The following is a 72,089-nucleotide window of genomic DNA, read 5'->3' on the forward strand; positions in this document are numbered from 1 at the left end:
AGTGGTTTATTTTATTTAACAATCTTAAAAATGTATGAGGTCTAATGGTCGTATGTGCTTCAAAAAAGTTGTTGTGCTTCAGGGATGAATATGCAAACTGTGTTGTGTCTCACCAGTTACAGCAGTTTATGATGAGAACAGTAAACTCCAGATGGCTGCAGGAAGCAGCACAGCATGACCTTTATTTATCCAGGTAATGCAAACACATGTCCATTTCTAATCGTGACATGGATAGGTGGTTTGTTCATATGGCGACTATCCAAGACAAAAAAGAAAGTAGAAGTGCAGTCTGTATTTTGAGCTTGCAAAGATGTGATGCTGAGGTAAAAGGTATAATCGTACACAGGAAGTTGTTGTTTACAGGTCACAAGTCTGATCAAAAGATCCTGGAATGGTATTAAAAGGTTCTGGAGACTCGGTGGAGAGGCCGCACTTCTTTTGACATTCCTCAGAAAGGGATTATATCCGAGTGTCACTGCGAGAGAAAAAGAAAACATAAGATGATGAATCTAAATGCTTTAAGCTGACGAAAGTGGACAATTGCCAAACAGAGACCAAATAAAAAGCTCATTTTCTTCTCACCATGGTATGTATACATAATGTCAGTACGGACTTAAAAATAATGGGGCCAACGCTCTGAATTGCATTTGAAACATCCCCAATATTGCTTCAGGGTATAGCAATCATAGAGAGAAGAAAAAAAGATTTGTTGACAGGCTGGAAAAGTAAAAGAAGAAACAAGAAGAGAGAAAGAGGAGGCAGACTTGAGTTGGCAAGAAAATAAGAAGGCAAAATAAAATGTGCTGATATAGCATTTGACACCTTCAGCAGACACCTGCCATGCACGTTTAAATAATTTACAGAATGTCATCACACAGGCTTTAAAACACAGAGTGCTCCTGTAATAGGAACTCCCCCCTCTGGTGACAGGTGCCTCTGTGAACAAGACACACATATATTTCTGTGTATATCCAAACAGGCATCTTTAATGAATAATATATTGCCACATCACAGGCTGTGAGAGTGACTGAAGTGTTTAAAGTATCACTGCACACCTCTCTAGAAAACTCTATTCTGAATGGTCAGTCGTGACACCCAGCTGTCAGATGTTTTGGAATGAAGAGTCTCCGGTTCAATTCATTTCCGTAGCAATTTTCACAATTCACATTGTTTTAAATCAGCTTTACAGAAAATCATGCAGTTCATGTTTATATCTTATTTTTTTCATGCCACATTTATAGCCACATTTAGCATATAAGAGCTGGGAGATAATTTACAACACCTATCAAGCACTTGAGATTTGTTGTAGGCATATATGTATTGTTATGTATGTTCCGTGTCGTATTTCGTCTTTGAAGGTCGAAACTTCATATCTTAAAAAAACAGATCATTTTCTAATTCAGAATGCCTTTGATTGTAGGCATGAGGCAGCTGAAACAACTTTTTTGGATATAATACATGGTCATAACCACCTTAGACAATGAGAGGGACAAGTCCCCACGGATAAGTAGTCAAAGTAGTCAAACAAGTCCCCCAAATTGCCTCAGTAGTCTAACCGCACTCATCACTGCCAGAATGAATGAGCTGGCCAATCAAATCAAAGAAGGCAGGGCTTACTAGTGCAAATTCCAAGACACTTTATTTATAGCAGTGAAAGAGTGCGTTGTAAGATGTAAGTAGCTAAACATTTAATATTTGACGGTTGTTTTATGATAAACAGCAATCAACATTAATATGCAAACTAATTATTTTTTATGAAATATTACCATTTTGAATTGAAAATGATATTAATTATGTAAATCATAAGTTAATTTGATGTGATGAGAAACATTTTGCATTTATACATATTAGGCAGACTAAAATAACAATAATACATTTTAAATTATTAGGAACCCCTGTTCAATTTCTCATTAATGCCATTATCTAATCAACCAATCACATGGCAGTTGCTTCAATGTATTTAGGGGGGTGGTCCTGGTCAAGACAATCTCCTGATCTCCAAACTGAATGTCAGAATGGAAAAGAAAGGTGATTTAAGCAGTTTTGAGCGTGGCACGGTTGTTGGTGCCAGACAGGCTGGTCTGAGTATTTCACATTCTGCTCAGTTACTGGTATTTTGACGCACAACCATTTCTAGGGTTTACAAAGAATGGTGTGAAAAGGGAAAAACATTCAGTATGCGGCAGTCCTGTGGGCGAAAATGCCTTGTTGATGCTAGAGGTCAGAGGAGAATTGGCCGACTGATTCAAGATGATAGAAGAGCAACTTTGACTGAAATAACCACTCATTACAACCGAGATATGCAGAAAAGCATTTGTGAAGTCACAACACGCACAACCGTGAAGCGGATGGGTTACAATTTTGCCTGGTCTGATGTGTCTCGATTTCTGTTAAGACATTCAGATGGTAGAGTCATAATTTGGCATAAACAGAATGAGAACATGGATCAATCATGCCTTGTTACCACTATGCAGGTTGTTGGTGGTGGTGTAATGGTGTGGGGGATGTTTTCTTGGCACACTTTAGGCTCCTCAGGGCCAGTTGGGTATTGTTTGAATGTTACGGCCAACCTAAGCATTGTTTCTGACCATGTCCATCCCTTTATGACCACCATGTACCCATCCTCTGATGGCTACTTCCAGTAGGATAATGCACCATGTCGCAAAGCTTGAATAATTTAAAATTGGTTTATTGAACATGACAATGAGTTCACTGTACTAAAATGGCCCCCACAGTCACCAGATCTCAACCCAATAGAGCATCTTTGGGATGTGTTGGAACGGGAGCTTCGTGCCCTGGATGTCCATCCCACAAATCTCTAGGGGTGTCCCCGACTAAGGATTTACACATTCGAATCAGAATTTTCGAATCTCTCTATGGTCGACCAAAAGTCGAATCATCTCTGTGTGTGTGTAAACCATAGACTGGAGAAAAAAAGAAAAGAAAAAACGGTATAAACGGGTTGGGAAAGGCAGGACACTAGTCAGTAGGAGGCTAAGACAATTTTTTATTTTACTTTGCACACAGCCACCACTTTTAATAAAGTGATCAAAACTAAGCTACACTACACACGTTCTCACATAACATTTAAAAGCCGCGATCGAAACACAGAACATTTTGATAAATAAACCTAAAAAAATACCTGCCTAGAGAGGAAAAGAACACTTTGAGTGCGTTTATATGCACGTTCTTAAGCCGATTGTGTCTGAAGGGGGGGTCGCACACCGGACTGAAGCTCAGCGCCATGTCTCAGGTAACGTTATCTCACTTCAGGCAGATGTGAACACTATATACGCGCGAGCTCAATTTTGAATCGACTTCTGACAGAAGAGCTGCACGATGAGTGTATCTTGTAGCACAGGGTGAAATCAGTATCAGTTTATAACACTAATATTGAGCACCCCCATATTGCCAAAATGGTATGATCCTCGTTTCATAACACCCACCAAATCTCCATCAAATGCAAGATGCTATCATATCAATATGGGCCAAGATTTCTAAAGAATGCTTTCAGCATCTTGTTGACTCAATGCCACGTAGAGTTAAGGCAGTTCTGAATGCAATTAATATGGTGTGTATATATATATATATATATATATATATATATATATATATATATATATATATATATATATATATATATATATATATATATATATATATATATATATATATTAAGTCTGCATTTAAGTGTAAAGACAATTTTGACCTCAAAACAAATAATTAAAAAGTGACTTACATGCTATGATGGACAAGTTTTGATGGTTTTGAATGTGATCATGTGAAACACAAATCTTCCTTTAAATCATCTTATATGTTTACAGTGCGACAAATGCTGTGGAGGTCACACAATCACACAAGACTGCTTGCTGCCCAAGGAGGCCATCTAAAACATATTTTGCATGTATATGCAGCTTTCAGTTCCAATAGTTTAAAATGTGAAACATTTTGAGTTCTGCAGGTGGCACAGCTCTGTAGACCTTGATCTATTTATTTCAGTTATTTTTCTCCACTGACAGTGTATAGCCATTATGGAATTTAGAGGCTAACCTCTTGCTGTGCTCTTTTCTTTTCTCCCTGGTGCTGCATTTTAGGCACCAAGGAAAAGAAGAAGCACAACTTAGCATTCTGGCACAGGGATTACTCAGCTCATTTGTAAACAGACTTTCATATTAGTGCTAATTAAGCATCCCGGTCAACGTATGGAACATGCCATTCAAAACAAACAGAATTAGCCGTCCATGAAAAAAATGCATTGGCCTTGTTAAATTTACGGAGACGGGAGCCTGTAGGGGAGGGAAGGTGAGCTCCCAACAGACTGCATGCTGATTAACTTCAGGAGGGTCGTTTGCATTCTCCAGGCCCAGTCAATAAGCGGTAGCTGTTTTTAAAGTCAACGAAGCGGCGGCAGCGGCAGTCTGTAGGCAGTTATTGTCAGTTGAGCGTGTGCACATCTCTTCCTTGTGATTTGTTCAATGCACTGTTTGCGATAAGCACTGTGTTAAATTTAGCGAGGAACACACCCCATACTACCCTCCAATTTGTTTTGTTAAACCTGTTTGGAAACGGTTAAGAAAAAAAAATAAGAAGCGAGGTAAGGTGAAATTTTGTGAGTAAATATTTTGCATTTCCCTTCAGTCCATCCTCTTTTCAATAAAGCGAAAATGTGTTTACTGCAAATCACTGCAAGCTTGTTTGCAAGCCTCTACGCATCATAGAAAATGATTTTTTGAGTGAAATGTTACGGTTGTAGTTGAGTTCCAAGACGGTCTTATTGAATTCAGAAAGCAGCTCTTTCTGTAGAGAAAAGCATAGTGTCAGTGTTTCTGATAGTGAAGCATAAGTGTAGCACAGCAGTGGACATATGATCATAGAGAGAGGTTAAGAGTACTTGAGGAGCTGGACAACACTCGACTCTCCAACTCCAGACACTAATTTATAAAACATATTCTGGAAAGGTGTAGCACATAACTTTTAATGTTTGCATACACTTCTACATTCACATATTTTTTTTTTTTTTTTTTTTTGGGGGGGGGGGTCAATTTTAACATAATTATTCATTTAACAGTGCTTGAATCTTGGTGATGCAACCAGGTGAAATGCATTCAAATGAACAGAATCAAAGCTGTTGAAAATGTCAGTCAGGCTGAGGTAAAAAGAGTGGCTTTGTCATTAAAGAGATGTGCCTGTAACTTTTCACCTTTGAGGAATCAATCAATGACTGAAGTAACTGACATGGTGCAATGAACATTTTGATACTTTGACAGGATTTTTAAAACTAAAAGAAAGGTATCTTCAATATCAACATCAACAAAATTAATATAATAGTCTTTGACCTTTTCAGTTATTGAGCAGAAAAATGTTCTTGAATCTCGTCTTTTTTATCATTTAAAAAAAAAAAAAGGTTGGTAACGCTTTATTACAGTCCATAAAGTATGGTGTATTAAAGTGAATTTACAGAATAACTGTCTGTAATTCTAGTGTAACTATAAAGTAAGTACATATAGTTATAAGCAACCCGTTCTCACTCCCAAGGCGTCAAAATCCGAAGCATAGTCAAGTGCCTTCCGCGTCACAATTAAGACGCTAAAGGTGCCCCTGGGCGTCATTTTGCGACGCGCTGGGTGCTCCATTCATTACAATGATAAACCTTTGGCGTCATAAACAGACGCATTTAATTATTTGCGTTTATAAAAGCAGACATGATTTTATTAATATTTATAGGCTACTTTCATATTTTGGAGCAACTAACTCCACTCCTACCCTAAACCTACCCATATCTAAACAATATAAAACACATAACAGGCAAATAAATGTACAGTCACAGGTATTTATTGCAAAAACTGACCAAAGCAGTATAAAAGTATTAACTCATGTTGCATTCCAAGTCTTCTGAAGTCATACGATATCTTCATGTGAAGAACAGAGTCGATCTTGATGTTTTAATCTCTGAAATGATGATCCCGCTGCCCCGTGAACGAACTCATTCATATCTCATTCAAATAATTCAAAATACTCCTGAGCATGACGCAATCGGTCACAAGACACACGAGGGCCAATGACATTTTACAATCAATGCTGACGTAATGACGCAATTGGTCACAAGACATACGAGAGCCAATGCAATTTCACTATGAAATCTCACGTAACGGGCACCAATATTTGAAATTTGATTGTGTTTGTTGATGATCTTCTGCGGATGGAGATGCTGATCGCTTTTGGGGATTTTCTTCATACAAATCAATCGTTTGGCCTCGGAAAACTTGGATTATTTAACTTTTTTGAATAACTCGTGGATGCAGTCGTATGTTATATATCCTGTGTTTGATATCATGTTCAGACAAATGGGTAGGTTTAGGGATGGGATGGGGTTGGGTTACATGTTAAGCATGTCTAAATAGCGTAAATAAAATAAATGTAAATAAAATTATGCTTGCTGATTAAATTGAAAAACACACTCCAACATGTCATAATGGCAAAATTATAAACTAATACAATTTCACCATGACGATAACATTACTAATACCCAGCGCGTCTGTGTATGACGCCAAAGGTTTCTCACTGAAATGAATGGAACACCCAGCGCGTCGAAACATGACGCCTTGGGGCACCTTTAGCGTCTTTATTGTGACGCAGAAGGCACTTGACCATGCTTCGGTTTTTGACGCCTTGGGAGTGAGAATGGGTTGTTATAAGGGAACAATATGTAATATTTTTGGGGGTAAAATGTATAAGGAAAATCAACACATAATTTATACAGTAAGATTTTTTATTAAATTTTTTTAAAGGGGTTATTATCTGTGTAGTTACAGGGTAAGTATGAATCTATGGGCTGTAAAGTAAAGGGGTGTTTGTTCCCCTCTTGTTTCATGTAGTTACAATGTGTAAGTGTGAATCTGTGGGCTGTAAATTAAAGTGGTGTTTGTTTGCTTCTTGTTTCATATTTACAGTGTAAGTGTGAATCTGTAACTGCATAAAACAAGAGGTGAACAAACACCACTTTAATTTGGGTAGCAGACAACAAATCGCACAACACATCTTACGCAACTGAGATCGGAAAAGGAAAGGGAGGAACTTATATAGTGAACACCATCAGTGTTGCCAAGTCCATGGTTTTCCCCCGGAATTGGGCTACTTTTACACTGTTGCCGCACGTTTTATTTTATGTCTGCAGGTTGAAGTGACCCGAATTATGTTATCTTGTTATGTTTTATGTAAAATACACTGAATAAAATTATAAACGCAACAATTACAAACGCCCCCCGCCATCTGTAAATATACAGATGCAGCCAAAATCCAGCCAAGTGTAGGGGAGTGCAGGGCACAACCTAATGTGGGGTTTGTTGTAACACACATGGTTTAAAACTTTCCACACATCTTAGTGTATTTACTAGCTGCCATATCAACATTATTTAGAAAAAGAAAATGTGGCAAAATTAAATATATATATATATATATATTTGGAAGATATCACTGAACATTTATGTTGGAATAGCAAAATAAAATAAAAATTCATAAGTTTATTTAAAAGTTAATAGACCAGCATTACTACCAAAACCATAATCAGAGTGCAATTGTATGCTGTATTTAGTAGAATAATTAATTTTGAACAGAAGCTTAGAGGTCTTGTAAGTTTTGTCAGAACGGATGCCCGTATATATTAATGGCTAACTTTGTGAAGGGGCTTTGAAGGGGCATAATACTGCTAAAAGACATGTTGAGCTGAAGTTAGTTGCTGCAGTTTTATATGAGATGTGATATATTATAGGACTTGAGATTCTTTCTTAAGGCACATGTGTTGAATGTTTTATCTCTGCTCTCTTTTTTATCAGGAACTGGTGCCACTATCTGTGATAGAGGCACATCTTTAACTGCCTGCCTCTGATTACGCCTCGGGTTGTCATGGAAACAGCAAAGCGTTGAAATGGGAGAACAATGGTGTAGAATGCCAATAAGGGGAGTGAGTAAAAAGGATATGTGCCTTGTGCTTTTGCTGCATGCCAATCTACATCACAGACTGCAGAATCCTACATCTGTCCTACTGATTAGAAGACAGGGACTTTGATATGTGGGCAGGAAATAAAGATCATCCATAAAGCTTGTTTTTTTTTTTTAGTTACATAAATGCAATGGCATATTCTGCTCCAATGTATTTGATGAAATACCCTTAAAAGCTTCTCAGATCTTCATGGCAAAGGAGACTGGGGGAAAGACAGACATTTGAAGAAGAGTTTTCTTTCTTGTGAAATGAGGAGCATAAACGTTTCACCTTGAAGTGAGACGAGGCCATATAATGATGCGTGTTTCATGGATTTTTGCATGGGAGATTAAAGTCACCCTGACCAAAGTGACTTTTAATCTAAAAGGATAAGTGTCAGTTTATCGCTCTGACATGCATTACAACAAGTGGGGGAAAAAAGAGATTCATGGCTCCGGACAAAAAAAAAAAATGACAAGATTGCCAAAAAGGAAACATTTAGAAGCTATGTATATTTAACAATATATTAACAAATATAGTTGCTCAATAAATAAGTGTTTCAATTCATTGGAGTCAGGCATGTCAGAAAAATTTCAGATTCAGTAAGGAGTCAGTTGTGGCTCATGACTGACTCATTTAGAAGAACTTTGCACATTGTTCTGAATATGTAAATCATGAACGTGTTTGTTGTTGAGCAGGAAACACTAGTGGTCATTCTAACACTGATATCAGACAAAAACCCATATGAGTGTACTCAATGTATATATATTTTTCTCTGAATACATTTTATAGATTGTTGCATTTGCAAATGTTTTAGTCACAGTTTGAACTCTAGAGCCCTGGTGAGATCATTCCAAATGTCTAGCTTGTTGCTAGCACAATTATATGACTGAGCGAAACTCTAATATGAATTATTTTCATGCTTAATAATGTGGATCAGAAGATAATAAATGCTGATTTAACTGAGTAAATTTATGCCAACATGGGACCAGAATTTTAAACCTTTTTAGCTCTGGTTAAAGTTTGCATGTGTTTGGTCTGAAATAATCATCCTCTGCTGTTTGTGTGTGTGTGTGTGTGTGTGTGTGTGTGTGTGTGTGTGTGTGTGTGTGTGTGTGTGTGTGTGTGTGTGTGTGTGTGTGTGTGTGTGTGTGTGTGTGTGTGTGTGTGTGTTTTAGCTGAAATTTGTCTTGGCTTGGAGATGAGCACATATTGGTGTGGGCTTAGTGGCTTTCGCAGTCTGGAGGAAGAAATTAGGAATTTGTAATATTATTAAAATCATTGGCAAACAGATACATTAGGGACATCTATTTCCTCAGATGGTTGGTTATAATCTTGTTAAAAAAAAAAAAAAAAAAACACCTTAGGATAAAGGCAGCGGAAACAATAAAATCTCACAAAGAGAAAGCTTTAAACTTCTCTAAGTTCTGTTTGATAGATCTATTTTGTGGTGGCCACTTGAACAAACACATTAAATAGACTAGAATTCTATTCCAGTCCTAACCATTGTATCTCAAGGTAATACAGCATTTGAGTCATTTCAAGTTTTATTGAATTGATGGTTTGAATATAGAAACACCAAACAAAACTGTTTCCGCAGTGAAGAAAGATATAGCATCATGTACACACCCACAGTCATTAGCAGGCGACCTTTTTCCACTCTTGTTTTTTTTTAATAAAAAGGTCCATTTGTGGGAAAGAAATAAAGCAAAAGAATAGAATGATAGGGGAGATATTACCTTTTCTTTTGTGGTGTGATATTATCAACTTGGAGCTGAATGTGATTATTGCTCCCCAGAATATTACACATGGGGAGAATTAGATTGGGTAACCCCCTTCATACTCTTTCCGAGAAAAAGATAACGGACGAACAAAAGCAGCTTTGGATCGATCCCTCACGACAAAAGCAGAGGACACAGATATAAACAGATTAGAGATGGCAAAAACGAAGATATGTCTTCATTTCAGATCTCCACACTGACACTATCCTGCTTGAACACGAACAGACTATTCTGCTTGAACACACACACAAACTAGCCCGCCAGCTCTCCTAACCCTGTTGTTATATAATGTTCCTTTCTCATAACTGGATGAGAAGGTAGTCCATTTACAAGCGGTCAAGATTTGGCTGGTTAGTGTGATCCAGTTAGCCCCTGCTGCTGTAACTAGTCTGGACCTATAAACAATCTTTCTCCAGTGACATCCATCCAATGTTTCCATGTCTGATTCATTATTTTTCACAAGCATCATAAAAACTTAATTTATTAAATGCAACAGAACTTTTTTCACCCCTGTGGCTATTTGTGATACCTTGCTCAGACACTTCTTTTGCTTTATTTTTATTACTTTTTTACCAGCCACTGGTAAAATGGGATCAGCCACCAAGCTCAGGGAGAGCTTTTAAGAGTGCAGGGACAGCATCAAAACTGACAAAAGACATCCAGCACTGTGACTCGTTATGATTAGGAAGTCATGAAAGAATGGCTGTGGGATAGATAAACATAATCTATCTGGCAACAACAGATTTATCTTCCTCATCTGTTTGAAAGGCGTGCATCACTGTTGGTGTGTGCGAGTAGGGAAGGTAAGCACACAAAATCATATACACAACCATGATTTCAGCATTCAATCACTGTTTTCTCTCTCTCTCTCTACTGACACAGCACCTGACACGCATTGTAGGCAAATTATTGCTTGCTGAAGGTGGGCAAAGAGGATGTATGAATTATGTATGGATATGAGGAGTTGCAATATTAGTCAATGGCAAGATACAATTCATTGACATCCTTTGTCTGATGCAATTAATACACGTCTAAAATCCCCTTCATAAAGTTAGCCATTAACATCCATGGTCATCCACTATGACAAAACAAGACCTCTAAGCTTCCTGTTCAAAATCAGTTCTGTATAATTTACATCAGATGTTTGTTTGTGCCATCATTATTCCTTAAAGTTGCTGTCTGTAACTTTTTTTTGTGTGTCCAAGATTTACAAAAAATATATAATGAGAATGTACAACATGAATCCTTTATCCAAACCGTGTTTTTGTCTTACCCTGAATCATTATGGTACACTGATAATAAGTGTTTATATTGGGACTATTTCAGATCTGGTAGGAACCGCTGTGGAGGAGCACATTCCTTAAGAGACTAGCCATAGACATAAAACAGAGAGAAGTAGTTACGGCTGCAGTGTTATTCTGCAAGACTCATGCAGTTCTGTTTGTTTACCGCTAGAGCACAAAAAGTTAAGGACTGCAGGTCTGGTAGGAACCGCTGCGGAGGAGCACATTCCCTGCGTGACTCGCCATAGATATACACAGAGAGAAGTAGTTCCAGCTGCAATGTTCTTCCGCAAGACGCACGCAGTTCTGTTTGTTTACTGCTAAGCCACGTTTTCACCGCATGAACTTTTCACCAGGAACTAGGAACTTTGGGGTGGTACTCGGTGTGTTTTAACCGCAGGAACCAGGGTCTAAATGAAGTTCCAAACGGCCCAGCTCGCGAGGTAGTACTTTTTCAAAGTTCAAAGTATCAGATTTTCTCTTTCTGTTTAGTCTCAGCCATCTCATGGTCACTGTCCATAATAGCTGATAATAACATACATTGTCCTTTTAAATATAGCTTTACAAGCTTTCAGAATACGCTTTAGTATCAGTGCTCTTTTCCACCGTTTTGTTAATTACCTCTTTAGTAAACCAATACCTAACCAGCAAAAGCAGCACATCTTGAATCTCTTTCATACTCGTTATTAATTTCACCATGCAAATGACCTGCCCCGATTACTTTTGACTGTGCGTCCTTACATGGGGTGACAGCGCGCGCCTTCACCACTGAAGAGTGTGCGCCACGGTCACACCAGGCTATAATGTTGACAAGAGAATAAAGTAAATTTGTATGAGGGGTAAACTTTTTATTTCATAAGTTAGGAATATAATGTTGGAATAATGACACAGACATTACCTGGCTACACCCTCTCATCTTGACAACATATATTGTCCCAGGCCGTTTTTACTTCAACTGCACCTGACAGAAGATTTTTATTTATTTTTTCTGAGATGATTATTACACTTTACAACAAATAAATAGCTTATATAATATCGTATTAGTCCTGGAGGCCGTTAAGAGTTGCTATGGCTACAGTTAACACATTCCAGCTGGCGGAGAGGACAGCGTCAACATTTTTGATGCGTCAGACAAACTGCATGTCTCATGTAAACAGTCCACAAAATCTTTCAATCGAAATAATTTTAATCGGAATGACAAAAAAGTGTTTGCATGTAAACGTGGCTAGTGTCGCAAAAAAAATGATTACTGTCGTCGCTGACTAGCAGGAGCAGTCGTGCGCAGTCCTACATCACTGGATTAATTGGCCTAATCTACATGGTACATTAGACCGCAGTGGAAACACAGACATGCTAGAACACAAAAAGTTACAGGTCGCAGCTTTAAATCATTATAATATTTGGAACATTTTGTTGAAGATGATTAGTTAAGGCCTGTTTACACCAAGGGTGATAACTATAATGTTAGTTATAACACCACAGTTCAAATTGTTTCTTAATTTGATTTATTTATTTTTATTGCGAATTTTACAATGTGCATTTATCTTCATTCTCTTCCCCTTACCAAGCGATCAAGATTTGGAAGGTTAGCATTAGCCTGTTCGCACCTAGGTAGGTTGCACGTAGGCTGTAAGACCATCTGGAAAGTCAGAGGTGTACTCAGCTGCAGATTCAGAGTTTTCACCAAACATTAAATAACTCCAACACTGGGGACTAGCCCCATCTACTTGAGCATTGAGAGGATAACCACTGGCACTGAAAAACCTTGTGACTTAACCAAGGAATATATCTACTGGCTCTCTGATCACTGTGACAGAGCGAACAGAAGATTTTTTTCTTTCTTTCTGAAACTTATTCAATGTTCATTTTTTCATTTATTAATTTGTATGTCTTTTAGCATTTGGGTGTATTTTGATCAAGGCTGACTTCAAAACTACAGTTCTTTTTTTATTCAGACATTCTTACATCTCTATGCATGTGTAGGCAAAAACAAAAGAAATGCTTCAGATGAGAACACCAAAAAGAATAATTTATATTTTCTAATTAGTTTTGCACCATTTGAAACAAAAAGAGGAGACATCACAGCATGTGACACAGAAAAGACTGAATGTTTGATGCATTTTTTTTTTTCTTTAGATATGCCATTATCCTCGCAAAGAACCTACAATATAGAAAGAAAATGGGACAGGACTGACAGAATGACAGAGTAGTGAAGAGTACAATCACTGTTTTTGGATTGATCTTGGTTTTTGGCTTCAGAGCAAAACACACTTCCAAGTCAAAACCAAAGCTTTATTGCCAATCTCCTACCCAGACCATTTGTGAGCTTAACCCACATATTTTATGTATTTGTCCTATATCTGTCTACCCCCCCCCCTCCTTCCTTCTCTCTCTCTCTCTCTCTCTCTCTCTCTCTCTCTCTCTCTCTCTCTCTCTCTCTCTCTCTCTCTCTCTCTCTCTCTCTCTCTCTCTCTCTCTCTAATTTTGAAACATTGTTACACCATGTGTGTTTACATTGTCAATTTGGCAGGAAGCAAGAAACTACATCAGAAAATGCACGCACACTATTTTTTTTATTGACCATAATCCACTGCTGCTAAGCGGCTTTAGATACTCTGTGGCTGGGCTTGTGAAGAGAGTATGTCCGGAGCAGAGGGATACATGCTTTTCTGGGAGATTAGACTTGGACATGACTCTGAGTCACAAAGTTTCTATATCTCTTATCACTTAGATCCAGACAATCTTCATGTTTCTGATTTAAGACATAAAGTCCCTGCTTTATTAACCCTTTAGTTCAGTCCGGTTTATGTATGTATGTATGTATGTATGTATGTATGTTATTTATTTATTTATTTATTTATTTATTTATTTATTTATTTATTTATTTATTTATTTATTTATTTATTTATTTATTTATTTATTTATTTATTTATTTATTTATTGCCCAAAAGCAATAAAAAATGACTATACAGTCCCTGCTTTATTAACCCTTCAGTCTGGAAAGAAAATCCAGCCTATTTTATGAATGTTGCATTGTAATATTTATAACTCTCTGTACTCTTTTGTGACAAATAAAGATATTAATTACATTGTGAATAATATTATAGTGGCGGCTTTTGTTGTATGCTGATTTAGAAAGCATGTAATGTTTACTCTACTTTACAATAATGAGAATCACCATTGAGAGTAATGGAAAAACTCAAAAATATTTTAGTATTACAAAAGAAATAGGCATTTATTTTATTTTTTCACTTTTGGTTCAAGTTTTTGTGATATTCGCTCATCGGTTTCTGCACTGTATGCAGTAGGTAAAATCATAGTGACCTGCTTTGATTTCATTGCACTTGCACACAAACTCATAAGCATTTAGTATTCTACTGTACATTTTCATTTTTTGATGGGGTGTGACATTTTAAACTGGCAAGTAAAAAAGGTAGCTCTGGTCATTTTCTAAATTTGAATGACTGAAATGAAACTGACCTCAATGCTGACACCTTTCTACACCTTTCAATAGTTGTTCTTATCTAAAATAATGATGTTCTCTGTATCTTGTAAAATATTCTCTGATATTTTCTGATTCCTCATTCTCCTGCAGTGAAAATGCCTCGATGGAAGGCCTAAACACATGGTGGGTAATGAGGACATATTCTTTATGAGCTGGGAGAAGACATTATGAATAAATGAATCCCACTTCGGAGAACCATCTCAAGACAGATGTTAATAAGACTGCCGATTGAGATAAACAGACTTGATTGCTTTGATTGTTTTTTGTTTTTTTTTGAGAAAAAAAAAAACCTATGTGGGTCTTTTTTGTGTGTGTGTGTGTGTGTGTTTGTGTGTGTGTGTGTGTGCGTGTGCGTGTTTTTAGTTTTTTTTTTTTTTTTACTGAATTGCTCTAATACATTTAAAGGACATTTGATGCTTCCAACAATAATGTTATGCTTTCAGCCTCAAAGGAAAAACATTTGGTAAAAACTGGATTATGCACTTAATATCCCTACATGGAAATTAATATTCAATTTTAAAAAGTTGAAATATTACTATATTACTATAAATGTAATGTAAATTAAAATGCTTGACTGATTGCATAAAAACAGCTAATATGATACAAATCTATTAAAGCTGCACTATGTATTTTTTCAGTTTGCTAGAGGGCGCCTATTCAAAACAAAGGTGTAGTTTGATGACGCCAAGTTTGAGCTCAGAATATTGGGACATGTAGTTTTCATGTCAAAGCTGGTGGAAAATAGGACTCGGGCAAATCATGTTCATGGATGCGGTTATTAACGTTTTCTGTAGTATGAAGCAGAGCAGGACCAAGTGTTGTGGGAGCTGAGCAAGACCGCTGGAGCGATCATTACGCAATACGCAAACACACCCTTAGATGTCCTGGTTCCTAACATAGCAATTTTCTCACAATTTACAAATAGTTGGAAACATTTGGGGTATTGTAAAAACTGAACTGAACAAAATATATAACACTGGCCTAGTGGTTTTTGGATATTTTACTGCAAAAATACTACATAGTGCACCTTTAAGCTCACCTTTATTAATAATAATAATAATAATAATAATAATAATAATAATAATAATAATAATAATAATAACAATAATAATAATTGTATGAGCCATTTGTGTTATGGCTAGAAATTGAAATACAAAACAGCCAATGGCCCACTTAAAGAAGAGAAACTCGTTAATAGGAGACCGTGTTAAAACTCTAAATTAATCCATGATTTGGATGCATTGTGTGGAACATGGCAAATGTCAGGAGACATGAAGCCACTTTACAAAGGTAAGGATTAAAGAATGACAGTGCACAGTTGAATGACACAGAGAATAAAAACCCGATTGACAGAACAATGAAAACCAGACACGTTAGCATGACTCGTCTGGTAGCCCGACAGCAAATGCAGCAATCTCTTTAGTCAGAGCTTCTTTCTCTAAACACCAGCTATCTTCACCTGCAGTACTTTCTCCAAAGCTGTTTTCCTAAAGCCAACTGTGTTTAAAGTGACAAATATATATATTTCTCCTGTGGTTCTTGCAAGCTAGAGAATCAACAGGCACAATTTGGCTTTAAGCGTTCTGTGGAGTAAGAAGACTAAACTACAGGAAACATAAAATAAAACGTTTTCACCATTGAGAGCAAGAGAGAAGAGGCTGAGCATGGGCGTTGCTAGGCCATTTTTATGCCTCAGCCCCCCTAAAAAATATGTCAATATGTGAAAACATATGAAACTGGCGGGAGGCTTCGGCTTCGTCCCATTTTTAGTCTGTCTCTCCAATCCGCAGCGGCTCTGAGCAGAGCGCAGCCCACGTCAGAAGCAGAGGTGTGTGTGTGTGTGTGTGTGTGTGTGTGTGTGTTGGTTTTAGTGGATTACAAGGACATTACACCAGTTTACTCACCAGCATTACAAGGACATTTGGGATTATAAGGACAAAGGACATGTCCTTGTAATTCAAACATCGTGAAATCATCTGTATGAACCTAGAGAACATCCTCCTGCTTTTTTATTGAATGTCCCTTTAAGTAGGTAAACCAGTTTTCTGGTGTGTTTGTGTGTATCTCATCACTGCCGTCTATCGGCGGGATCTGCCACTGCTGGCGTACACACATTTACACATTAATGGGCGTGGACGGTTTGAAAATGGCGCGCCGTCGTCTGATTGGTTAATGTCGCGCACGCGCAATAGAGACCTCTGGGGAGCCGAGCGCGCCATTCCTACAACGTGACAGCAGACTACTAGTAGGTGAGTAGTACATTAAGTGTTATACGTTTTATGTTGATTCATAGAAATTGGTCATATCTATATATATATCTATATTTAAACTAGTCATATCTTAGTTTTCTGTTGTTGGCATTCGTTAAAATAGTCACGTAGTCGAGCACGAGTCTCGTCATGCCCCCCCGGAAACTGAATAATGCATTAATTATTAATTATTAATTAAAAGTTAGAATTATTAAGAATAAGTATTAACAACTACGAGTTTCAGAACAATTTTCACATTATTGAAGAAAAAGGCTTGTTATAAAGCCTTAAATTGCCTCGAATGAGCGTTGTAACATGATTAAATAAACGTCTCTAAGTTTGTTGAAAAGTGCAATGAAATCTGGTGACAAATACAACGTCAAAGATCGACATATTATCATAAAATTTATTATATTTCGAAAAAACAAAACAAAAAAGCAAAATACAAACAAACAATAGTTAATCGAATGAGATAAATTCGATGACTTTATGATGATTACTGGGTTTAATCACGGATTGTGATCCGTGATTAAAAGCAATCGTTTTACAGGCCATTTTCAGATTCAAATGCATTTAAACGTGCGACGAGAACTTTAGACAAACATATCCGCAAGAAAAGTATTTAAAATCATTGGGCAGTATACATTTAAGCATGTTTAATAATAAAAATGATTAATTATTTAACTTTTAAAGTCTGACTTTTTTACTTGAACAGACAAATTTAACTGTAACCTATATCCTAGGTTAAATTTATAACTGGTAATGCTAATTATTAATAACATATGGACTGTTACCTTACATTTTGAGTAACGTTACTTTGAAATTGAGCATATTAACTTGTGAAGCATCATGAAATTAACTATACTTGCTTTTAATCTCTGGTCACAGCAATAAATAGAATAGCATTATGTTTTACTCATAATGGTGTTAATGAATCGGAAGTCTTGCAAATTCAAAGAAATTAGGTAATAACTTCTGTATTGAAAAATAAGTTGGACTGTATGGACGTGTAACATTTATTTTACAAAGATTTATGTATTTTTGCAGTGTTTTTTATTTCTGTTTTTAATATACTCTTCCTTAAACTCTTCAGATACAAGAAATGGAAAGTGGTACAAGGCGACGCAGGCTTAAGCCTATGCAAGATGCAGAAGAGAACATCAAGTTCAAAACTGATAAGCCAAATCTTGAGCAGCAATGCATCAACAGATTTAAAGGTACACCAAATACACTAACCATCTGTTCTGTTTTGTAATGTCAGAATACAGATCATTAGTACATTAGAAGACATGTACAATCTAGAGGTGTAACAGTACATCGATATAGATGGATAGTTCTGGCTCTTCCGTCTAAACTTACTGTACAACATGACATACATTCACATTAGGGATGCCACAATTCGCAATATAATATTGGAACTGTTCAATTCACGGTTCAATACGCGCTTGTGAAATGCGTTTTTTTTTCTTTTCGGTTTTGCATTTCATTTATTATTTATTTCCTTTTAAATATTTCTCTCAAATGCACTAAAGTTAGGGGGTGTTTAACTACGCTTGAAATGCTGGTGTCAAGAGAGTTATGCTCACAACACAATAGTCATTCACAATCACCGAAGTTAATTATTTGCATGCGTTTTAAAGCCTTGCCGGTTAAACGTTTCATTGGTGTGCTTATCAAAAAAAGTTTTTGATATTCTTCATATTCTGTGTGGTGGTTAGTTCACAGCGGTGACAAAATCATCTTTTCCAAAAAGTTTAAATGTATTTTTTCCTTTTATGAGCATTTTCTTTTAATGAGCTAGAGGTGACAAATAACCTGCAGTTATGCGTAAATAACGTTTTGATGTTTTAAACACATAATGCTGAATACTGATATTTGAAATTATTTAAAACATGAAAAGATACTTTAAAACCACCAGTAGGCAGCAGCAACTCACTGTTAATGAGTGAGTCATTGAGATTTAACCGATTGGTCTATTTAGCATTTATGCTAAATATTGGAGCCAAACCTGAGAAAGAAGTCCAGAAGAGTCCACTGCATTCCTGGACACGTAATTTGCAGTTGTAATTTATGGGCGGGGATTAGGCAAATTATGGATGAGCACCATGTCGCACATGTCCTATTTACGAATGTTTGGAATTCATTAATATACACACGTTTAACTACTGAATCCGTGGTATACAACTCGTTTGTGAACCTGGAGGAGAGTTATCGTAAAGGTCCATTTTTACATGCAAATAAACAGAATTTACTCATATATTTACGAAAGTTGAATGAGGCCCAATGTTTCCATAAGCACCATAGTTTATATCTTAATTGAAAGTAAACGGTTGGATGTCAGTATATTCATCTTATATACTGTAAAATCTAAGTGCGTGTATGTATGTATATATGTATATGCGTATATAAACAGCACAGGTACACACTACATCCAATATACATTTGTTCATTTGGTTGGTAGTTGTAAAACATGTTACAGTGCAAGTGTTAAAATGGTAAGACAATGAGATGGCTCTTATTTTTATTTTTTCATCTTTCAGGACGAGGAGTGTTCACCAAGCAATTAATTTTAAAAGGGGATTTTGTGGCTGAGTATAGAGGCCTACTCACACAGGAACAAGAGTCATCTGGAGTGTTTCTTTTTGATTTTCCTTGGAAAGGACAAATCTGGTGGTAATTAATTTTTATCCTTGATTTTAATGCATTAATAATGTATTCTAACACATGCATGGCATAATAACAAAACTTGCTATATAGGCCTTGTCCCAAATGGCAGACTACATTTTCACATGCGTCTTGAGGGCTTAACAGTGGCCTGCAGTGGGCATGTCCGTAAAGTCCACAAGACTCTAGGGTGTCCCATTCGTCATTTTAGCTTTCAGACGGGTACTCACAAGTGCCCTCTTTTCAGCTGATATCAGGGTGCATAACAGCGCGCTTTTCGGCGCCTCCCGCTTTTTTCACGTCAGTTTGGGTGACTTGTGTGAATCCCTGAGACCAGAGTTCTGCGCTGCGCCTTCCCGACTTATTGGCAACGTTTTGGTAAAATCACTGCAGGTTAGGTATTGTTGGTTTATAATGTTATACAGGGTTTTTCCTGCATAGAGAATTACGAGACGGCCGCCTCCGTTTGTCGACAAAACTCAGACAGGCAGACGATTGCTCACATTCAGCCTGTCGTGATGATCAGAAATCATCACATGATATCCTTCAGCAATCACTCTTATATTATGATTTGCTGGTACAAAGTCATCTAAAGCCTTTCTATAGCTGAATGTGCGGGACAAGGATATTAATATTATTTCCATAAAAGTTGACGGAAACTCGTCTTCCTGCTGTCAATCATCATCTCCGTTTAGCATTCAAACTGCGCGTCACTTTCGGTTATGACAGCAGTCATCAGCAGGTAAAACTCTCTCGAAGATCATACTCCCATTAGCCTATACTAGCTACTTGATCTGTAAATAAAGGGCTGCGGTTCATCTCGCATCTAATGAGGCATCTTTAATATGGGTTGTAAGTTGAAAATAATGCTTTATGTATGTTTCTGTCGATGGATACACTGGCTCCTCAGTGATACACTACACAACAACAGCGATAATAAAAGAAAAACGTGGGCAAAATGGTCTCTCTTTGTAAACTGTGTTCAATGCATGCGAGTGCTGCCGTATGACTAGTTATTTTTGCCGTCATCATCACCCGGGTATATTCGCCAGAAGACGCGAATGAGGACTCGCGCGCGCTGAGAAGATCTGTCTCTGTGCATCATCCGAAAGCGCGCACTCGTCTCACAGCGCACAAATATTGAGTTCTCTTTCAAGTCTTGCGCTTGAACGGACAAACTCACACAAAAAGTATGTCAACATGTCCATCTTGATGAGTATCCAAGCAGACTTCTACCCAAAAGTCAAATTGCATTGTGAAATGTAGGGCCAATGCGCAACATGTTTAGGGTAATTTTTTTTTGTTTTTGTTTCCTCTTCCAGAAGATGACGTTCGTAAATGTTCATCTTCAAGGATCATTGTCATGTTCTTCTATTTGTCATTTTATTTATAATAATATGGACCTTTTTTATGCAGCATGGATGCATCTGAGGAGGATGGAAGCCTGGGAAGGCTGGTTAATGACAGTCACAAACCGAACTGCAAAATGAAGGTTGTGACTGTCAATAACAGTCCACACTTGTGCCTTTTTGCTATTTGTGATATTTTTCCTGGGGAAGAAGTAACCTACAATTACGGGCCATCAGAATGGCCGTGGAGATCCCAGGTAAAGAATGTTCTTCCCCAATATGTAACAGCTATTTTACAGTATCTAGACAATTTTAGGACAATGTAAGGTTGTTGTGTACACAACTGTCTTTAATTATTTTACAGACTAACATTGTTGTCAAAGCTAAGACGTCTGAATAATATTTACACAAAGAACGATTTCCTTTATATCAAATATTCCTTCAGTGGTCTGAAAATGTGTTTCTTGATTTTTAGCTGATTTTTTTTATATCCCTAAAACAAGTATTTTTCAAAACAAGGTTGCTTCAAACCAGTTGAATAAAAATAAGTTTCTTTCAATTCATATTTTAAAATGAATATCTTAATAAAGGTAAATAGTAAAATATTTAGGTTACAAAAACATTACATTGTAGTGTCTGTGCTTATAAGTATTTGAATATCCAGGTTTGTTAGTTTTACATTGACCATATAAAAACATTATCGAAACAGAAAGTTGTTTGTTGTAGTTTTAATTTGTTGCCACATTAGACTTACACAATCTATATTTGGTATTGTTTTTTATTCTGCAGCGTCTTTAGCTCCAGCAAATGCCTTACATCTGTATTTATTTACATTCTCTCCTTTAGATGAATACTGATGTTGCAGACAAACTGCCCATTCTGGCAGAAGCAAGTGCAGAACAGGTATTGTGTAGTTTTGTGATTAAAGTATGTTCATTATAGTTAAGTGTGCTAATTTTACATCTGCAAAGTAGAAAGTTGACAAAGACTTGATGTAGAGTCAAGCACTGTGTGAACCTGAAAACACACTAGTGGACATTAGTTATAGAGGAAACACAAGACATGAGTGTGTGTGAACCTGAAAACACACTGCATTGAGAGGACAGAACGGTTTACTAGGACACTGTAGTGTATTAGTTATAGAGGAAACACAAGACATGAGTGTGTGTGTGTGTGAACCTGAAAACACACTGCATTGAGAGGACAGAACGGTTTACTAGGACACTGTAGTGTATTAGTTATAGAGGAAACACAAGACATGAGTGTGTGTGAACCTGAAAACACACTGCATTGAGAGGACAGAACGGTTTACTAGGACACTGTAGTGTATTAGTTATAGAGGAAACACAAGACATGAGTGTGTGTGAGCCTGAAAACACACTGCATTGAGAGGACAGTACGGTTTACTAGGACACTGTAGTGTATTAGTTATAGAGGAAACACAAGACGAGTGTGTGTGTGTGTGTGAACCTGAAAACACACTGCATTGAGAGGACAGAACGGTTTACTAGGACACTGTAGTGTATTATAGAGGAAACACAAGACATGAGTGTGTGTGAACCTGAAAACACACTGCATTGAGAGGACAGAACGGTTTACTAGGACACTGTAGTGTATTAGTTATAGAGGAAACACAAGACATGAGTGTGTGTGAACCTGAAAACACACTGCATTGAGAGGACAGAACGGTTTACTAGGACACTGTAGTGTATTAGTTATAGAGGAAACACAAGACATGAGTGTGTGTGTGTGTGTGTGAGCCTGAAAACACACTGCATTGAGAGGACAGAACGGTTTACTAGGACACTGTAGTGTTTTAGTTATAGAGGAAACACAAGACATGAGTGTGTGTGTGTGTGTGTGAACCTGAAAACACAGTAGCAGCGTCTTTAGCTCCAGCAAATGCCTTACATCTGTATTTATTTTCATTCTCTCCTTTAGATGAATACTGATGTTGCAGACAAACTGCCCATTCTGGCAGAAGCAAGTGCAGAACAGGTATTGTGTAGTTTTGTGATTAAAGTATGTTCATTATAGTTAAGTGTGCTAATTTTACATCTGCAAAGTAGAAAGTTGACAAAGACTTGATGTAGAGTCAAGCACTGTGTGAACCTGAAAACACACTAGTGGACATTAGTTATAGAGGAAACACAAGACATGAGTGTGTGTGAACCTGAAAACACACTGCATTGAGAGGACAGAACGGTTTACTAGGACACTGTAGTGTATTAGTTATAGAGGAAACACAAGACATGAGTGTGTGTGTGTGTGTGAACCTGAAAACACACTGCATTGAGAGGACAGAACGGTTTACTAGGACACTGTAGTGTATTAGTTATAGAGGAAACACAAGACATGAGTGTGTGTGAGCCTGAAAACACACTGCATTGAGAGGACAGAACGGTTTACTAGGACACTGTAGTGTATTAGTTATAGAGGAAACACAAGACATGAGTGTGTGTGTGTGTGTGTGAGCCTGAAAACACACTGCATTGAGAGGACAGAACGGTTTACTAGGACACTGTAGTGTATTAGTTATAGAGGAAACACAAGACATGAGTGTGTGTGTGTGTGTGTGAGCCTGAAAACACACTGCATTGAGAGGACAGAACGGTTTACTAGGACACTGTAGTGTATTAGTTATAGAAGAAACACAAGACATGAGTGTGTGTGTGTGTGTGAACCTGAAAACACACTGCATTGAGAGTTCAGAACGGTTTACTAAGACACTGTAGTGTATTAGTTATAGAGGAAACACAAGACATGAGTGTGTGTGAACCTGAAAACACACTGCATTGAGAGGACAGAACGGTTTACTAGGACACTGTAGTGTATTAGTTATAGAGGAAACACAAGACGAGTGTGTGTGTGTGTGTGAGCCTGAAAACACACTGCATTGAGAGGACAGAACGGTTTACTAGGACACTGTAGTGTATTAGTTATAGAGGAAACACAAGACGTGTGTGAACCTGAAAACACACTGCATTGAGAGGACAGAACGGTTTACTAGGACACTGTAGTGTATTAGTTATAGAGGAAACACAAGACGAGTGTGTGTGTGTGTGTGAGCCTGAAAACACACTGCATTGAGAGGACAGAACGGTTTACTAGGACACTGTAGTGTATTAGTTATAGAGGAAACACAAGACGTGTGTGAACCTGAAAACACACTGCATTGAGAGGACAGAACGGTTTACTAGGACACTGTAGTGTATTAGTTATAGAGGAAACACAAGACATGAGTGTGTGAACCTGAAAACACACTGCATTGAGAGGACAGAACGGTTTACTAGGACACTGTAGTGTATTAGTTATAGAGGAAACACAAGACGTGTGTGAACCTGAAAACACACTGCATTGAGAGGACAGAACGGTTTACTAGGACACTGTAGTGTATTAGTTATAGAGGAAACACAAGACATGAGTGTGTGTGTATGTGTGAACCTGAAAACACACTGCATTGAGAGGACAGAACGGTTTACTAGGACACTGTAGTGTATTAGTTATAGAGGAAACACAAGACATGAGTGTGTGTGTGTGTGTGAACCTGAAAACACAGTAGCAGCGTCTTTAGCTCCAGCAAATGCCTTACATCTGTATTTATTTTCATTCTCTCCTTTAGATGAATACTGATGTTGCAGACAAACTGCCCATTCTGGCAGAAGCAAGTGCAGAACAGGTATTGTGTAGTTTTGTGATTAAAGTATGTTCATTATAGTTAAGTGTGCTAATTTTACATCTGCAAAGTAGAAAGTTGACAAAGACTTGATGTAGAGTCAAGCACTGTGTGAACCTGAAAACACACTAGTGGACATTAGTTATAGAGGAAACACAAGACATGAGTGTGTGTGAACCTGAAAACACACTGCATTGAGAGGACAGAACGGTTTACTAGGACACTGTAGTGTATTAGTTATAGAGGAAACACAAGACATGAGTGTGTGTGTGTGTGAACCTGAAAACACACTGCATTGAGAGGACAGAACGGTTTACTAGGACACTGTAGTGTATTAGTTATAGAGGAAACACAAGACATGAGTGTGTGTGAACCTGAAAACACACTGCATTGAGAGGACAGAACGGTTTACTAGGACACTGTAGTGTATTAGTTATAGAGGAAACACAAGACATGAGTGTGTGTGTGTGTGTGTGAACCTGAAAACTAGGGCTGCACGATTAATCGAAATCGAACCGCAATCGCGATTTTGCTTGCGTGCGATTATGAAAGCTCAAAGGCTGCGATTTTAATTAAATAAATAAATGCCCAGTGTGTTAGCGAAGAGCGGCTCTGTGATCAGGAGTAAACGCTGCTCCGTCTGAAAGACTGCGAGTTTGAGTCGCTTATAACGTGCGTTTGAAAAAGCAGCACGAGTCAAACATCTTCACTAACTAGTGAAGCGTTCATAAACCTGTTCAACAAAAGACAACGTTTAATAACATGTTTTACCTCACTTCATATCGTCAGTCGAGTGTGTGTGAGCTGATGTGGCTTCTCATCACAGAGTGAGGCAGACGATGCATTATTTTATAGTATTCTATACAGTGATTAAGTCTATGTCAATCAGCACTGCATTATAATATACTTTATTATTATGAAAATACCCTTGCCGGCTTGAAGAACTCAAATACACCATATTTTGCTGCAGTCGTGTTTATTGTTGTCATGTTTAATCAAAGCGTTTCTATCTTCTGTTTACAGCGTTAGCTTCACATCCGTGATTTCCTGAAAACTAACGTCATTACTTCTCTGAGGCAAATTTAGCTTTTCCGCTCGAGGGCGCCCTCTGGCTTTCAGTATGAATTAAAAACTTTTGGGTAATAAATAACAAGAAAATAATACTTAATACATTTTAAAACTTAATAAACTTAAAAAATTATAAATTTATAGGACAATCCATGTTTTTCTTCAATGTACAGGTGTTTTTCTCCCCCACAGTGGATGCACAAGAGGTTCATATTTCATATTAAAGACATAGACTTTAAGAAATTGATATCACAGATAAACAACACAGATTTTTATAATAATATATATATATCTTTTTTTTTTTTTTTTTTTTTTTTTTACAATAACTCCTTAGGCTTAGACCTTCCTAATGTTTTTTAGTCATAGGCTGTCTGCATATTAATAGGTAACCCAGCAGTTTTTTTTTTGTAAAATAAGTTTTCTGTAAAACATTACAAAAATAATAATAATTAATAATAATAATTAGTATTAGTATTATATTGTTATATTTATTCTGACATACTCTATTTTTTATTTGTAATTATGAAAATGTTATTATATATATATATATATATATATATATATATATATATATATATATATTTATATATATATATTATATAATTATTATTAGTCCTATTAATATATAAACACACAAAATGTTATATACACACTTTTCATTTGTAAAAAAAAAAAAAATTATAATAATAATAACAATAATCGCATTTTAAATCGCAATCGCAATTTTACCCAGAATAATCGCAATTATATATTTTCCCCAAATCGTGCAGCCCTACTGAAAACACACTGCATTGAGAGGACAGAACGGTTTACTAGGACACTGTAGTGTATTAGTTATAGAGGAAACACAAGACATGAGTGTGTGTGTGAACCTGAAAACACACTGCATTGAGAGGACAGTACGGTTTACTAGGACACTGTAGTGTATTAGTTATAGAGGAAAAACAAGACGTGTGTGTGTGTGTGAACCTGAAAACACACTGCATTGAGAGGACAGAACGGTTTACTAGGACACTGTAGTGTATTAGTTATAGAGGAAACACAAGACGTGTGTGAACCTGAAAACACACTGCATTGAGAGGACAGAACGGTTTACTAGGACACTGTAGTGTATTAGTTATAGAGGAAAAACAAGACGTGTGTGTGTGTGTGAACCTGAAAACACACTGCATTGAGAGGACAGAACGGTTTACTAGGACACTGTAGTGTATTAGTTATAGAGGAAACACAAGACGTGTGTGAACCTGAAAACACACTGCATTGAGAGGACAGAACGGTTTACTAGGACACTGTAGTGTATTAGTTATAGAGGAAACACAAGACATGAGTGTGTGTGTGTGTGTGTGTGAGCCTGAAAACACACTGCATTGAGAGGACAGAACGGTTTACTAGGACACTGTAGTGTATTAGTTATAGAGGAAACACAAGACATGAGTGTGTGTGAGCCTGAAAACACACTGCATTGAGAGGACAGAACGGTTTACTAGGACACTGTAGTGTATTAGTTATAGAGGAAACACAAGACATGAGTGTGTGTGTGAACCTGAAAACACACTGCATTGAGAGGACAGAACGGTTTACTAGGACACTGTAGTGTATTAGTTATAGAGGAAAAACAAGACGTGTGTGTGTGTGTGAACCTGAAAACACACTGCATTGAGAGGACAGAACGGTTTACTAGGACACTGTAGTGTATTAGTTATAGAGGAAACACAAGACATGAGTGTGTGTGAACCTGAAAACACACTGCATTGAGAGGACAGAACGGTTTACTAGGACACTGTAGTGTATTAGTTATAGAGGAAACACAAGACGTGTGTGAACCTGAAAACACACTGCATTGAGAGGACAGAACGGTTTACTAGGACACTGTAGTGTATTAGTTATAGAGGAAACACAAGACATGAGTGTGTGTGAACCTGAAAACACACTGCATTGAGAGGACAGAACGGTTTACTAGGACACTGTAGTGTATTAGTTATAGAGGAAACACAAGACGAGTGTGTGTGTGTGTGTGAACCTGAAAACACACTGCATTGAGAGGACAGAACGGTTTACTAGGACACTGTAGTGTATTAGTTATAGAGGAAACACAAGACATGAGTGTGTGTGTGTGTGTGTGAGCCTGAAAACACACTGCATTGAGAGGACAGAACGGTTTACTAGGACACTGTAGTGTATTAGTTATAGAGGAAACACAAGACGTGTGTGAACCTGAAAACACACTGCATTGAGAGGACAGAACGGTTTACTAGGACACTGTAGTGTATTAGTTATAGAGGAAACACAAGACATGAGTGTGTGTGTATGTGTGAACCTGAAAACACAGTAGCAGCGTCTTTAGCTCCAGCAAATGCCTTACATCTGTATTTATTTTCATTCTCTCCTTTAGATGAATACTGATGTTGCAGACAAACTGCCCATTCTGGCAGAAGCAAGTGCAGAACAGGTATTGTGTAGTTTTGTGATTAAAGTATGTTCATTATAGTTAAGTGTGCTAATTTTACATCTGCAAAGTAGAAAGTTGACAAAGACTTGATGTAGAGTCAAGCACTGTGTGAACCTGAAAACACACTAGTGGACATTAGTTATAGAGGAAACACAAGACATGAGTGTGTGTGAACCTGAAAACACACTGCATTGAGAGGACAGAACGGTTTACTAGGACACTGTAGTGTATTAGTTATAGAGGAAACACAAGACATGAGTGTGTGTGTGTGTGTGAACCTGAAAACACAGTAGCAGCGTCTTTAGCTCCAGCAAATGCCTTACATCTGTATTTATTTTCATTCTCTCCTTTAGATGAATACTGATGTTGCAGACAAACTGCCCATTCTGGCAGAAGCAAGTGCAGAACAGGTATTGTGTAGTTTTGTGAGAGAACTGACAACACAGTAGCAGTTACTAGGGGTGTACAGATATAATGCGATATAAAAATGTGACTATATGTATCGTTTATAAGGTATAATTCACACAAACACACATTTACAAATGGACCCAGACCTGCAAACTTGTCGCTTTTCGGCGACAATTGCCGTTTTCTTGGTCAATTTGGTCATTTACGTGAATCGCGTAGAACTGGAGAGTTTTTTTTATTTATTTATTTAATTAAAATAATTAAAAAGAAAAACTTATTATATGGTTGCTTTTATTAATTCACTTAAGTAGCTATAGCCTAAATTTACTGGTAAATATTACAGTGAACACACATCACAGACAATGGCAGACCAAGGCAGCTCTGGCATAATGACAATAACACTTCTATTAATAACTTAGTTTCTTTACAGTTATTGATGTATCTCTTAAATACGGAAAAAAGGTACCGTTGAGTACCGGTACCGAATTGAACTGAAGTGAATATGTCCTCCCCACGTGAGCTGCAACTTCATTAAAAATAAAGTTCAACCACTCATTCCCAGGGTTTTTCCTGGGTCAGAAATGGTCTTCGGTAGTGGCTGACCAGACATGCGTCATCCACACACATGCATGCACACGCACACATGTGCATACACACCAACAATAAAAGTACCTACCCGCGTGATCTGTGAGCCCAATACTGACAATAAATGTAAAAGAAATGCAAAGTATTTTGTTTTTTTTTGCTCATCTAATTTTAATATCTCACTATGTATCATGTCTTGATGTTTATTTCTTTAGTACCTCGTTTTTACACAGTGTGCATGGTTTACTGATTAATTATTTTGGCAACAACAATCATTAAAAAGTAGCATTAAAAATGTAATAAAGTCTAATTCTCTACCATATACAATTTAATAAAATTATTGGCTATCAACAACTTGCGTCATTCTGGTTTCACCTTATTCTAGTCTAAACTAATTTTTTGGGGGTAATTAACTACACATTATCAAAATAAATACATGAAAATACTGTGGATTATTAAGACTAATTCTTACTAACCCCTCTTGTTTAATGGGGTAAGCACACTTGCATTCTCATTTCAGAGGTGTTGTGAGTAAATGATTACACACCGATTCGTGAGTTCAGTGTTGGACAGATCAGTTCATTAAAATAAATCGGTTCAAACGAGTAATTAGTGGGCCTGGTGTCTATAAAAGCTTTTCTTTGACTAACAAGGAAGTTTTCAGCTCTGACCTTTTATATATCAAAAGCTCAAGGGAAAATTGATTTCTCAATTCATCACCCCTTTAATCTTGTTGCATGGGATGCATTTCTAACAACATAGGGCTATTTAGATAAACAATCTGGTGAGCGTGTTGTTTTAGGCTAATACACCAACACCAAATTGTCATTTGCATATTAAAATCTCAAAAAATTTGAGCCGGAGGCACGTCCTCCCCCACCACCACCCCCCGCAACACTGTCACCTTTTTTACTCTGAGGAGTTTGCAGGTCTGTGTACCACAAATGTGAACTGTCATCATGAACTCGCCATCATGTTGTTTTTCGTTTAACTTCCAATCACAAATGAAGATATTCTTTATGAAACCTAAGGGATTTCTGTCCCTCCATTTAAACTAATCAAGTGTCTAATCCAAATCCAAGTCTTCTGAGGAGACACGAGTGACGGCTTTTGATGAACAGATTTACAGCGACGCACATACTGTAGTAAACACAGACGCTCAGATGATTGCGTGACAAGGAAAACAACGAGAGAGTAAATACAGAATTAAAGTTCTCAGATGAGCTAAACATTTACAGTCTGAGAGCGGTCATGTTGAGCATGATGAGCTTTCCTGTGATTAGAGCTGTGACGGATTGCACTGATCATCTGAAGCGCACACACACTCCTCAAAGTCAAAGCGCAAACAGCATTTAAATCACATTTAGTTTTAGTAGTATGATTGTGGAAAGCCCGGATGCGAATTACGCAATTTGCACGAGTGATTTACATGTTAAGTCAATGCAGAGACGCGTCTTAACTCGGCTAGTCCTTCTGCCGCTGCCTGGCTGAAGCCCCTCCCATGTCATGAATTCTCGTCTGTTGTGTAGTGAATGTCACACACACAAATGAAGCTAATTTATTCGTGTCTGGTGTGAACAGCATTAGCCTGCATTGAATGCGCGAGTAATACCTGAGGGAAAAAACTGAAAGTGTTAGTGACATTATAACATTAAACGACTATATATAATGTTGAATATAATTTATAATGATGCAATGGGGGAATATTTGTGGGTCCTAATAATAATACGCAAATAATAACAATATTATTTTAATAATAATAAAAAAGTTTAAAAAACTATTTTCTTTATGTTGGCTTAAAATATCGGGATACATATCGTATTGTGAGTTTAGTATTGTTATATATATATATATATATATATATATATATATATATATATATATATATATATATATATATATATATATATATATATATATATTGGCCGGGACTCGATAAAATTTTTTTATCTAATTAATTAGAGTCTTTGTAATTAATTAATCGAAATTAATCGCATTTTAATTGCATATAAATATTTGACCTGAGAACAATGAGAAGTAATTTTTCACATGGATTTTTAGTATACCATTGAATAATGACTGAATACATAAGCTTAATCAACAAAATATTGTTTATTTATTTCAGTCCAGCAGACCAGTGCAATGTTTGCCATTAAGTGAAGCAAAAGCGTATTTGTGATATTTGAGGCTCGATGTGCTGCGGTGATACGCACATTCCTTGTTGTATAGCTTGCACACAACCATGCTCTTGTCGACGCTTCCATCCTTTCGTTTTTTTAAAATTAAAACAACATTTTTTTGCGTAATTAATTAACGCGTTAAAGTCCCGTAATTAATTAATCTTAATTAACGCGTTAAAGTCCCGGCCCTTATATATATATATATATATATATATATATATATATATAATGTATATGTGTGTGTGTGTATTGTATTGTTACACCCCTAGTTACTATTGCTACTGCTATTGCTACTGTGGTATCGACAATTTCTGTCAATACCTCTGCGGCCCACAGTTTAGCAAATCCAAGTGTGTAAATCTGCAAAATAGAAAGTATATACTTTGATGTAATTATACTTGGATATAATAATATTTCTTATGTGTACATGCTTTTGTTATAAAATTGTACAGTTAGAGGAAGCTAAAATACATTATATCCGACTCCTCTTCCTTGTTATTAAATAGTGTCACAAACATGAATTGGTCCATGCAACTGTTTCATGCCTGGACAAATGCACAGTATGTTTGGGATCGGGAATGTCTTCTCTTAAGTGGATTGGTTTCAAATGCAAAGGTGAGTGAGCCAATTTCTAAATTAATTTTATCTCACTTTTTAAAATTGTATCAAATTGTTTAATGAAGAGTATTCAGTGAATGATGATTTATTTTTGAAATATATTTTATGACTGTAAAATAATAAAATGGCAAAATGTGTTTTAGTGTAGATATATTGATATTAACTGCCTGTTGTATTTCAGTTTGTTCTGGTGTGTGGCACAAGTATTGTCTCAAGCAAGTATTGCCTGAGGTATGGCAGATTTACTTTTGTAAGTACCATTTCATTTGTTATTTAAAAAACAATGTGTTATTTAAACATGTTTTATATTTTTTAGGATAAACATAATTTCAGCTCCGAGGATGATAATGAATCAGATGAGGACATGCATGAAGATAAGAACTATGTACCAGACAGCGACTCTGAATCTGATTCAGACACAAGTTCTTTGGATGTGTCTCTTCTGTCCCAGGGTCCCCTCTCAGGGAATATTGAAGCAAATCATACTATAACAAAAAACACTGATGAAACAAAAGAAGAAGCAAAAGATGACACAGCAGGTGTTAATGGGATAAACTACTGTTACATATGTCAAAAACCTCAGTCTAAACTTGCCAGACATCTAGAGAAACACAAGACCGAAGCAGAGGTGATGGAGGCTCTCAGTTATCCAAAACGTTCAGAGAAAAGACGACGACTTCTGGAGAAGTTACGAAATCGTGGTAACTTTCAGCACAATGTAGACGTTTTAAAAAATGGAACAGGGCAAATTAAATTAAAAAGAACATCTAAGCAGTCAAAATTTATTCACTGTGTCTATTGCAAAGGAATGTTTTCTCGCAAAGAATTGTGGCGACACTCTCGCAGATGCCACTTTATGCCCGGACGGGCTTCTGGTGAGTCTACAAAGTCCAAAGTCTTGAGCTTGGCCACAACTGCGCAGTCTGTGTTCTCAGAAAGTATTTCTCAAGGGGTTTGGAAGCTTCTTGACCCAATGAGACAGGATGACATATCAACGGTTGTTCGTAATGATTATGGCATTTTGCAGCTGGCACAAACTCTGTACAACAAGCATGGAGCTGACACTACAAAATATGAGTATATTCGTCAGAAGTTAAGGGAACTTGCACGTGTGTTGTTGGTTTTGCGTGGCGATTCGATATACAGCATCGAAGACGCTGTTAAGCCTGGTAATTTTCTCAAAGTGGTCAAAGCTGTGAAAAAAGTGTCTGGTTTTGATGAAGAAAACAACTCCTACGCCGCACCAAGTCTTGCTCTAAAAATAGGGCATTCTCTGCAGAAAATAGCTGACATAATTTACTGTAGAGCTTTAATGACAGAAAACGAAGGCTTGATCAAATCATCTGAAGCTTTCAAGTCACTTTACTCCACAAAGTGGTGTGAGCTTGTATCACACTCTGCCCTGAACACACTTAGTGAGAAAAAATTCAACAAACCATCGACCTTGCCTTTTACCCAGGATGTACAATTTCTTCACACTCACCTGGAACAGGCTGCAAAGGCTACATTTGACAAACTGAAGAAAGAAGCATCTCCCCAGAGTTACGCTGACCTTGCAAAAGCCACTCTTGCTCAGGCAATAGTTTTTAATCGAAGGCGTGCAGGAGAGGTGTCCAAAATGCGCTTGAAGAACTTTATTGAAAGAGACAAAAGCCCACTCCATGTTGATGTGTCCTTGGGATTAACCCAGTTTGAAAAGAAACTGTAAACACTTCACTCGGGTAGAAATCAGGGGCAAACGTGGACGAAAAGTTGCAGTCCTCCTAACACCACAAATGGTGGAATCCCTGAATCTATTAGTCAGCAGAAGAATTGAATGTGGTGTGCAGGATGTCAATATCTTTCTCTTTGCTAGACCAAAATGTTCAAGTTACTACAGAGGTCAAGACAGCTTGAGACTTCATGCAGAAAAGTGTGGTGCCAAAAAACCAGAATATCTACGCTCAACCCAGCTCAGGAAACATGTTGCAACCCTGTCACAAATTTTAAACCTCAAAGACAACGAGTTAGATCAGGTGGCTGACTTTCTTGGACATGATATACGTGTCCACCGTGATCACTACAGACTGCCTGAGGCGACAATTCAGCTTGCGAAAATCTCAAAGCTACTTTTAGCAATGGACAAAGGTTGTCTTGGAAACATCCAGGGGAAGTCACTTGATGAGATTCAAATTGAAGGTATTTTGTATATTTATTGCAAAATGTGCTGTAGATGCTTTTCCAATACCAGTCCCAACATTTACATACAAGAGTATTGGACTTAATTAACATTATGATTTCAGATCAGATCCAGTTAACTGATACTGAAGATGAAGCAGATGACGAACTTGATGGCTCCAGTTCATTTGGCAGACCAAATGAAATGTCAACATCTACACAAGAAGCCTGCAAGAGTGGAGGTAATTATAATGTATAATTTTTTGGTAACACTATTTTAAGGGTCCTGAATTATGCATTAGTTAAGCATAATTAATGATTAGCTTATCAGTGTCTTGCACACCACATTCAATTATTTTGCTGACTAAGTAAGGGCATCTTAGCCATTATTTACAAATTATTAAACATTTGAAAGATACACATTTATTTTATAAATAACAAAAATAACCTAATAATTATTGACTAACTAAATGTATAGTAAATACCTTTTGGCCATTATTTACTTATTATTTAATAAGCCACATAGTAATTTTATGTAGTGATGTAATCATATTGCTGTGCCATTCTGTTGTTAAGTTAGCTGAACAATACACCAGTAATTGTTTAATTATTGCTGCTTTTGCAGCTATAAAGGGCTAAAATAATGCAATAAAGACAGTTTGACACACCGTTATCAGTCAATAAGTGCCATAATTAATGTGGATATTTCAGTTTATTAACAAGAAATAAGCCAATAATGAAGTTAACTACCATCTATAGAGGTCTAATAAAGACAATTTGACCCCCCTATTCTAAATGCGAGTTTTATCCTCATTAAATATGACACTTATTGAGTGATATTTCAGTTTATTAACCAGAATAAGCCAATAATAAAGCCTAACTACCATTAATAGAGTTCTAATAAAGACTATTTGACCCCCCTATTCTAAATGCGAGTTTTATCCTCATTAATTATGACCCTTATTGAGTGATATTTCAGTTTATTAACCAGAATAAGCCAATAATAAAGCCTAACTACCATTAATAGAGATCTAATAAAGACTATTTGACCCCCCTATTCTAAATCCGAGTTTTATCCTCATTAAATATGACATTTATTGAGTGATATTTAAGTTTATTAACCAGAATAAGCCAATAATAAAGCCTAACTACCATTAATAGAGTTCTAATAAAGACTATTTGACCCCCCTATTCTAAATCCGAGTTTTATCCTCATTAAATATGACATTTATTGAGTGATATTTCAGTTTATTAACCAGAATAAGCCAATAATAAAGCCTAACTACCATTAATAGAGTTCTAATAAAGACTATTTGACCCCCCTATTCTAAATCCGAGTTTTATCCTCATTAAATATGACATTTATTGAGTGATATTTCAGTTTATTAACCAGAATAAGCCAATAATAAAGCCTAACTACCATTAATAGAGTTCTAATAAAGACTATTTGACCCCCCTATTCTAAATGCGAGTTTTATCCTCATTAAATATGACCCTTATTGAGTGATATTTAAGTTTATTAACCAGAATAAGCCAATAATAAAGCCTAACTACCATTAATACAGTTCTAATAAAGACTATTTGACCCCCCTATTCTAAATGCGAGTTTTATCCTCATTAAATATGACCCTTATTGAGTGATATTTCAGTTTATTAACCAGAATAAGCCAATAATAAAGCCTAACTACCATTAATAGAGTTCTAATAAAGACTATTTGACCCCCCTATTCTAAATGCGAGTTTTATCCTCATTAAATATGACCCTTATTGAGTGATATTTCAGTTTATTAACCAGAATAAGCCAATAATAAAGCCTAACTACCATTAATAGAGTTCTAATAAAGACTATTTGACCCCCCTATTCTAAATGCGAGTTTTATCCTCATTAATTATGACCCTTATTGAGTGATATTTCAGTTTATTAACCAGAATAAGCCAATAATAAAGCCTAACTACCATTAATAGAGATCTAATAAAGACTATTTGACCCCCCTATTCTAAATCCGAGTTTTATCCTCATTAAATATGACATTTATTGAGTGATATTTAAGTTTATTAACCAAAATAAGCCAATAATAAAGCCTAACTACCATTAATAGAGTTCTAATAAAGACTATTTGACCCCCCTATTCTAAATGCGAGTTTTATCCTCATTAAATATGACACTTATTGCTGTGTCATGAGTTGCATGTCTGTAAAACTCAGCGCTGCGTTTCCCTTCTGAATCCAGTAACGCATCGCGTCCTCTTTGTCACTTTTTAAACTTTCAGACTTGGCTCTGTTGAGGTAAAAACAATTAATCATGTTGATTTTAGTTTATTTTTGTTCATAACATGTCATAGAAATGCATGTAATATTAAAGTTACATGCATTATGTAACATTTTGTGAACTAAATTGTAACAGTTTTTTTTATTATTATTTTTTTATATTAAACATGTCATACTGCAATGTTTTCTTTTTTAGGGACTGAACGTGTTGAAAACCGTGGGAAACGGATGTGGTCAAAAGCAGAAGTTGCTGCTGTGAATCGACATTTTAAAAATCACATAGCCAAAGGCCATTTGGCCACAAAATCTGAGTGTCTCCAATGTAAATCTGCTGAAGAGCATGTGCTACAATACCGGTCGGTACAAAACATCAGGGATTTTGTGAGAAACCGAGGTATAACAGCCAAAAGGAGGAGTCAATATGAAAGTGCATGAGTGCCATTTATGAAATGCGGCCTTAAGTCATTACATTTTATTAGACTGTTTTAGCATATTTTTAAATGTTGCCTGGGTTATTTACACTTCACTTCTTTGTTAATGTGACCTGTTTTACAATAAGATGTTCAAGTTTCTTTATTCAATATAGCTGCTTTCTCAGTTATTGTTGTTTTTTGTTTTAAAGGGATAGTTCAACCCAAAATAGAAAATTTGTCATGGCTTATTCACCCTCAAGTTGTTCCAAGCCTGTGTGAGTTTCTTTGTTCTGCTGAACACAACAGATGAAAGAGTGAAGAATGTTGAAAGCAAGACAGCTGACTGTAGCCACTGACTTTTTATGATAATATTTTTCCTACCATGGAAGTCAGTGGCTATAGTCTGGCTTTCAACATTCTTCACTCTTTCATCTGTTGTGTTCAGCAGAACAAAGAAACTCACACAGGTTTGGAACAACTTGAGGGTGAATAAGCCATGACAAAATTTCTATTTTGGGGTGAACTATCCCTTTAGGTCATGAAATTGAAGTTTTTTTTAATTGACTGACAATTTGTAGATGTTTTTGATGGGTTTTTTTTGTCTGTAGCATAGTGTTCAAGTGACATATTTTAAAGGGATAGTTCACCCAGAAATGAAAATTGTCATCACTTATTGTCACAATTCACCAGTGTGAGTGCCCGTGATCACCACCAGAGGGCACTCCACCCCGGACTGGTACTCCATCACAAACTACAAGGACTCCGCCTCCTGCCCCGAGTCCGAAGAGGACTCCGCCTCCTGCCCCGAGTCCGGAGAGGACTCCGCCTCCTGCCCCGACTCTGGAGAGGACTCCGCCTCCTGCCAAGAGTCCGGAGAGGACTCCGCCTCCTGCCCCGAGTTCAGAGAGGACTCTGGCTGGACCACCTGCTCTGTCTGCTCTGCCGTGGGGGTCTTCAACCGCACCTGCGCTGCTGTGGTGGTCGTCTGCGCCGCCGTGGGGGTCTTCAACCTCACCTGCGCTGCTGTGGTGGTCGTCTGCGCCGCCGTGGGGGTCTTCAACCTCACCTGCGCTGCTGTGGTGGTCGTCTGCGCCGCCGTGGGGGTCTTCAACCGCACCTGCGCTGCTGTGGTGGTCGTCTGCGCCGCCGTGGGGGTCTTCAACCGCACCTGCGCTGCTGTGGTGGTCGTCTGCGCCGCCGTGGGGGTCTTCAACCTCACCTGCGCTGCTGTGGTGGTCGTCTGCGCCGCCGTGGGGGTCTTCAACCTCACCTGCGCTGCTGTGGTGGTCGTCTGCGCCGCCGTGGGGGTCTTCAACCGCACCTGCGCTGCTGTGGTGGTCGTCTGCACCGCCGTGGGGGTCTTCAACCTCACCTGCGCTGCTGTGGTGGTCGTCTGCACCGCCGTGGGGGTCTTCAACCGCACCTGCGCTGCTGTGGTGGTCGTCTGCGCCGCCGTGGGGGTCTTCAACCGCACCTGTGCTGCTGTGGTGGTCGTCTGCACCGCCGTGGGGGTCTTCAACCTCACCTGCACTGCTGTGGTGGTCGTCTGCTCCACCGTGGGAGTCTTCAAGACCGCCGGCTCCGCTCCGGTCGCCTGCGCCACCCTGGTCATCTGCCCGGTCTGCGCCACCCTGGTCATCTGCCCAGCCAGCTCTATTCTGGCCTCCTGCTCTGCCTGAATCTTCCACTACATGGGCCTGGAGATTCAGGCAGAGCAGGAGGCCAGAATAGAGCGGTTGAAGACCCCCACGGCGGCGCAGACGACCACCACAGCAGCGCAGGTGCGGTTGAAGACCCCCACGGCAGAGCAGACGACCACCACAGCAGCGCAGGTGCGGTTGAAGACCCCCACGGCGGCGCAGACGACCACCACAGCAGCGCAGGTGCGGTTGAAGACCCCCACGGCGGCGCAGACGACCACCACAGCAGCGCAGGTGCGGTTGAAGACCCCCACGGCGGCGCAGACGACCACCACAGCAGCGCAGGTGAGGTTGAAGACCCCCACGGCAGAGCAGACGACCACCACAGCAGCGCAGGTGAGGTTGAAGACCCCCACGGCGGCGCAGACGACCACCACAGCAGCGCAGGTGCGGTTGAAGACCCCCACGGCGGCGCAGACGACCACCACAGCAGCGCAGGTGCGGTTGAAGACCCCCACGGCAGAGCAGACAGAGCAGGTGGTCCAGCCAGAGTCCTCTCTGAACTCGGGGCAGGAGGCGGAGTCCTCTCCGGACTCGGGGCAGGAGGCGGAGTCCTCTCCAGAGTCGGGGCAGGAGGCGGAGTCCTCTTCGGACTCGGGGCAGGAGGCGGAGTCCTCTCTGGACTCGGGGCAGGAGGCGGAGTCCTTGTAGTTTGTGATGGAGTGACAGTCCGGGGTGGAGTGCCCTCTGGTGGTGATCACGGGCACTCACACTGGTGAATTATGACACTTATTCACCCTCAAGTTGTTCCAAGCCTGTGTGAGTTTCTTTGTTCTGCTGAACACAACAGATGAAAGAGTGAAGAATGTTGAAAGCAAGACAGCTGACTGTAGCCACTGACTTTTTATGATAATATTTTTCCTACCATGGAAGTCAGTGGCTACAGTCTGGCTTTCAACATTCTTCACTCTTTCATCTGTTGTGTTCAGCAGAACAAAGAAACTCACACAGGCTTGGAACAACTTGAGGGTGAATAAGCCATGACAAAATTTTCATTTTTGGGTGAACTAATCCTTAAATAATAATAGTATTGTCTGCACTGAAGATGGCAAGATAACAAATGAATTGGTGTTTACATTGTTTTAAAGCACTTCACAATATTAAATACAAAACATTAATGTGGTTAAAACTTGTCAATTTTTTTTTTGCTTGCTCAACTGCTTAGTTGCCAGTCTTGCCACCTCTCTTAGGCCTCTTTAATGAAGGGGAGGTATTGTTCGGTCATTACCAGGGAGGATGTTTCAGTAAAATCTTACTATAATAGCTGTTGAAAACTTGCAAAGAAGATCATGAGGCAGTTACATGCTTCTAACACCAGCCCTAAACCAATCCCTGTAGCACTACTACAGTATGAATATCTTTAAAGGGATAGTTTACCCAAAAATGTAAATTGTCATTTACTCTCCCTCATGTCATTCTAAACTCGTAAGACCTTCATGCGTATTGAGGAAATCATCTAAGATGTGCCCATTTCAAGTTTGTTTTGAGGTATGAGACATACAAGAAAAAATTATTGTAACCTCTTATTTTAGTATTTCAAGTTGAACAAAATAAAAATGAGAAATCTTCCAGTTAAAAAAGATAAATATGTTCAGTTTCTAATGAAATTGGTAAATATTCTCTGCTTTCTACTTGTCAGCAGTGATGGGAATAACGGTGTTATAGATAGACGCCGTTAATGTTTTCAGTAACAAGTAATCAATCGAATTACTGTTTCCCCTGTTACAACGCCGTAACTGAGAACAAAATGCGCCATACAAACAAGACTTGAGAGCACTTCTTGTTAAACTATTTACTTTTGTGAGGAAGAAAATACTTCAAGCAGGCTACAGTATGTCTACCAGTTGTGAAGTTGTGACAGTTTTAGAATTTTAATGTGCACTACAAAGAGTCTAGGCTATGTAAGTTAGGCTAATATATTTTTTGTTATTATTATTTTCTATTTTTGGTAGACTTTTCTTAAGGAGCATCATTTATTTTTAGATTTATTTGATGGCCAATTGGGGTCTGTGATATAAATATTACAGTTCTAAACAATCTATTTTGTTTTATTGTCCCACTATAGTACTGATATTTACAATAATGTATTGAATTCGATAGGTGTCTCTCACATTGTCCACAGCAACATTAAAATAGTGTAGATTAGTGTACAATGTTTTATAATAATAATTGATTCTATTTAGTGTCCATTTCATTCATTTAATATTGGAGGCATCCAAGTTATTTTACATATTTGAACATTTACTGATTGACATTAACATTGAACTAGTTACTTTTCCTGGTAATTAGTTACTTTTATAATGATGTTACTAATTTAGTTACTATTTGTGAGAAGTAACTAGTAACTATTAATAATACACACACTTAATAATTACAAACACTTGTTTGTTCTACTCATTTCAACTGACTTGAAAACTGGTTAAAAAAAATCTAAATTCTATGATTTATAGCAATTTTTTGTATTATTTTTTTACAGTAATGCAATGAGTTACTTTTATTATAGAGTAATTCAGTTACTAACTCTTTGGAACAAGTAGTGAGTAACTACAGTATAACTTTTTTTTTTTTTTTAAAGTAACGTTCCTATAACACTGCTTGTCAGTGCTTTATATTAAATAATTTTAATTAGGTAACATTGGAGATCAAATTTGGAATTACTATAATGAGGTGTTTTATTCCATTTTGGAGAAATTGATGAAAAGGTCTTGTAAATGATTAATTGATTTACAGAGAAATACAAAATTATACTGTATCTGAAAACACTACTACCCCATATATCCTATGTAGATTATGTGTGAACAGCTTGATTGTAAAATTAGACCCATAGGATGTGAAAATTAATCTCAAATCAGGTCAAGTCACTATAAGTTAATATATATATATATATTAAAAATATGAGTAAGTCTATGCCAGGGTTGTCTAAAAGTGGTTCTGGAGGGCCACTGTCCTATCCTGCAGTGTGACAGGACAGTGGCCCTCCATGTAGCTTGTATCATCTCATTCTGGCTTCACTTTGGTATGAACATATGACCACTCTACATGACTCCCAGTGTAATCAACAAAGTTTCTGTAAAGATTTTATAAGGATGTTCTCAGGACAGGTCTCTTTTATTTGGTTTGGCTGTCCAGTGGTGTATGTGAACCATTAGCTGGATATTTTTGAGGATGAGCACTATTACTACTGTCAGTGCGCTAACTCAGCAGTGAGTGACCCAAAACCTAGTAGGCATAGTGAAAACAACCCAACAAAAAGAACTGAATCTAGCACATAACCCAAACAATTTTACCATGTATCATATAAATAACCTTAAAGCTAAATGCCCATTTAGTTTCCATGAGTGATCACAGAGTACAAACCTTTCTGGTTTTGTTTTGTGAAGTGATAATTAACGATCATGTCAAAGACATCCCATAGTCCCAGTAAACCCATATGTCTTTACAGTGCAGTGTGTAGTCCTGTTTCGTTGTATATGCTAATGAACTGTGATGTCATTGTGACATCACACAGTCCTTGTAAACCATTTGTCCTCATAATGCTGGTTTTTGTCTTCTAGGACACACGTCCTTGTAAGTCAGCAAAAAATCAGGGTGTCATGTATAGTGTTTTATAAAGTGTAAATAAATAATAAAGTTTGAGTTTTGAAGCCATGATTTTTAAAAGCATTCCTATTTTTATTTGAAAGCTCTAGCATAAAAGGAAGTCATAGTCCCCATAAACCACCTTTTTTTCTGGTTTGAAGAAAATGTCCTTGTAAGTCATGCTAACCTGTATGTGTGTGTGTGTGTGTGTGTGTGTGTGTGTGTAAATCTGAGCGTCATTGGTCTGTCACCGCTCGTCAATGTCAAAATATTTGATAAAACCAATCAAATCAGAGTAGGCGGGCTTTATCGTCACACAGAAACTGCCGAGGTTGAGCGCAAATTTTAGCAGCGCAACTCGACGTCAAGTAAGATAAATGCAGCTAAACTAAACATTCATGTTTGACAGCTTCTGCTTTAAGTCAGAAATGTTAATCAAAAGAAAAAAATATTTAGGTAAATGAATAAACTTGTTGTGTCTAATTTTTAGACATTTTTACCTGGAAATATGCCTATTCATAATGTAGAACTATAACGAACAGAAAATATTAACAAAGCCATTTTCATCAGATTAGGCATAAGTTTAATAATGAATGTGTATATATTGTAAATTAATATAATTCTTTTTGTAACATTCAGTAAATTAAAAAAAAACTCAGCTTATATTGGGCATAAGATAAGTAGCCTATGTTCATATTGTGATTTTAATAAACTTAAAACTTTGATAAACAGTAAATTAACATGTCTAAGAAAATTATTAATGAAACATATAAATATCAGTATGTTAATATGTAAACCATATGTTCACTTTGTTCACTGACGAAAACGGAAAAAAAGCAGTCAAAGCTCAGCGTTATGAAAAGACAGGGCAAGATAAAAACAGAGAAAAAGAGAGATGTGGACATAAGAAAGACAAATAATCTACTGCCCAGTGACATGGTTTTCAAGCTATTGTTATCAATTTTTTTGGCCTTCAGAACATCTTAAAATGCTCATATGTAGATCATAGAAATCAAAATTTTCTCGGGGGACCATGTTAGAACCCCCTAACATTTGGGATCTTGGTAATTATAAACCTGCCTACATTATTGGGTATGATTAATGCATGTACAATATGGCCATGCAGTAAGGTATTAATATTTGCTTTATAAGAAATGATAAACAGCCAATATCTTCTGGGTATGCATGTTTGTAAGCTATTAGTTAATAGTGCAATTTGGACCCTAAACTAAATAGTGTTACAATTTTTTCTACAGACCTACCCTCACTGGGGGCTGAGCCCCCCTAAAATAAAAATCCACGCCCCTGAGGCTGAGGCTGTCAGTCACCCAGTGTGAGGGACTCAGAGCTGAGATGTGAATTGTTTCAAAAGAAGACAGCAGGAGATAAATTGAGTAGAGTTTTTATGGGAGATATAAATTATGAGTCACATGAATTTTCCCTCAGTTTTATGAACAATTGGGTTCATTAAACATACTTATCATCATTTTTATCACATGCAAACGCAGTGCACGGACACTGAAACCAAACTTTGTTGAAAACGCCTGCCATGCAGGGTGAACATTTTTAGAAACTTCGGCTGCAGTGTTGTCGCATGGAACCAGAACCGGCAATAATTTTTTTTTAAATAAAAATCAGGCTTCTGATTGGCCAACATGGCTTTACAGTCAGGGTTATATTGCCACCTGATGTTTGTCATGCTCTTGACAGTGCTTCGTAGCGTGTTTTGTGTTTTCATGTGGAAGCAATGTTTTTTTTAAATGGAGGGAAAAACTCTATTTATGAAAACACCTGTGCCACAGACTGATAACTGAGGAGGAATTATAGGCATGGTGATGGACTCATTACAGACAGGTGTGATTAATTAATAACAAAAGATAGGCGGTAAACTAGAACAAAGGGAAAAGTGAGACAACCAACTAAAAGTCCATGAAAATGAAAATGAAACTGAACTGAACATACACGTGAGACATAAATGTTTTTCTTTTTCAAAGGACAAATCAGGGAGTGCATCTCGATCAGCTGCCTAGTTAGTCAGGGCACTGATCAGGGAGTCAGCCACTTTAAGGCCACTGGAATGTTCGTTTCTTGAAAAATCCTACAATGCACTGCAAAAACCAGGGAGCATCTCAATCAAAATGCCAATCAAAATACATTACTGCAATTCATAACGGCAATTCTACTGCAAAACTATGTTAAACAAAGTTATTTGTGGATAAAAATATATAATATGCATACCAAAGATGCTACAAAAAATCCCCCTATTTGTAAAAAATAAAACTAAAATTATGGCTCAAATCTCTTAATACATCAAAAATTCCTAACAGCCTTGAACACCCAGTAATAATATCGAAAACTGTTTCTGGAAGACCACAAAAAAAAAAAAAAAAAAAAAAAAAAAAGCACTCTTCTCCTTGCAAAGGATTTAGATGAACTTTGTAACGGTTTGTTGCTAAAATCCAATGAGAAATCCTCCATTGTAAATCCCCAGTTCTTTTTTTCAATTGGCATCTTGTACAATGACCTCCAACATCCTTTTGGAGATACACCTGATTCAATAAAATTAGTCCATTTGGTCTCTGGAAGATCTTTCAATGCCCTTAAGTTCAGATATTTGACACAAACAAGATAAAGAGCCTTCTTAGATATAGTGTCAAAGACCAAGTTCAGTTGTTGTAAAAGAGAATAATCTTCCATCTGTCTCCTGCCAATCTCCTACATTTACCACCACCCTAATGCTGGGGAAATCATTCTTAACCATCGATGGGATTAAAGGAAAGGACTCTTGTATCTCATGTAACAATTTTTCAACAGTCCAAACAGAGTTTGGAGAGAATACCAATCTTAATGTTTTTCTGCAGAAATCCATCGGTCAATTGACCGAAGATGACAGATTTTACATATTCCTGCTTTTACCAGGTTTGTGCAGACACTTTTAGATTTTAAACTCATACCAGTAAGATGAGGATTAAAAAGTAACCGTTCTTCAAGAACCCACTCATGGGGAACCTCAGACAACTCTCTTTTTGCATTTAAAACTGATGCATAAAAGGAAGAGAGTCCATTCAAATCCACTTCCTTCAAATTAATTAAAAATAGGTCTTTATCCAAGTTCATCCGCCCCACTCTTCTTAGTAGAGCTCAAGCATTTTTTGACCAGTTCTGAGACTGATGGTACAGTAGTCTTTGCGCAGTCTGCAGTCTAAAACCAGCCACCTTGGATTTAATGTCGATAAGGCCCTGGCCTCCTTTACTTAGGTGTAGATACAGTACTGATTCTCTCAACCAATGTTGTCCATCCCAGAAAAACTGTACCAATACTTTTTGGATTCCCGGAATTATGTTATGTGGTGGGATCAACACGATCAGTTTATGCCATAAAATGGATGCGGCAAGATTATTCACGACCAGCACTCTCCTTTTATAAGAAAGCTGAGGTAAAATCCATTTCCATTTTGATAATCTATTACAGATTTTATCTTCCACACCTTCCCAATTCTTTCTTTAATGTTCCTCAGAACCTAAAAAGACACCTAAAAACTTAAATCCTTCTTTTCCCCACTTTACATTTCCAGGAATAACAGGTTTCACATCGCCATTGCAGCATTGTTCTTTACCATTGCACCAAAAAGCTTCTGTTTTATTCCACTTCAGTTTTGCAGACGACACTCTCTCATATAGAGAGATACTGTAATTAAACATATCAATATCTCTTTGATCTTTCACTATCACAGTAATATCATCTGCATATGCTGTTAACTTCAATGCATTAGAGTTACCATCAATCTTAAAACCAGACAGTTCTTTCCTCAAAAGACACAGGAGTGGCTCCACTGCTAAAGCATATAACTGACCGGAGAGTTGGCAACCTTGTCTAATACCTTTAAGCATTCACATTGGTTTACTTAACCCACCTCCTATTTTTAAAATACAAGTTACATTCAGGTATAACAGTTTGAGCCAAGAAATAAAACCATCTCCAAATCCAAAAACACTCGTTTCGTACAGAAAACCATGATCCACTCATTGAACGCTTTTTCCTGATCCAGGAAGAGAAAACCCACATTCATTTCATTTTGTTTAGAAAAATCTTAAATATCTCTCATCATAAAAATATGATCATATATGATTCTTTCTGGAACACAGTAGGATTGATCTTGACATATTAAATCTCCTAATATAGTTTTCAGCCTATTTGCCAAAACTTTAACAATTAGCTTGTAATCAGTTGTAAGAATTGGCGCAGGCCTCCAATTTTTAAGAACACTCAAGTCACCCTTCTTTGGTAGCAGTGTTAACACTGCCCTTTGACAACTTGTGGGAAGGTGTTTTTCTTTAAAACACTCTTGGACCACCTCATTAAAGTCTTTACCAATGTAATTTCACACAGCTTTATAAAAGTCCAATGGAAGTCCATCAATTCCAGGTACCCTGCCAGGCTTCATCTGTTTAACAGCATCTGAAAACTCCTCAAACGAAACAGTTCTGTCCAGATGCTCACTTTGTGGTTTAGAAAGAGAACTGCTGCAGTAGTTTTGACACACATTCAGTGTCAGTGTCCTCTTTTCTATATAAGTTCGAATAAAAGTCCACCGCAGTCTTTCTCATTTCAGTTGCATCAAAAGTCTTACATCCATCCGGTGTTGTTAAACAATGCATTTGATTTTGCTGTTTTGACACTTTCTCCAAAATTAAAAAAATAAGCAGTGGGGGCATCCATCTCATGAACAGACATAAAACGAGATCTTATCAAGTCTCCTTTTGCCCTCACTTGCAACAAATGTTCTAGATCTTATTTCTTTTCACTCACAATGCCAGCTGAAGATGAATTAGAATTCTGAACCATACCAGATGTAATGTTTAAAATCTCATGTTCTATTTCTGAATTTTTTTTGTCTTATTTTTCTTGTTGAAAAACATGTATACTGCTGACAAAATATTTTGATTTGTGTCTTCCCTATATCCCACCACTGAATCAAATTCTCAAAATCATTTTTCTTAGAACCCCATTCATTCCAAAACAATTCAAATTTCTCATAAAAATCTCGCTCTTTCAACAGTGCAAAATTAAACTTCCAATATGGACTTTTAAATTTAGAATGTGTCAAAATAATATTGACTGTAATAAAATAATGATCTGATAGACAACATGGAAAAATATTACACCCCATTATTCTATTATTCTCAGCACGCTTGACATAAAACCCATAAAGTCTTGCAACACTTATCATTCCCTGTGAGACTTTTATCCATGTATATTGTTTCATCTCTTTATTCTGCTCTCTCTAAACATCTACTAAATCATTTTGAACAGTTACGCTTTTTAAAACAGAAGCTGATACAGAATGTGTCTCCTCATTATTCCTATCTAAAAGAAAATTAAGAGAACAATTCCAATCCCCACCAATGATTAGCATACCATCCACAGTGTAACTTTTTAAAAACTCTCACAATTTTCTAAACATAATCATTCTATCTAACCTTTTATTTGGAGCATATATATTTATGAAAACAAATAAATGAAAGCTTTAGCATAAGTTCTGCCAGGAAGACTTAATTGTTACGTCACTTCAACTTTGTACCTATCCAATCACATTCTTATACTGGTGTATAAAAAATCAGTACTTACTCATGTACTTACTCATGTTTGAGTTCGCAGATGCTGACGAACCTTCTCCGTCGCACCTTCTTCTTTCGTCGCACCTTCTCCTCCTGCTGCACGTCGCAGCTCTCGAATTCAGAGCCGAACCTCTCCATGGGCTCACAGGTCATTTGAGGACATAATTAAAGCTCTCGAGGAAGCCGGCATACTGGTTAGTCAAGGCCTTTCCAGAGAAGATTTATACCTCCTGGCCCAGAACACTTTTGGTATTCCATTAGTTTCCATCGCTTCAAAAGCCTCAACTTCGGCAGCCCAACCCAAACCAAGAAAAGAAAGAAAGAAAAGGTCCGCTAAATCATCTTCACCTCACCCAGAAAAAAGATCAGCAATACCTGCTCAGCTACCATCTTCTCCACAAAGAGCTGAACCATCAAACACGAACGATCAGCTCCTTTCTGCTATTCAAAGCCTCGCTCAAACAGTCAAAGGATTGGAATCCAAGATGTCTGCGTTCGAACATTATTTCTCAAATCACAATCTCAGCTCAGACCCGGCCACGACTTCATCAGCGATTCCTCAGCTACATTCCTTCTCCTTTGAATCAAGTAACCCCTCGAACGAGCCTTCCACATCTTCTACCATGCCTACTCCTCTACACTCAATTCAGACGCCTTTTCAAGACGTTCAGGCACCACTAACTTCTCCAAACTTCAACCTCTCTACAGGGCTCCAGCTCAAAATTTCGGTAGGCGTTTTGTTTCGCCGGCTGCCGTAACTGTGTCTCCTCACCTAAGAAATAACATCATCCAAGGTAAGGATGTTAATCTGGCTTCTTTACTACTCCCTTCACCTGCTGCCGACAGAAAGATGGTGAATTGTGGGAACGTGGCAGTTCTCCTTAAAACCTCCGATCCTCGCCTTCGACGCAATCTATCGTTTGGTGAATTTGTTATTGCGTTCAGCATTTACAGAGACATTTTGAGCCAAAGTTTTCCAGAGAAAAGGGAAGAGCTAGATCTCTACCTATCTATGATTGCGGATTTCAGCCAACGATACGGAGGCACGTTGTTTTACGAATACCACAAGTCACTTTCCGCTAAATCCGCGTCATTTATCGCACTCTTCAATTCAAGGATTGACTGGTCAGTTACAGAAACGGAACTGCTCATCCGTCATTTCGGCAGCCAAAAAATCTTGCCGTGTGCTATTTGCAGCTCTCACGGGCATTCGACCGCATTTTGCCCCAAAGCATTCGCAAATAATGATCCGGCTGCTGTCCATAGTGCTGAAAAAGGCCCTCTTCGGACAGCAGAGGTTGCCATTTCAGAAATTTCAATGGTTTTCCTGTTTGTCCTCGTTTCAATGAATCTGTTTGTGTATATCCTAACTGTAAATTTCTTCAAATCTGTAGTTCTTGCAAGGATCCACACCCGAAATCCATCTGCCCACGCCAGTACAAACCTGCAGCCTCAGGGAAAGCCCCCAAACAGAGAAAATTCTGAATAGTCACCCATCTACTCCTATCAATATCCCTAACGTTTCAAATTACCCTTTTTCTCACCCTGATCCGTTTTTTGTGGATTATTTAATCACTGGCTTGTCTCAAGGGTTTTGAGTTGGAGTAAAAAAAAAAATTGCAGTCAGCCAGAAATGAAGCCGACGTGGTTTCAGCACTGCTAGAAAAAGAGGTCAAAAAAGGATATGTTATTAGCCCTTTTGCTTCTCCTCATTTCTCTCCCTTTCGGATTAATTCTATCGGCATTGCAACGTGCAAATATTCTGGCAAAAACGTCTTATTTCCGATATGTCTTCTCCTCACTCTTCCAGCATAGCAAGTGTTAATGAATGCATTCCTTTAACTCCTTTCTCTCTACACTATGCCTCGGTTGACAACGCCATCCAGTCAATCAAGTTAGCTGGCCAAGGAGCCTGGTTAGCTAAGGCTGACATCACAGAAGCTTTCAAAACCATGCCAATCCACCCTTCTGACTGGCATCTTTTTGGAGTCAAATGGAATTCTAAGTTCTATTTTGCTGTAAGGCTCACAATTTGGTGTAGAAGTAGCCCCCACATATTCAACAGTCTCTCCGACGCTCTGTGCTGGATCCTGCTGAATGTCTGTAAGCTTCCTTTTGTTCTGCATTTACTTGATGATTTTTTGTTGATTGATTTTCCTAATTCTCAATCTACCATCCTAGATATACTTAAACAGGTATTTAATGACCTGTAACAGATTCAACCTGTAACATATAAATTGTTAACATTCTCATTCATTATGTTGCTCTGCCCTGATGAAGACCAATTTGGGTCGAAACATGTTGGCTCTTGTATTTTAAAATGATTTAAGCCATACCAAATAAAGGCTTTTTAATTATTTCCTCATCCTTTACTTAACTGAGTGCCTTGGACCTGCCTTTTTTGCCATAGGTATTTAATGACGTTGGAGTGCCTCTCTCCACGGTAAAAAAACCTTGGGTCCCTAAACTTCACTCGAATTTCTAGGCATTTCTCTCGATACGGTCAAAATGCAAGCTTCCCTTCCTCAAGAAAAGCTCGCAAGGATTAGATCCTTTTTGGAAAGTTTTCCTCTTTAGGTGTCGTTTCGAAACGTGACATACTTTCCCTACTCGGTCAACTAAATTTTGCCATGAGTATAATTCCGCAAGGAAGGGCTTTCATTTCTCAGTTTGCTAACATTGGCTCATTCTACGCAAAACTTCGAATCATCAACAGACCTACATCTATTTACCGACGCTGCACCATCCATTGGATTTGGGGGATTCTTTCAAGGACAATGGTTCGCAGAGAAATGACCAATCGCATTTCCCGCGTCTAGCCCTGGCTCCGTTTCTTCCGCGCTCCACGAGCTTTATCCTATAGTCATAGCCAGTGTAATTTGGGTCCAAAATGGTCAAGGAAACGTATCATGATGTTCTGCGATAACGAAGCCATCATCGCCATCATCAATAAAGGCAGATCATCTTGCCCAACGATCTTGCCTTTCGTAAAACGCCTAATCTGGCTATCAGTTGTCCATAATTTTATCATTAAAGCTGTTCACATACCCGGACTCTCTAATGTCATTGCTGATGCACTATCCCGTTTTCGTTTTCAGACTTTCAGACGGCTTTGCCCTTCAGCCAGCATGGATCCCACACCTTGCCCGGCCCTATCAGCAGCAATGTTAAATTAGACGACTTGGTCAGATCAGCCAGACATTACATGTCTAAAGGAGTAGCTCCTTCTAACTATAAAGCTTACACTTCCACTTGGTCTTCTTTTTTAATGTTCTGCTTTTCCTTTCAGATCCCTTTATTTCCCATTTTGATTTCAACTGTCTGCTCCTTTCTTACCTTTAATTTCGAAAAACGCAATCTTAAATCTGCTTCAATTCGGAGATTACTCGCAGGAATTCAGTTTTATGCCAAATATTTTAATCCCGATTTTCCAAGTCTTTTCTCTGCTACTTCCATCCGGCTTTTGCTTAAAGGCATTAGTAAATCAAACGGTTGCCTTTCACTTTACCCTTATTGCAAAGATTAATTACTTCCATCCGCAACGGGCTATTTTGCACATATAACAATATTTTACTAGAAACAGTGTTTCTAACTGCTTTTTATGGGTTCATGCATCCAGGGGAATTTACTTCAGCAACCAATCATTTCAAACCTGCCCATGGTCTTTCCTTCTCTGATTTACGCTTTTCACCTAAATTCTTTACGCTGTTTCTCAAGCACTCTAAAACAGATTCTCACACTAACAATTTCTAAAATTTGCAACAATTTCTGCCCCTGCACATCCATGCTTAAATTTCTTAAAATTCATCAAAGATCCTCAGATAATTCCCCTCTATTTATCCTACTTAACGGAGCACCCCTCCCTAAAGCCTGGTTTAGGAATCACCTAGTTTCTGTCCTCAAAATTTGTAGCCAACCTCCCTCCCAGTACACTGGTCATTCCTTCAGGATTGGGGCAGCCACTTCACCAGCTGAACGGGGCATTTCCACTGCAGCCATCAAGATCCTGGGCAGATGTTCTTCTTCTGCATTCGAGTCTTACATAAGACCTGATTCAAAAATCATCCTCGAAGCTCAGCAAGCTCTCCAGTAATGGTTCAGGTAAATCCCTATACAACTACTGGTGGTGGTATATAAAAAAATTAAATTAAATTTACAAAAAAAATGTACGTGACGTGGCCCTGCGGCCTTGTCTATGTGGTCTATCTGACTGCGTTCCCCTGCGGCCTTGTCTATGTGGTCTAACTGACCGTGTGGCCCTGTGGCCTTGTCTATGTGGTCTAACTGACCGTGTGGCCCTGCGGCCTTGTCTATGTGGTCCAACTGACCGTGCGGCCCTGCGGCCTTGTCTATGTGGTCTAACTGACCGTGCGGCCCTGCGGCCTTGTCTATGTGGTCTAACTGACCATGTGGCCCTGCGGCCTTGTCTATGTGGTCTAACAGACCGTGTGGCCCTGCGGCCTTGTCTCCGTGGTCAGACTGTGTGGCCCTGCGGCCTCGTCTTTGTGTGGCCCTGCCACATTGTCTCCATGTAGCCCGGGTGTTCAGGCATGTACATTTAAATTAATATATATATATATATATATATATATATATATATATATATATATATATATATATATATATATATATATATATATATATATATATATATATATATATATATATATATTTGCGGCGTCAGCAATGACCAAACATTTACAATTTATGCAGCAGCAGATATTAATTGCTCACGTGTAGTACTCATCTACAAAATATAACTCCAAGTCCTGTTTAGCCATCAGCAGGTGGCGTTCATGTCCTCGCTTACCATGTTAACCCTTGTTTTTCTTTTCTTCTCTTCAGGAACTCCAGGACTCAAGACCGGGGGTTCTACTTTATTTACCGTTTTGGGGGATAGGCTCCGTCCGGGTGGAAGCATTCTTTCATTCAAGTTTTTGGGGGTCGGCTGCGCCTCTGCCTTCGTCTTCAGCCAGGATATGCAGAGTCCGGACCCTCAGATTGCGAGCTACGGACGGGGCCAATGCCAAAGTACTTTATTGCTTGCTGGATTATTAATAAATGGATAATTGTCACAAGTATTTATTCTCCGGAGTCTTTCTGGCAGAAATGAAAGCTTTAGGATAAGTTCTGCCAGGAAGACTTAATTGTTACGTCACTTCAACTTTGTACCTATCCAATCACATTCTTTTACTGGTGTATAAAAGATTATTACTTACTCATGTTTGAGTTTGCAGATGCTGACGCCCCAATTCACCACTATCCTCCCCACCACATTCAAGTTAAATCCATCCCCACTCCACCCCACCACCACCAAGATGGTCCCTTCCTTACCTCACGGGGGGGTCGGCTGCGCCTCTGCCTTCGTCTTCAGGCAGGATATGCAGAAACCGGACCCTCAGATTGCGAGCTACGGACGGGGCCTATGCCAAAATACTTTATTGCTTGCTGGATTATTAATAAATGGATAATTGTCACAAGTATTTATCCCCCCGAGTCTTTCTGGCAGAACTGATTTTCAACTTTAGCTTTCACCATCAAAATACGTCCTTTCTCTAATTCCATTTCTGATAAAATATTGCCATTGAGGTAAGTTGAAATAAAATGGCTACACCTGCACTAACATTTGTGCACTAAAAGCTTTCCTTTCCACCACTTTTATAATACATCTGTGATGCTAACATACACCCATTTCTAATGGGTGAAGCCTTGGCCTGGAAGAGAGGTCGTCAGGTGGTCCCCAACCTTCACTAGGTGTTTCGACCCCTAACCACAACACCCTCCAGTTGGCGGGTCTGCAGTGACTGGCCAGGTCACTGCCCCTCTCCTCCAGGCTTCCAGCTTTTGTCCTCTCTCTTGTGCCAGAGCCAACAAGAGGCTCTTTCTGACGCTTCCCCCAGCCTACGGATGGCTGCTTTCCTCAAGTGGCCTCTCAGTCCAACCTTCGTCAACAGATTCCACACCGATTGAGCTGGGAATCCTCGACATCCGACTTCCACCGTCATCAGCCATGTTGTCCACCCCTTGTCCCGGCTGTCTAGGACAAGTTGCTGGTACTAGGCTCTTTTCCTCTCTGCAGCTTCCTCACAGCCCTCCTCCCACGGCACCGTCAACTCCACCAGGATGATCTTCTTTCCCTCCGGGGACCACTTGATGATATCTGGCCTTAAAGTTGTGGACAGTACCGCCTTGGGGAACTGGAGTTTCTTCCCGAGATCAACCTCTATTTCCCATCTCTGGGCTGACTGCAGGATATTCTGCCTGGCTAGGCTGTGTGAGACAGGTCTTTGGCCCTCTTTCACAAAGGCGATGGTGTTCAGCAGTGGTCTTACTTTGGCTGGTTGTTTCTTCCTCCTTTCTTGCTCCAAGATGTCTGCGAGCACTGCCAACACCTTGTCGTGGCGCCACCTGTATCTCCCTTGTGTCAATGCGATCTTACACCCTGCCAGAATGTGTGTCATTGTTCCTTTCCCACCACACAACCCGCACAGTGGGTCCTTCCTCATTCCCCACCTGTGCAAATTGACTGGGGTTGGTAAGGTATCATACACTGCTCTTAGTAGAAAGGATATACGGAAGGGCTCCAGCCGCCACAGCTCACTCCATGTGATTGCTCTCTTGGGGAGGTTCCACCTCGTCCAGGCACCTTGAGTCACAAGCTCGATGGATTTTGCTCTCCTCCCTTCTTCCTCGAGGCTTCGGACTTCATCCTGGATCATGGTTCTCTTCTCCCTAGGGGTGGACTTTGACCACTGCTGAAACTGTGCTGTTCCTAAACCCTGTCTTCCAGTGCAAGGGTTTCCTATGATCTCTTTGGTCCTAAGAGAACATTCTGCCTGGTTAATTGCCACGCTGGCAGCCCACTTCCGTCCAGATCTTGTACTAACTCCTGCTTCCCTGGTGAATTTGTCTTGAGATTCCCTATATGTCAGGGACAGTCTGCATTTAGCGACTTTAAACTCCTCCACCACTGATGACAGGGGAAGCTGGAGCTGGCCCGACCTTACCACATGTTTAGCTCAGATTCATTTTTCATGTCGCTATGAGTTTCTTGTAAAAATATAACTTCTGAATCTTTAAGCCTAAGGAACTCAGAAAGCAATTATTTTTTTACCCCCATCTCTTAGCCCGTTCACATTTTAAGATCCCAATCTAAGAATCTGCATTGCAGGGTAAAGAGAAGGAAAAAAAACAAATGACAGTGTTAACTGACAGAAAAACACAACAAAAATGAAGATAGATCCCATACCCGTGTGACTTATTTTTTTCCATTTGGCCAGTTCTACGTTATCTTTTTGAGACTTGCATACAGTTGTTAAAAACTTTTGCAGCCGAAATCTTTTTTGTTTTGAAATGACATCATAGCCCGCCATCTTCTGAGTGATCGCCACTGATTTTATAAACGTATTAACATTGGGGGAAAACTTCGCAACATCAACCTTTTTCCCTTTAGTTAAATCCAGAAAATCATTTAATTCTTTGACAAAATAAATGTCCTCCAAAGACTGACTGCAATCAATATCCGAAAAAGGCTGCCCGACCGCCACATAAGCGAGTAAGATGGACTCGACCACCCACTTGCTCATCCTCTGCTTTAAAACTGCCCCCCTACTGTTCTCCTCAACAGGGCAGCTATGTGGACATAAGTGTCTAGGCACAAACAGTGCATGAGCAGATAAGATGTCCTGGTTCGACGTCACCCGAGACGGAGTACAAAGGCTTGCAGCACAAAGGTTCGAGGAGCCTTAGGAACATAGCCCGGCCTAGAGTACAAGAAGGCCTTGGCCATACCGAGTGCAAATTCCAGACACTAGGGTGCCACCGAGAGAGCTTGTAAATCTCCTATACTCCTAGGGAGAAAAGCGTCTTTAGAACAATAAACTTCTCTGAAACTTCCTCGAGCAGCTTCCTCGGGAAGCTCGGAAAGACCTTGAAGGACCAAGAGATCCCAGGTCGGCACCCTGGTGCGAACTGCAGGCCTCAGCCTCCAAGTGCCATGAAGGAAACGAGTAACCAGAGGGAGTCGCCCCAAGAAAACCCACCCAAAGGAGTGTGGTAAGCACCTGAGGCCGCCACGTACCCCTTTAATGTGGGGGGAGCTAGCACAGCGGAGAATCTCCCCTGCAGGAACTCCAGCACCACATTCCACATTCAACCGCCCAGGAATGTACATAGCCCTCACTATGAGCAGTTCCACTGGGACCAGAGGGGAATAAGGCGTGCCAACTTGTATAACTGGCGTGACCTCGGACCTCCCTGATGGTTGATATTGGAGACCACCGATGTGCTGTCTGTGTGAACGAGCATATGATGGCCCCTGAGATACGGCAGGAAGTGTTTCAGAACCTGAAATAATGCCAGCATTCTAGACAATTATGCCATGAATGATGGTGTTCCTGCCATAGGCCCTGGACCGAGCGACCACTCATGGTCGCCCCTCCCAGCCCGTAAGGGAGGCATCCATGCTCAAAGATACCCTCTGGCATGGTGCCCCCAGTAACGGGCCTTGGCCTAGAAAGCAAGGGTCCCTCCGCATGACCAAGGAGCGGAGACACCGCCCCGTAACCTTGATCACAATGAAAGGATTTCCCCTTGGGGAAAGCCCTTGGTTTTGAGTCACCACTGTAGTGGTCTCATGTACAACAGGCCGCACGGAATGATATTGGACGGTGCTGTCATGAGACCCAACAGCCTCTGAAACTGTTTCACAGTGAGTGACTGGCCTAGTTTCACCCCTCTTGAGGCCTCTGATGTACTCTGCACCGCGAGTGCAGCGCCCTGAAACTGCTGACCGGCAGGGAACAACTGACTCGACAGCGCCACCTCCCTCCTCGGAGGGCGCGAGTCATCCTCGGATGAACCGCGAGGGCTCTCCACGCCCCGGCGCTCGGGCGGGGTTGGTGGATTGACCCTGTGAGGATGCCGAGGACAGACAGGTACCGTATACTGAGGTAACACCGTCTGCCCCCGGAGGAGAGCCGGTCGACCCTATGCGAAGCTCTGACCGAGCCTGCATAGAGACCAACCTAGATACGTTATGCTCTGCATTAGAGGAAGAACACTCTTCTTGGCGTTGAGCCTCAGCCCAATTCCCTTGTGTGGCCGAAAACAACATCTCGATGTTGAACCGCGAGACGAGCTGACTGTGCCAGAATCAGCCAGTCGTCGATTTAATGCGTGTCCACACTCTGGTGAACGTGCGGGGTGAAGTGCTAGACCAAAGGGAAGCACCCGATATTGGTAAGCTTCTCCCCTGAAGCGAACCACGGGTATTTCCTGTGCTGTGGAAGGATGGAGATATGAAAAAATGCATCTTTGTGATCTATGGTGACAAACCAGTCCTTGGACCTGATCTGAAACACAATCTGTTTGCGTAAAAGCATCCTGAACTTGAGCTTGCTACACAGAGGTTCAGAACGCAAAGATCTAAGATGGGCGCAACCCTCCATCCTTCTTTGGCACGATGAAGTACCGGCCATAAAACCTGACTCCCTGCCGGGCGGGGGAACCCTGCAGCAGAGCCTGTACTTCTTGAGATATAACCAGAGCCTGCTCGGGGCCCACCATCGTGGGCAGAACCCCATAGAAACTGGGTGGACGACATCAAAACTAAATGGCGTACCCTTCGTAAAAACTGCAGGACCCACTGTGATATATATGGCAGATTTTGCCAGAATATCTACTAAGGGTACCAGCCGCTCAAGGCTGGCCTCTGATATACTCTGCACCGCGAGTGCAGCGCCCTGAAACGGCTGACTGGCAGGGAACAACTGACTCGACAGCCCTCCCCGGAGGGCGCGAGCTGGGAGGAACACACCTTCTGAACAACTGTTCGTTTGCCATAATCTCTCACTGTCAGTAATGTGTGTATTTTGTGAAAAAACAACAAAGTCTGAAGTCAACAGAAGCTGGGGGCGTGTGTTTGCCGGCAGGCTTTATAGTTTCCGGGTCGATGACGTCACCCGCCTATGACGTTCCATCTCTCCATTGGACTGATTACACACGTGCTTCACGACGCAATCACGCAGAGGCGTTCCCATAGCGGTGACGCAGCTCGAGTTCCCTGAACGGGAACTCACTCACCTCTGACTTTGTGCTTGGATCTATAGCACTCTTCTCGGGTGCAGAAGTCTGAGGAATAACGTTGGGTTCACCTGCCGAAACCGAGGCCTCTGAATCCTTATTCCCATTTATCCTTGGTTTCTTTTCTGGAATCATTACCTCTGTTACAGCTATAGGCCGTTTCTCTTTATCTGGACTTTCATTTTTTTCCGCTCTGATCAGTTTACCCATCATTATTTCTGTCAATCTTTGCATTTTCTAATTGTTTCCTATGCGGACATGTAAACTTCTTATGTCCCAGATCGCTGCATTCAAAACAACGAAGGCTATCTGTCGTGGCAAAAATCATATAAGAACTGTCACCATGTTGAATGCGAAACGAGATATCCAGAGACTCAGACTGGGCATTTAAAAGCATGAACACTTGTCTTCGAAAAGACATCACGTGTTTTAAAGCTGCGTTTTTACACCCGAGCAGAACCATTTTAATGGATCCAGCAAACTTTCCATAACGACTCAATTCTTTTATGATTTGCTCATAAAAAAAAAAAATGAAAGGCACAACAATTCCATTTTCAACAAGGCTGTTTACGAGTTTTTCATCTTTAAGAAAAACGACCACAGCCTTGTTCATTCTGGAGGCCAATGCTATGTTTTCGTTTCCTACAATCTCGCCCATTGCTAGAAGCACGTCCTCTACAGTAAATGCTTGGTTCGAAAACACTTTACATCCATTTTTGATCGATAGCCCAGGTGTTTCCTCACCAGAGAGAGATGCCATGGCCCTTATCACAGAATTAATCCCACAAGTGTTTAAAGTAAACCCCAAAGTGAAAAAACAAAGAAAAATACAATACTTAAACTGAAAAATAACACCTTGAAACTAAAATTCAAGCGTGCCGCTCTCACAGCCCCACACCGCACTTCCGCTCCAGCATGCAATCCACACACACACACACACAGAGAGAGAGAGAGAGAGAGAGAGAGAGAGAGAGAGAGAGAGAGAGAGAGAGAGAGAGAGATTACTCAAATTGCAAAGTGCAATGCCTCATTTTCAATCCAGCACAACATTCTTTCTACACTCCAAACCTCTTCAAAGTGTTCCAATTTTTTCATATGAGAGTAGAAAATAAAATCATGCTTTATCCTTGCTTTTACAAGCCCCTTAAACAACAATTCAATATTTTTACTATTACCATAAGCTATTTTATATTTCCTACTAATATAAACTGCCATTTAGGCTTGACCTAAGAGGACATTTAACAACTGTTTAACAATTTCTTCCTTTTTTCTTTACAATCTTTAAAAACAAAAATAAACACAATCATTAGAGAGAGAGAGATAGAGAGAGAGAGAGAGTGAGAGAGAGAGAGAGAGAGAGAGAGAGAAGAAGAGAGAGAGAGAGAGAGAGAGAGAGAGAGAGAGAGAGAGAGAGAGAGAGAGAGAGAGAGAGAGAGAGAGAGAGAGAGAGAGAGAGACTTTGACTTTTAACATCTCTTTAATTACAAATCTAATTGCACAATATGCCTTAACACATTACTTCAGAAATAAATATATTTTAGGTAGCCTACTTTTTTTCAGTGCACAAAAAGATATACAAACAAAAACAAAAACAAGAACAAAAACAACCAGACAAACAAATCAGAGAAAAATGAATAAAAACTAACAAAAATCAATAACATGATGCCAGTCACTCAGTATAACTCACAATGATAATACATGAATGAACCAATATAAATTCTTACCTTAAAGAAGTTGTTCTGTAAATATATTACAAATGTTTGTAATATTGTCTATTATTTTCACATAACATATTCCACATTCACATATTAAGAAAAAAGAATGTGCTCCTCAAGATGACTATAGGTCTATTGTAAATCATTAAAGTTTTTTTAACTTTGAACAGCTCTTTTCATTGCCACGTGCAATTCTTCAAAGTAGCATATCGAACACTGCATGTACTAATATAAAAGATAATAAGCAGAAGAAATTTAATAACTTCATGCTGCTCTTCATTATCTTGTGTGCAAAGAAAAGCATCCGAACTTCTGCAGAGCAGTAATGAATTAGGCTAAATAATGTGTAGTTTGCGCTGTGCTGTTTTAATTGGTCACTGGTGATATTTAATTGGTCACTCGGTCCATTGAGCTGCACAGATGACATGTCAGCTCGGTGAGCCATTTCATCCCACATTTGGGGTGTCTGGCTTCCCAACCCATTCTCACTCCCAAAGTGTCAAAATCTGAAGCATGTCAAGTAACTTCCACGTCATGATGAAAACACTAAAGGTGCCCCTAAGTGTCATTTTTTGACATGCAGGGTGCTCCATTGATTTCAATGAGAAACTTTTAGTGTCATACAGACGCGTTGGTCATGGGAACGGTGTCGCCATGATGTGAACAATATTGGGTTATGATTTTGCCATTATGACATGGAGTGTGATTCTCAATTTACCCAACCCCACCCCTAAAACCTACCCATTTGTGTATTATGTTATAAATACATGCTATAACAGGCAGATGCGACTGCATGAACAATTTATTATAGTGTTCTGAGGCCTAATGATTGATTTGTGTGAAGAAAATCCCAAAAGTGATCACCGTTCTCCGAAGATCATGAACACAGTACATTACACATTCAAATTACATAAAGTGCCCCCCGAAGAATCACATTTCACAGGGAAATTGCATTGGCTCTCATATGGCTCTTAAGGAACTGGTTTTACTTTCGTAGAAACCCTTGCGATAGATGTATAAAATAGACAAATTAAAAAAACGTCTCGGTTACGTATGTAACCCTCGTTCCCTGAAGGAGGGAATGGAGATGTACGTCGGAACTGACCAATGAATTGGGATCTGACTTTAGAGACCACTCCTACTTCGAGTGTGTAAAAACGAGCCAATGAAATTTGGCATGTGATCCACGCATTTCAGGCTCCGCCCCGCAGCGCGGGTATAAATAGGAAGTAACCCGAAGGCCCAACAGGCTGAGGTGACTGAGCACCATGTCCCTGTGTTCGCACACCTGTTCCCGAGACTGGGCGAGTATGAGCCAGTCATCGAGATAGTTGAGGATGCAAACCCGTGTTTGCTGAGCGGAACAATGGCTGCCTCCGTGACCATCATGAAGTCGGGAGGCAACAGGGACAGCCCGAAGGGCAGGACTTTGTACTGGTATGCCCTCCTCTCGAACGCAAAGCGTAGGAACGGTCTGTGTCAAGGAAGGATAGAGATATTAAAGTTTGCCTGCCGGTTAGCGGGACCCTGGACTGGTTGGGCACCTCCCTCGCATCCGGCACCCTGCTTCTCCGTTCGAGGCTGCTGCTGCTCGGCTTTAGCAGGGTGGAGGCAGACGCTGGGGGGATGCCCTCGGCGACAAGCTGGCAGAGCTGCTGCAACTGACGACTGGGTGAAGGCAGCAGCTGGTCGTCGGTGCAACGCCTCCGTCTGCTTCTGGGCCACCAATAACTGCTGGGCAAAGTTCTCGATGATGTGAGACAGTGAATGCGGCCGTCAGAACGGCACACAGCGCACTGAACGCTCAAACGCAGTTATCTCTGATAGCTCCCACCCCCTTCATTCTGAGTTCCAGATATTGCCTTCCGGGTTTCGGTACCGCTTACCTCCTGTGAAGAATAACAGATATAAGCATTCATTCGTCCCGAGAGCCATCTTGTTTATGAATTCAGCCCGGAGGAGTAGACAGACTATAACTATTAAATAGTGATGGGGTTATTATTATTATTATTATAATATGTATAGTATTGCTTGTTTTTGATGATGTTGTTGCTGAAATGGGGTTGGTTATGAAATTGTTTATGAAAATGTCAGATTTTACTTTAACAAGGGCCAGTTACATAAATTATTTCTTATGTGTTTTTGTCTTGTATTTGTGCATCTGTAAACTGTTCTGTGTTTATCTTGCTGCAAAACCAATTGCCCTATGGGGACAAATAAAGTATATAAAGTAAAAAAAAGTAAAGTAAAAAACCTCTATGAAGATGGCAAGGCGAACAATGGACTGTCGTGGTCATGCTCTCATAAGAGAACCTGAACCACCCACGAACAGAGTCTCAGTATGCTTTTGATGCGATAGAGGAGTGGGAGCCTGAGGGGACGTACCCGGCAGGGAATTCCCACTGTCATCCTCAAGTCACCAGCGCTTATCAGCCAAAGTAGCCCTTTTCCAGTAGCACCAGAAAATGAACTAGATCGGGGGATAGGCGAAGGGATTCAACCCCATTTGAGGTTTCATAGTCTCAACCGCGCATCAAGAGCGCCGACTGGCGTGCGCTGGTTGCCGTGACAACCACCGCTGTGAGCTGGCCATTCGACAGCACATGGCGAGCTGAGCGCTCAAGCCTTTACGAGAAGGATGAGGCGAACAACATGCCGATGTGACCACGTTCTCCTGAGAGAATATGAATCACCCACCAGCGCAGTCTCACATGTCTACATATGACATGTCTACATGTGAGAGCGATCATGGCCGTCAAACGGGGACAGGAAACAATTGCATCCAGGGATACATGGTTTGAATGACGTCTTGAAAAAGACGCAGGGTCAAACCGTGTTGCTCTTTTAGAATGGAAATTTTCAAACCGTGTTGCTCTTTTAGCGTGCTGAAGCACTTAGAGAGATGACCGCGGCTTCACACAGTCTGATGTTGCAAACCTGTGTGAGCTCTCAGAAAGGGAAACTGGCACTGGTAGCAGTTCCGGTTTCTATCACGAGTTTAACAACACTCTTCGTAGAAACAGCACAATGCACTGTTCGGCTCTGAAGTAGAAAGCGCTGATCTACCATTCCACTCCTTATTTATACCCGCGCTGCAGGGCGGAGCATAGAATGCATGGATCACATGCCAAATTTCATTGGTTCGTTTTTACACACTCAAAGTAGGATTGTTCTCTAAAGTCAGATCCCAATTCGTCGGTCAGTTCTGACGTACGTTGAAGTGACCGACTGAAAGGGAACTCACTATTTTAATTTTTCAAATAAACTGACCTGTATGAGTAGCAATTCAGCATTCAGATCACTCAGTATTATTAAATGCTACTAGACATTTGCTGGTAGTAATAATGTAAATGAGTCTTACCTGTCACAACATTTTCTACTCTATTCTCTTAATGAAAAATATATCGTTCCCAACAAAAGTATTGTAATGCATTCAGTTTTGCAGCCAGCTCTAGGAAGAGTCCTGGTGGTTCCAAACGTCTTCCATTTACAGATGATGGAGGCTATTTGCTCTTTGGGACCTTCAATGCTGAAGAAATTTTTCTGTATCCTTCCCCAGATCCGTGCCTCGATAGAGTCCTGTCTCAGAGGTCTACAGACAATTCCCTGGACTTCATGGCTGGGTTTGTGTTTTGACATGCATCGTTAATTGTGGGACCTTATAAAGAAAGGTGTGTGCCTTTCCAAATCATGTCCAAACAACTGAATTTACCACAGGTGGAGTCCAATCAGTTTGTAGCAACATATCAAGAATGATCAGTGGAAAAATGATGCAACTGAGCTCAATTTTGGGTGTCATGGCAAAGGCTGAAAGGTGCAAAGGTGATTTTGGCCATTTTTTTATTTTTAATACATTTGCAAACATTTCAAACAAACTTATTTCACATTGTCATAATGATGTACTGTTTGTAGAATTAAAGGGGAAATAATGAATTTAATCCATTTTGAAATAAGGCTGTAGCATAGCAAAATGTGAAAAAAGTCAAGTGCTGCAAATACTTTCTGGATGCACTGTATTTTCTCACAAAAGTTGTTCAGCGTAGTGATGCCTCTCCTCTATTTATATCTATTAAAAAATTGCCTTTTTTCTCCTTCCTTGCATACTGCCAAGTCGGAACATTAGCTTAAGCCTTTGCAATTTATTTGCTAAAGGTTTGCCTTCCAGTGGCTTAGATTCAGTACTCTTTCAGAAGATGCGTAATAGTGCCCCCAACACATAATTGTGAAATCAAAGAAAGTTGAAAAATTCTGTCAACGGGAGTAAAGAGTTAAGCTATTAAAGCTCTTTTTAAAAGTAAATTACTTAAAAAGTCACACCATGCCCTCTAATGTTTCAGTGGCATGTTTCAATGGTGATAAGTGCTTTAAGCACATGAAGGTTGTTATGCTTTGCTTGATGGTTCAGGTCAGTAGGCTAAAATGTTTAATAAGTCAGGCCATGTTGGTTTGCCAGAAATAGAATTTGTTTTGTGAGGCACTAGCAAGCAATACAGTTTAGCTGCCATCTTTTTTTTTTATACACAGCTTTGGTGTCTTTGAGTGCAACAGTTTCCTGTTGCATTCCTGTGGGCCGCAAAGAGAGTCAGAAAGATGACTTATCTGTCAGCCTCTTTACAGAAATTTCTGGCACACACACACATGCACACACAAACACAACCACACATTGTGTTTTTGTGTGTTTGTTTTGCTGTCTGCTATATGTTTCTAAAGAGGATACTGGCAGACCTGTTGCAGAAGCAAATGTAAAACTACTCTTCTGACATCATTCCTCAGCATGATGCAAACTTTTGACGTTTTCAGTGCACAACAACAGTACTGCCTCAAATTCCATATCTAACCATCTATCTATCCATCTATCAAAAAAATGTTGCTTTTCAGGTTAAAAAAAATGATATTCAAGGCAGCTTAACAACCACAACAGCGACAGATACATCTATGCTGCCTTTAATAATCAATCTTATGAAGGTATCTCAGGAGACAGGAAGTGAAGCTAACGTCTTGATTAGCTAATGTCTTGATGCCTCCCTACCTTGGAATGCAGCCTCTGAAGGCAGCATTTTTAAGTTTTCAAATATAGCCTAGAAATCTTGACCTTAGCTGGATCAGGTGTGTTTAATTATTGGAGCTAAAGGTGCATTCACACTACTGTATGTCATATTACATAACTTTAGACTTATTTTCTTTGTACCACGTGACCACGGCTAATCTACTTTGAGCAAGAGAAACATATACGTCCAAATCTGAGGACTTGAACAACTCCAACTATAGCTCCAAGTGTTGCCATCTCTAATTTATAGTAATTACGACATGGCGTGCACGCAACATAAACTGCAGGGCTGTGGCAGTTGGAGAACACTGCTCTATATCAATCAAAGTCATGCTGATATAGAGACATATCACAACACTACAAGTGTGATATTGCTTTTAGGCCTGCACAATCGGAATATCCCAAATGTACACATTTATGGATATCGCAATGCCATGCGATATCTGAAGTTAAGTTCATAAATGTAATTTAGGGAGGAGTGAAGAATCTTCTAATCACCAGCCAACAGCCAGAGTATATAAACAGCTGCTTACCTCTCCACGGTCTCAGCTGTTCCAGCATCCCACCACCTCCCCAAACTCCACCTTCATCTTAGGTACCTTGCCCTACATAATCACATCCTATATTTAGTCACTGTGGGGGTATATGAGAGCTCAAAGTTGAAGCTGCTATCTCAAGCCCCTCATCATTGGACAGCAAGCCAAATAAGTTAAGCCTAATATTGTAAGATTACATGGGGAAACAAACTTGTTAATTATTTGAATAGGCTACTTTAAAAGGTTGTGAAAAGTCTAGCACAGCAGAGAATAGACTGGGCACGCAACTTTTACTTACATGACATGCTTGACATTAAAAGAGTTATCAAATGCAAGAAGAAAAGGAAAACAACTCCTTGCAGTCTGCTGTCTGATACACACACCGTAGACCACGCACAAGCCGCATCTCTAAAAAAGCATGTGATCCCCTTATTGTGTTTAGCGCCTTATTACTAGGAATGTGACGATGAGGAGATTTCCCCACCGGTTTATCAATGTGTGACAACGGTAATACTGGTGTCACTGATGCTGGCTTTTCAATTACTAATTCTAGTGCACAGCCGCTCGGGCATTCATAACAGTGCAGTGGCATAAAGCGAGTGTCTTCAATGCATTGTTATGGAAGTCAAGCTTCCATAGGAATTCAATGAAAATGGGCCAGTGGATATTGCACCTTGAATAACAGTGGTCATGCACATTTTAGTCTCAGTTTAGAATTAACTCCATTTCAGGTGGGGGGTTGCTTGTTTGGTGGGTTCATTAGACTATTATTGTTAAAGAAAAACACAACAACAAAAAAATGACAAACTCACTTAAAAAGGCATTTTTACATTTCGTTTTTAAACCAAATCTTCTACAATCATCTTGTCATTCAACTCCTCACTCTGGTGATGAATGAAATGTGTCTCATGCTGCTGATCTGTGCTGCAACTCTCATTTGGCTCACTATATTTAGCAGACATGTTTAGTTTTTAACTATAGTGTCTGTTCTCTAACATAACAAAATAATTGTATTACTATTAAAAAAAAAAAAAAAAATGATGGTTGAGGCAGTGCTATGGTGGGCAAGTGATGTAACCGACGTTACGCCTACCGGTAACACCGATAATCGCAACAAGCCTACTCGAACTGTGAAATACACTCACACAGTTTTGTCAAAATTGCTGTCTCAGTGAGTATTCATGTAAACACAGTCGGTTACGTCTTAAAGGGATCCCCTGGTGTTGAGACTTGTATGGCTTAATATAACATAAATGATGTCTCTTACTGAATTATGTAGTAGAAAACCCATGAAAGATCTACGTTATTTTAAAAAATCGATTTTATATTTGGACCATGGGCGGCGCCATTTTGTTTGTGTTCTAGGTTGATGACGTAGATTGGTTGAACTCCTCAATCAGCTGGCGTTACCCGTAGCTATTTTTACCACAACGCAACTCGAAAATTGTTTCAGAGTTAAACAAAACCAGTGAATTGCTTTGTAATTGTACTTAAAACACACTCAAACATACATGTGCACACAAACTCACCTACACAAGTCACAAACAGATCGGCGGGCGCGCACACACACTGACAGACTGCGTTGTCTCAATCGAGATTTTGGGCTGCTCAGTCTCCACGACAGGGGCTGAATCCGAAATCGACCCCCTTTACCTTGAAATAGTGCATTATTTGAAGGGACGGCCATTTGTAGTGTTGTCCGACACCAGTGGACATGTTCAAGTGCAGTCATTCAGTCTCACGTTCACCGCAATAACGAGTGTACAGCCGATTTACACACAACAGCTGTCCGACTTCACGCACTTGATCGTCTTCATTCACTCCTTCAAGTTGTATTAGTGAACAAAAGTAGCGAAAGTAATTTGTGTCTTAAAAGTGAAAGTTTAAAGGTTGAGGTTAATTCACTGAGCTTGTGCTCAAACTTTAATGCACAAACCAATCCCATGCATCATCACCAAAACATCCTGCCTCTCTTCCTCACGTTAATTTATCCCATCATCCTACCTAGATATTTCCCTCTGCTGGATACATTAGGCATTACAGTAAATCTACTGCATATCGACAGTCTATCTATGATATCAACACAGGGAATAGTGATGTATGCGCGCACGCAGTGCGTGTGTGTTCGCGCCGATCTGTTCGCGCCTCATGTGTGTGTGTGTGTGTGTGTGTGTGTGTGTGTGTGTGTGTGTGTGTTCGCGCCGATCTGTTGGGGTGTGTGTGAGTCTGTGTGAGCGAGAGAGTTTGTGTCCACATGTATGTTTGGGTGCGTGAAGTCGGACAGCTGTTGTGTGTAAATCGGCTGTACACTGTGGTGAACGTGAGACTGAATGACTGCACTCGAACATGTCCACTATGATGTCGGACAACACTGCAAATGGCCGTCCCTTCAAATAATGCCCTATTTCAGGGTATAGGGGGTCGATTTCGGATTCAGCCCCTGTCATGGAGACTGAGCAGCCCAACAACGCAGTCTGTCAGGTGTGTGTGCCCGGCCGCCGATCTGTTTGTGCAGGTGAGTTTGTGTGCACATGTATGTTTGAGTGTGTTTTAAGTACAATTACAAAGCAATTCATTGCTTTTGTTTAACTCTGAAACAATTTTCGAGTTGCGTTGTGGTAAAAATAGCTACGGGTAACGCCAGCTGATTGAGGAGTTCAACCAATCTACGTCATCAACCTAGAACGCAAACAAAATGGCGCCGCCCATGGTCCAAATATAAAATAGTTTTTTTTAAATAACGTAGATCTTTCATGGGTTTTCTACTACATAATTCAGTAAGAGACATCATTTATGTTATATTAAGCCATACAAGTCTCAACACCAGGGGATCCCTTTAAGTAAATGTTATCATTTGGGAAAAGAAACCGGATGCTTGTCGATAGGATCCATGCTTTAGGTATTAAAATGACAGCCTGCTAATAAAGTAAACCTGCTGCTGTCTCTCTGAGAAAATAACTGAGACAATCACTCAATGCTCGTGACTTTTGATGAGTTTTTCTATGGAGGAGGGAAATACATTTTTCAAAAGTAGGAAATGCATAAGGAGCAGTTGTAAGAGTGAAAAAAGGAGACAACCGCCTAGTTGGTGAGACAGAATGTATTGCTGTTGTGTTTGGGCTAGCCTGGATCTCTAAAGCGGACGTGAGTTGCCAGGGCAAACGCTGTGGTGTGGCTTGTTGCACTTTCGGATGCTGGCTGCAGAGTGAAGTAATCTTTTCCGCTGAAGAGTGTCAGGGAGCTGTTCAGGTGAACTCCTGTTTTACTACAGCCCTTAGTTAAACGACTCCATCCGATAAAAAAAACATTTTCTTCCCTGCCATCATCGGCCAGAGCTTAGTGCTCCTCTCCCGTACAAACACACTCACACACCACAGCCACACCGTTTGGCCTCAAACAAAGCAAACATGATCATGCATGCCAATTCAGTAGACATCCTGATGTCTTTTTTGATGTAAGTGTAGATAATTTTTTATTTATTTTTTTTTACATATAATATCGGTTTAATTGGGGAAAACACTTACCGGTAAGATGGGTTTGGTGAACACATGGATAAAAAAGTACCCCATGTGTAAAATGAAGTACTCTGCAGTATCTTTAATGATGTGGGCCTAATTTTCTGTCAGAGATCCTGGACATCTTGCTCAGATACATGGCATAATGGATTCAATCAAATACTAACAAAACCTGACAGCTTGTGCTAGAAATCTTATATTGGGCCATGTTTGGATCTTCCAACAGGAAAGTGATCCAAAAACAAACATCAAAAGAAAAATGTGTGACTTAGCACAAAATTAAGCGTCTGCCATGGCCTCCCTGTTCCCTGATCTGAACCTTATAGAAAATGAGTGGGCTAAATTGAAGAGAAGAATCACCAACATGGATCTGGGAGTCTTAAAAGGGTGCAACCCCCCATCATATTTAACAAGGGGGCAAACAGTTTTTCACACCACTGTAATTGTAAAAACTAAAGTTGCTTTAAAATATTTTTTGCTTGTTTGATTCTTTTCTTGATGACTGGTAAGAATATACCTTTAACACTGAACTTGGATTTCTTGTGATTTATGTTTTGTTGTTGTTTCCTTTCTTGTTAATTTGGTGAAAATACAACTGTGAATCTGATCTTTTTTTGTGAGAATTATGTTTGTAATGAGTGGCTTATAGAGCTATTCCAGGAAAAAAGAGAACAAAGTGGTAATCGTATTTGACAAGATTGAGCTTGTCTCTGGCCCAAACTATGGAAAGTAATTTAGACTGCTGATTTAAATTGTCTTAAGGCCCGTCACCGTTACAATGACTCAGTGTATATTTAATTAATGTGAAGACCATGCAGCGATTATTTTTACATTTGCGTTTGCAGGTGGACTTGGACTTATCTGTGGACTTACAAAGATACATAACAGCTACAAGTGTATGTGCTACTTGCTTTATGCAAGCAGTGTATATTATAAACATCCCTATTATACTTTATCAATACAAATTGATAGGTCAAACAGCAAACAGCCACTCAGAAAAAGTCTATAAACAAAGCACCCGGCTGGCTGTCTTTGAGTTCACATGAACAACGGTTAAAGTTAGAGTCGTCATATTACAGAACAATACCGTAATTCCTCCGTTCAGTTAGGCTTTAAGACATCGATAGTCACACAGACCTATAACAACACAGCCACAACACATAATTGGGAATAACATGCCTTACTTTAACACAGAATCGACCTCAGAGGTCTGGGGTCAGTCCTTTGCTGTTTGTCCAGAAATCCAAGAAATGGATATTTGTTTATAATTGTTTTTATACAAATCTTTGCGTTCTAAACATGAGTCGAATTTGCACCGCTGCGCCACCACACCATGGTGCTCATGACAAAAATAGCATGTATAATTATCTTTGTTGAAGTGAATTAGGTTTAAATCGCCATTATCACAATGATCACATTACACAAAACTGAAATACTGAATAACTTTAACAAGGATTAATCTATATTTTATTTATAAAAAAGAAACCTATGAGTGTTTTAATTTTAATTTCGATTTTTGAACTTAGTTCAGTTATTTGTGCTATTGCTAGTTTTCTTATATGTTCTTATTGATTGTGTAATTGTACAAGTAATGTTTGAAATTTATATTAGTTTGTCTAGTTTATTGGTTGGATATTATTTTAGGGTTTTGTTCATGGTAGGCTCTTCATCTGCAACAGAATATTTTGCAGATAGACAGAGAATACTTATGTAGGGCATCTAAATATTTGACTTCTTTTTATTTATTTATATATATATTTTTATCATATTGGAATCTAAGAAAGAATTGCTAAGACTCAAATGATACCCACACCTATGGGTGTGATATTAGAAGGGTCTCAGACAATTAGATTTCTGAACCAGAACTAACTGTTGTAATACATAAGGTATTTTCAGTCCAATTTTGAATGGCACACTAACAATAAATCAGATTTCGTTGTTGTAAAGGCCTCATTTTCTCATCCACCCACTTACTACAGAGAAGTAATTTTTCACACTGAGGTAAAACACAAAGAGTTGAGTGTCAGTTTTCAGCAGGGTGTTGCTTTTGCTGCACGCACGTGTGACTTTTGTCCATGTACATGTGTCATGAAAGAACGATGTGAGGTGGTAAAAATTGCATGCGCTAATTGCGTCAAGCATATTTTTGTGAAAATGCGTTAGAATGTGTGCCTAGTGGAGGGTGGAGTCATTTATTTGCACTTGTCCTTCAATATCATGGCACCCCACAGAGCTGAACTTTCACTACACTCTGGAGATATTGATTGAACGTGTATATAATGGGGCCTATTGTTCTCAAGGGTGTATTGCTAAATGTTTCCTATTTAAAAAAGCTTCCTCGTAAACAGACACATGTTGTGTATCTATATCCTTGGCATCACCTCGCACAAACTCATTGTGAGCTGCTCGAGGCACTGTCTCTTCACCAGGTGAATCATGTAGAAGTATTTTTGGTCTGAGGCTTTTTAACGTGTACAGATGCCAAAAATCCAGGCAGGAAAGAGAAAGGGCTGTTCCAGAGGGCTTGTTACTGTGTAGCGACTAACCAACATCGCCTCTGGCTAGAAAAGCGGATTCGGAAGCCTCCCTCCACACATACACATGCGTGCACACACACAATGCTCCTTGTGTTCTAGCTCAAAGTCACCACCGGCCGTGACAGAGCTCGGCTGAAAGAAAATCTGATGAATCTCTCTTACCTCTAGCCGCGGAAGCACGTGCGCGCGACTTCCTCAGCCTTTTTTAAGCCTGTGATTAATGAGCTATACCTTTCTGTACAGCTTCTTTTTCTTTTTTTTCTTTCTTTTTTTTTTACACGTTTGTGTTGATACTGGTGTGAAATGACAAAAAGCGATGTGAATTGGAGGAGACTTGTCCTGGTTTTTCCTCATCTACTTCCGTTGGCTCTCTAGAGTGTGAACTCAGGGATCACACTTAATGGGGAGACAGGGGGTGACTCTGGAGAGGTCGGGTGGGGTGATGAGACCAGCTGAAAAATGTTCTCCTGTCCGAGAGGTAGGAGGAGAACAAAAAACAAAACGAGAGCCAGGGGATATGAAATATTAGTGCTGCCGTTGATTGAGCTTATTTAGGTCTCCTAGCGTTTTAGCCGCATCAGCTCTTCTCTGAGGATGCGATTTGATGACTGGGAGTAAACTCCACCTGCTAAATAAAACCAAGAGCTCCTCCACACTTTTCCATACGCCCTACACTTTCTGTGCCTTCATACAAGCTCTATCCAGCATCTGTGACCTCCACAGCTCAACTCATTTAACATTTTTAAAGGTTGCATACTCATTTTCACTGGGTAGGCTGGAAAAGGAAGTAGAGTCGTAAGCAAAAGGCTTGCGGTTTTCATGCTGCCTGACCTGAATGAGAACTATAGGCGCATGAACGTAAGATGATATATGAAGTGGCATTATAAACCTTATCAGTCATGCTCACAAGTATTTACATTTAAAATGAAATTACGTAGCCCAGTAGTCGTAAATGATTTGCTGAAAAGCAAAAAAATCCTTGTTAAGATTACTGCTGACCATTTGCGCATTTATGTTTGATCAAGGGCTCTGCTTGGTCTTAAAGAGATACAGTTCACCCAAAAGTGAACCCACGTCATTCCAAACCATAACTTCCTGTTACTTGAATGAATAGATACTGTGGAAAA

At 39.3% G+C, this 72,089-nt stretch overlaps 1 protein-coding gene and 1 long non-coding RNA gene across 2 annotated transcripts; both read left to right on the forward strand.

The window, feature by feature from the left end:
- Positions 1–17,036: 17,036 nt before the first annotated feature.
- On the forward strand, positions 17,037–33,501 carry LOC137092082 (uncharacterized). The gene is made up of 9 exons (XM_067456354.1): positions 17,037–18,013; positions 19,337–19,469; positions 20,877–21,066; positions 21,656–21,712; positions 22,751–22,807; positions 28,356–28,412; positions 31,682–31,790; positions 31,975–32,024; positions 32,110–33,501. Exons 1-9 carry the CDS (start codon positions 17,899–17,901, stop codon positions 33,499–33,501), a joined length of 2,160 nt encoding a protein of 719 aa, XP_067312455.1. The 5' UTR covers positions 17,037–17,898.
- Positions 33,502–33,504: 3 nt separating this feature from the next.
- Positions 33,505–36,892, forward strand: LOC137092280 (uncharacterized). Its single transcript, XR_010908205.1, has 3 exons — positions 33,505–33,971; positions 34,076–34,192; positions 36,415–36,892. It is a non-coding gene; the product is annotated as an uncharacterized lncRNA (long non-coding RNA).
- The last annotated feature ends 35,197 nt before the right edge of the window (positions 36,893–72,089 follow it).

Source organism: Pseudorasbora parva, chromosome 11 (genome assembly GCF_024679245.1).
Source record: "Pseudorasbora parva isolate DD20220531a chromosome 11, ASM2467924v1, whole genome shotgun sequence".
NCBI classification, from domain to species: Eukaryota; Metazoa; Chordata; class Actinopteri; order Cypriniformes; family Gobionidae; genus Pseudorasbora; species Pseudorasbora parva.

Excerpts from the sequence above, each read along its gene's own strand:
- LOC137092082 (XM_067456354.1), top strand. The coding sequence starts at position 17,899 with ATGGAAAGTGGTACAAGGCGACGCAGGCTTAAGCCTATGCAAGATGCA. Across the intron at positions 28,413-31,681 it reads CAGAAGCAAGTGCAGAACAG|TGTCACAAACATGAATTGGT; the intron begins GTATTGTGTAGT and ends GTTATTAAATAG. Across the intron at positions 31,791-31,974 it reads GATTGGTTTCAAATGCAAAG|TTTGTTCTGGTGTGTGGCAC; the intron begins GTGAGTGAGCCA and ends GTTGTATTTCAG.